Source organism: Harmonia axyridis, chromosome 6, assembly GCF_914767665.1.
Source record: "Harmonia axyridis chromosome 6, icHarAxyr1.1, whole genome shotgun sequence".
Lineage (NCBI taxonomy): Eukaryota > Metazoa > Arthropoda > Insecta > Coleoptera > Coccinellidae > Harmonia > Harmonia axyridis.
Genome location: NC_059506.1, coordinates 14,588,948 through 14,659,274, shown reverse-complemented (window position 1 = coordinate 14,659,274; position 70,327 = coordinate 14,588,948). Strand labels below are relative to the sequence as shown.

Sequence of the window (70,327 nt, the reverse complement as noted above, 5' to 3'; positions counted from 1 at the left end):
CAAAAAAACAGTTCCTCTGTCCGAAATGATCAATGAGCCTCTCCTCCAACGGAATCGTTCTTCTAATTCTTTCTTTCTACTGATTACTGGTTTTGGAGTTATCTACTAAAAATCTACCATCATCGTTCAGAAATCTATCAAAAATCTACTGACATACTTTTTAGAAAAAATTCCACAGTTGGCACTGCATTACAATTTCACATTATTCAGATTACACTTCATTCTAGTGTCTCTTATGGTTAAATTTTACTTCATGAATAGGATAGATATTAGAGATGCGTATAGATTCGAACATAAAACAAGAAAATTTTTAGGAAATCGTTAAAGAATGGATCGAATTTTTTAGACGAGATATATTCTACGCCTATGGACTCAAAACGCGAACTTACCTATGATAGGTTAGGTTTTCATTTCCGGATGTTTTACACACTATACATGTTTTTCGAGGTTTTACCATGATTAAAATTAACAATATGTAACTTTAAATTCACAAACTTGTATAAAATAACGACGATTACAAACGTGAAATTAAAATGAACAGTTAACCCTTAACGTCCCTCTAGTTGTCACGTGCAATAACAACAACAGAACCGTGTTGCCAAATCCCCACAATATTCGCAAAACATCTATGCCACAGAACGGAGAAAAGTTTACTTCTTCCTCAGAATGGCAACGCAGTACATTATAAGTGTTTGTAAACAAAAATGTTATAGCGATGTCAACAAATGCTATAAGGCACCTCTATATTTTCTTTCCTCTGACGTATTCACCATAAAATCGTACTCAACTTATTATATTTTTCTGTTTATCAATAAGAATTTTCCTTTTATTTACTGTTTTGAACTTGTGACCAATAAATTTTATGTAATGTTGTCTTTGATTTATTGAAATTCAGATGCTTTTTGGTCAAATTTTATCCAGACTGATATATTGGTTGCTTTTGGTAACGATCAAATCATTCAATGATTCTTTGAAGGTGAAATCGTATTGCACAGATTTTCTTCCTCTAATAATCCAGGCTGTAATGACTTGCCTTCTTTTTTCAAACAGTACTGTGAGAAATACTCAAATAAACTAATCAATGTGTGTTTGAAATTGATACAACTTTTTAGTTTCAAAATTTCTTGGATCAAAACCAATAATACAAACAAACTGAATAATCTAACCTCCTGTCAATGACATTTCCAATGCCAACCCGAAATCTGCAATTCAAATTGTTACTGATCGAATGAGCCATTACCAACTTAATTTCGATTTTCCACCAGCCACCCGGGATGTCAATAATTCCTGAACGGACTATATTCTAAAACAAGTTGCAGAATGGGCTTCTATTCTAACACGAATGCGAAATTCGAACGCATGAGTGTTGGAATTGCCTTCTGCAACGAGTATTAGACGATATTTTCTCTATTTCAGTCAAGTTTTGTGAATTATTGTCGAAATTAAATGAAAATTTTAGATTGAATATCCTAGTGACATTTGTATTGTATCATTGCAGTTGGTGTGACTGTTACGAACATTGACAGATTACGGAATTTGAATATGAATCGTACATTTAGAATTTTGAAATAATTTACAATTACTCATTAAATTCGTTAGTTATGTCTGACGAAATCGATTTAACACCACCAGAATTAAGAGAAATTGCGATTAATGTTGCAAATCATTTCACTATATCCGAATTACTGTCTCCAATGAGTAACGTCATAAAATTCGTACACTCGCTCATAGATGTCCCTAGCAGTATTAAAAATACGATATATCAAATATGATAATTAATGCAGTTAAGAGTTAACTCGTATAACTCGAAACACCACGGGAGCAAGATTTTTCGTCGAGTTACGTATAGTTCGACATAGGCGTAGTTCGAGTTATACAATTCGTTCTTGATTAAATTCGACTTACGGGAGAGTTGGATAATACGGAGCCCCTAAGGACTTGGACCTATAATTAGGAAACTATTTGATATTGAAAGAAACAATATTGAGTTATTAGTAGGACATTTATTCAGGTACAATAACCGCATAACAAAAACTTCTGAAATTTAATCAAAAAGTATTTATTGTCAATTTATAAAAAAAAATGGAGGCGCGGTATTATCGAACTGATTCGATATTATCGTGCCCAGGTTTGACAAAATCGTGCCCACATTATTTGCTCGCGAATGGGTAAGTAACAAAAGTATCTAATAATAAAAAAATTGATATCTTTCTGAGTAATTTTCCTGCGTGAAGATAGGGAGAGCCGAATCTTCTTCTCAAAATTAAATCAGTATATAAAATATCACGCAATAAGTATTGATGGAAACTTAAAGTCTATATGACAACAAAACGTAAATATTTTTTTATAACATGAAGTCTAAGTAAATTTTCGTCTGAAGTTTCTAGCAGATGTCTTTATTTTATTTCCGTTTCGAATAGCCTCAAGTACAGACTTCATATTTTACGGATTGATAATATCGCGCCCCGGCGCGGAATAATCAAACTTGATAATTTTATTTTTTAAGCTCAAAATTTTATGGGAAATATTATAGTACGTAAAAAAGTATTCGGTCAATAATTCTACAGTGTACAAGCATTAGAAATTTATAGTATCAAAGTATTACAATATAAATACAGTATTACTTACCTCTTACTGAAAGTACGCGAAAAATTATAAGGAGTGACGAAAAAAACTTCTACAGGGCGTGCTATTTTCGTCGTTTCAGGGACCGTGATGGCATTGCGCGGAGAAGGATGTAGGCATGTCCAGCTTTGATGTATACACACTACATCAAAGAAAAAGTGGATAGTTTTTGAATAATACTGAAGCGCGGAATTATCAACCGCGCGGTATTATCCAACTCTCCCCTAGAGGATAATATAGACCTAAACCGCTTTATAGAGGTAAAGAATAGTGATATTTATTCCCTATAATAGGAGTAGATCGTACATATTTGATGAATTTACTGAAAAATGAATTCACAGTGAAAAATTTTATAATGAGATAGACCAATATGTCTCTCTGTGTTGACAAATTCTGAACATTTTAAGAGTTTGTCTAATGGAGGAGTCTGATTTAGACTCTAAAACAAAGGTTAATTAATTCAAAGTGTAAGTATTCCATTTTTTCGTCAACATTTTTTTCAATCCAAGAGCGTAGAAATGGGGAGGTACTGGGTGTGATTACCCCACCCCAAGATTTTCAAAATATAAAATTCTAGAAATATCGCGAATACGAATAACGAAAATTTCTCCATCAAATGAACCAATAATAATAATCATTTTTCTTTCCTTTGAAATCGACACGTCAGTAAAAAATCGGACCCCTTTACCGTTTATGAGTTTATTATCGCTTTCAAAATGAGTACATTAATTGCATTTCAGCTCGTCTTTGTCCGAGGTTTATTATTTTCCTTCATCTATCCGTTTTCTCGGCATCGCCCCTTTTTTGTTACCTGTGATTTTTGCATTCGTCATCGGTATACACTTACCTACCCGTTGTTTTCGGTTTTTTGTATAATTTTCGTCACAATACTGTAGTTGTCGAAGAACTGAACTGAGTAATTCCCATCTGAAAATTGTCTGGGCTGTGTTATATAATTTATTGTGGATCATTCAAATTGCAATTTTTTTTGTGAATATATCAGTTTTGAATTGATTATATCTGAACGGTGTTCCTAAATTGGAGGTACAAATGAAAATGACAGATTTCTCGGATCCTATTAGGAAAAAAAGTCCTAACACGATTACGCAAACGCTTTGTTTTTGAGATGCCGGTGTTAAAGTTCAAGTTTTTTTCTCATATCACCTATCCTTCACAAGATATTCAATTTGAATTGGCATAGATCTTCCGATTTAAAGTTTTCAGCTTGTGATATGCTTGCAAATCTGCAGTGTGATATTTTTTGTGGAAGGGTACCTGCTTCTTTCCACCAGAACTATTTTTTGGTGAAGCACTGGTTCTATAGAAAAATGTGGAAAGAAACTCTTGTCTAGTACAACACTTTTTGGTTTGTTATAGTTTTGTCGTATCTGCTATCGATTTCGAAAAAAAAATTCAAACAGCTCTCTGGTAATCCTCAGGAAAATCCAAATTATTATAAAAATCCAGTTAGTAAGCTGTGATGAATAAATTGATTATAACTTCTGGTACTTATCAACAAATTCTGTAGCGAAGATTAATAAAGATTCGATAAACTAATAAATATAAGCATCACTAAAAAGTATGACTATACAAGAAACACCCTGTATCTCGAAAACAAAGCGTTTGCGGTCTCATGTTTATAGGACTTTTTTTTCTTAAAATTATCCAAGGAATATTTTCCTTCGTAACTCCTTTTTAGGAAAACCCAGTATAAGGTGAGAACAATCGAATTGGTAATAAAAAAAAATATTGAGTAATTAAGATTCAACTTCGTTATCAAACTTTTTTCCCACATTACAGATATGAGTAAACGTTGTTGTAAAAAAAAATTTTGTTCGAGAATCCCCCCCCCCCAAGAAAAAAGAAAGATCTCCGTCCTTGGTTTCCAGATTCCTCGTCATTGCTCGTTGCGAGGCGTATACTTGAAAACCGAGTTGTGATCTTTCGAATTATTATGTGTGGTGCTCCAATTATTTTTTCTCTTGATATTTTTGGGCGCCCCTGCAGACCTTGCGCCCGTGACAAGTGCACCTTTGCCACGCCCTAGATACGGCACTGGTATTGCCTATTACCCTAACTGAATCAGGGATGTAATGTATTTCACAAAGACGAAAAACAACACTTCGAATTACGTGGAAGTTGTTTACACATTTAACATATGGAAATTTCCTACGATTCTGCGTTCGAAACTAGTTACTGACAAAGGCTAAGTGTTTTCAGCGGAACATATGTTTTTAATCTCATTTAGTTTTCGAAGCTTTGCATGCCTTACCGCCCTTTGTATCAAGGCACTTAAACATGAGCCCGCAAACGCTTTGGTTTCGAGATACAGGGTGTTTCTTGTAGTCCTACTTTTTGTGATGCTTAACCAGTTTATCGAATCTTTATTAATCTTCGCTACACAGTTGGTAAATAAGTATCAAAACTTATAATTAATTTATTCATCACAGCTACCTAACTGGATCTTTATAATCATTTGGATTTTCCTGAGAATTGCTATAGAGAGCTGTTTGAATTTTTTTCTCGAAATCGAATGCAAATACGACAAAACTATAACAAACCAAAGTGTAGTACTGAACAAGAGTTTCTTTCTTATTTTTTTTAAACTACCAGTGGTTCACAAAAAAGCCTAATTTACATTTTCTTGATATCTCTTTTTGTTAAAAAGTTATTACCATCGGAACACCTTACCCCGGGAACTTCCAGCCCCACTCTCCCCTAATCTCATACCGCCAGTACGTGAAAAATGCAAATCGAATATGAATTCTAACATATGAGTTTAGCAATAAAGAGTTCTAATAATAATAACATAAGATTCTACGGATAGAAAATACATTCGGAAAGATGAGTATGATATGGGTTCTTTGGTTTTTTCAATGAAATAAATTCTACGAAAGTAAGAAAGATAATGGAAAATAAAAAAAATATACCTGTATAGCTATAATGGGTTCATATACCTGTATACCTGTAATGGGTCTATGTAGATTGTAGGGTCCCAGCGCAGGTTTTACTGCGTCTACTTAAAGATCTATTGTATTTTGTACGTTGTCATGGAATAGAACTAATTGCTGGATTTTCCAAACGACAATTTGATTATAAAAATATAAGTAACCATTTTTTCGGTAAAACCAGGGTACTCTCGACTTTCCAAGAATAACGAACATTTTTACATTTATCCATCAGATAACAGTAAACTGTGTTCAGTATTACCTGTTCATTCAATAAATCTGTTGAATAATTATGCATATTTTTCTGCTATGGAAATTGATGGCATGGTGGCTATGTTGGAATATCGTGATATTGATGGAGATTCTGTGCCAGTTTTAAAGGCATTCAAACATGGATTGGAGGAAGAAAGTCTAGATGACTTTAATAGCAAAATATTATTTATGACAATTCCATCTTTTTTCAATTGTGAAATGCTCATTATTTTTTAAACCACCGGAAATATATTTATTTATTTAAAGATATCAACAGAGTTCCAGTCATAGGTGGCTAGGTTTTTTGAGTGGAATACTGGAATATTCGAATAAGTATTAACAAAATAATCATTGAATATTCACTTAATATTCATTGAATGATCAGTTATTATGTCATAAGAGCATATATAATATTCGATTAAACACTGAGACACGAGAGTGCAACTCGTGTGGTGTTTCCCGATATACGACGAGATGAAAAGGTCCGCATAATCGAAATATATAGTCTACACTCTGGTATTCGTTATGATTATATCACGAAAAATAATTTCAATTTCTTATTTATTAATGGACCTATAACCAAAGCGCTGCCTTTTAAAAAATTCAATGACATTTCAGTGAGCTTGACTTTTTTTTTTTTCCAAGTACGTTACTATGGAAATAATCACAATCTGACAGGAGGCGAAACACCAAAACGATTATACCAAGTCGTCAAAGGTGTATTTACTTATCAAAACGCCGGAATAGGGTGATAAATTAGTTTGAATAGAGCCTAAAATTATTATGTTATTTAAATTATTCTGAGGAGTATAGTTACGATTGGGTTCCGCTAGCTCAACCGTAAAGCTCGCGGAACCCGCGATTTCTCCGACAATTCAAGAAAAAAAAATTTTTGAATAAGGTAATAATAAATAAGCCTACAAAATCAAAATAAAAATCAAAAATTCGAAAGTCTTTCTGCTAGCTTAACGAGGGTGCACCTTCTCCCCACAAGATATTTAACTGAATTTGGCATAGATATTCCAATTTAAAGTTTTTGTGATATTTTTTCTGGAAGAGTGCCCGCTTCTTTTCACCAGACCTTTTTGATGAACCACTGGTTGTTTAGAAAAATGTGAAAAGAATCTCTGGTCCAGTACTACACTTTACGGTTTCTTGTCAAACAAATTTTCAGAAATCCCAAGGAAAATTCAAATTATTATAGGATCCAGTGATAAATAATTAATTATAATTTTTGGTATTTATTTATTCAATCTGTAGAGAGGATCAATAAGAGATTCGATAAAATGTTATATGCATCACAAAAAAGTAGGACTACAAGAAACGTAGGTACCCTCTATCCAGAAAACATAGCATTTGCGGGCCCATGTATAGGACATTTGCTCCTTAAAATTATTCAGGGAATTTATCATTTTTCTTCGCACCTCCAATTTAGGAACAATCGAATGGTATGAACAATCGAATTAGAAAAATTCTATTTTAATTTTTGCTTCAAACTTCATTATCGAACTTTTTCTCACATTACAGATATGAGTAAACGTCGTCAACAATTTTTTTTTGATACGCACATTTATCTGGTTATCTAGAACTTCAAATATATCCTTTTCAGAATTTCTAGATGCTTCAACTGTTCCAAAACTTAGAAAGTTTGCGACATACTTCCAAAATATCTTCTCCCTCATCGGAGTTGAATGTGGATATTTTTAATTGAATGTTCGACAAGATCCAAAATTTAATTAATTGAATAGCGGAGATTCAGTTCGTGAAATTATATTGCACTACTTTTAATAATGAATACACCTGTCACTTGTGAAAAAATTACATAGTTTAATTTCTATGCTATAGAATATTTATTTGAAACGCACCCTAAAAACACATTAGATGGAATTAACCCTACGTATAAATAAATAGATAACATTGATTGATAAAATCTCGAATGACTTTTAAATTATTGAATTTGGGAGCATAATAATGCTGGAACAGTACCCGCTTCATTCAATATATACTTGCGCAGAATTACCCCATCCCATGCGCGGTATTATCCCAGCACATGGGGAATTTCGCGCAATGACATTATTATTTCAGATTTTTAATATATTCTCAAAGCGATTCGTCGAATAAATGCAAAATTTCGAAGTTAAATTGTGAAAGTTTGCATTTACATAGGAAACTTTTTTGAAACCTTTTCCGTTAGGTGCGCGAAATTCCCCCGTTCTCCCCTACTCAATAGAGAAATAATAATGATACTTCCGTACACCGTTCTCTGAAACGATTCGTATCAAAGTTGGTATAAATTAAAAACCGATTGTCAAACAGTATTAATATTAGGGAGAAAAGTCTTACAATTAGACATTAGTAGGAAATCGGAGAAATTATAGTAGAGGCGTAGGGAATAAAATTCCAGTCCTTATACCTAAAATGAACATCTGAGTCATTATTAATATTCCTACCCCTGATTTTCGATTATGTGAAAAAGGACCTTTTCTCGGAAATTCTATGGGAACTATTTGTAATATTGTTAATGTCAACTTTCAAAGAAAAAGATGGTTATTTAGCTATTGTATAGGTAGCGTTTATTATTGCATTCAAAGGATTTCAGACATGTTTTATTATATACATAGGAAAGGTTGATTTCACTTTTATATGGGTATCTTCGATTCTGAGAAGCTACCAACTTTATCTATTCAAAATATCTGCTCATTAATAACGAATTTGCCTTCTGAAAGACAGGACCTACAAATCCTTTTGTTCGAGTAATAACCAGAGGGCCAAGGGCGTAGAAATGAGAGGATACTCGGGGTAATTACTTCCCCCCCCCCAAGATTTACAAAATATAGAATTTCAGTTTATTATCGCTTTCAAGATGATTACTTTTATTGCACTGCGAGCACGTCTATGTCCGAAATTTATTATTTTCCTTTATCTACCCGCTTTCGTCGGCGTCCCCTCAGAGGAATATAAATGACTTATCATATTTCAAAATGAAAACAATCTTAACGCGTGACACCACATTTTGCTAAATTCACTATTTGAAGGAAACCTATAAATGTAAGCATTGAATTGAGTTTTACGATATCGCGCAAATACTACACCATATACGAGATATATTCTATATGTAGAACTACAAGGAACACCCTGTATCTTGAAAACAAAGCGATTGCGGTACCTCCAATTTAGGAACACCCTGTATAAGGGTTGATGATCGAATCGGTAATCAAAAAATTGCTATTATTTTGAGTGATGTTTGCTTCGAACTTCGTTATCGAACCTTTCTTTCTCACATTACAGGTATGAGTAAACGTTGTCGTCAAAAAATGTTTTCGATTTTTTTTCGGTCTATCATATCAGTTCATTTACATATTATATGTATTATTTCGCGTTATGAACTATTTCTTGTTATCGTTCGAGAAAAACAGACAAATCTGCAACATAAAAATTCCTTTTTTTTCATTTCGCAAGCTTATAATTATGATGATAATTTTGAGCAAATTTTTGTGAAATAAATATTAGGTCGGTAGGTAGGGATTTGAAGGAATAATTTTTCTGAAATATATAATTCATCCAATCAGCTGTTACATAACCATGAATTAGGAATACCTAATACATTCGAAATTTTTTTTTTATCAAACACGAAAAGCACGGAAGTTCGTTAGGAAAGATATACCTACAGGAGGTATATTTACCCCTAATATCCAGAGGGAAAGGTCATAAGAAAAGGTTATTTTTGAAAACATTTCTTCCCAGAAAAGGCGAGCGGCATTTTCAAAGAAGTGAATAACAACAATCGTAAAACCCACTAGAGTATTAGACCAGATGTAACCATTCACCAAATATTTTGCAGCAGAAAACGGTTCATTTCAATTATGTGCGTTGAGCTGATAAGTGAGTTTTAGGTGCGTCGTTATGTGAATATAATAATTCTTCATTCTACGCAGTGTTCGGAAAATAATACATAGGTTATTTTAATAAAACTGTATGAATCATTCGATGACGCTATTGAAGGTGAATAGGTAAGTCATGTAATCTGTATGTACCTATTTATCGATTAAATATTAATTTCATCAGATTTGTGGTCGATTCTAGATTTATAAAACTAGCAAACTAGAATTCTGTTCGAATCTGAAGGAATCGTTATAAGGATATAACGATCCCCCAAGATGACTCATCATTCGAAGCACTCATTGAAAAGTACATTGTTAGTGGATATCAGACGATTCATTAATAATGAAATTCCATAACATGAAGCAATATCTATATGACATATTTAATTATCAATTGCTCCACTGATCATATTTTTGTACAGTATCGTCACAGTTATTACATCAACCCATAGAAGTACAGTGACTGTCTCTGCAGTGTGCAAACAAATATGCTCCGATAACGTTTCTGATTATTCTTCATTCAAATTAATTCAATCGTCATATTTCAAGCGCCATAAATTTTTTCAATTTTGAATCCGTTTTCTCTTCTTCATATCGCCAAATTGTACATATAACAAACTTTTGATGATGACCTTTATTGTTATCTTCATTTACTTCTGAAGATGTATAATTATTTTCTCTACAAATCTATTTTAGGACCTCAAAGTATCAACTTAGGTACATGTGTGCTCTAGCTTAATATTCTAACAGTTATCAATCCATTTGATATCTGAAATTCATAAAAATTAACTTTCATATTGAATATTTGATATGATGCACCTCCAGCCCATAAACGTGTTGATGAACATCTAGAAGACAATACAAATTTATTTTCTTTCCATAACATACTATTCTCGTCATTTCAGGTAAAATGACGAGAAATTGAAGGCTCAATTTTAATTAATATTTCATATTGTAAACTATCAGATGAGTCATTTTTACTGAAGAAGGAGAATGTCTCCGAAACGTATAATTATATATTTTTTTATATGAACTAAACAACTTCATTAAAAACCTGACACTTCCAAATAAAGAAAATACTATTGACTATTAAAAAGCAGGTAAATAACATGATCAAAATATATATATATATTTTTTTTTTTTTTTTTTTTTTTTTTTTTTATTTTTATTCACCGACAAGCGGGATGGATCCAAGACAACCGGGTCACCACAGCGACCAAGGTTGTACTCAGGAGCTAGTAAGAAATCTTCTGACTGTCCGCGTGGTACCTAGGATGACCACTTTCTGTGCTTGGCTAATCAGGTAAGTATCTAATTGTAGACGTTTCGTGTTTTCAATCATGTGTGTCTCCACCAGGCCATTTACCGATATTATGAGTGGGAGAATTGATGTTTTCCTCAGACCGTACATTTCTTTCAGCTCAAACGCGAGGTCATGATATTTGGTGAGTTTCTCAGTGTACGCTCGGGCGATATTATCATCGGCGGGTACCGTTATGTCTATTATCTGCACCAATTTTTCGGTCTTATTAAACAGAACTATGTCCGGCCGGTTATGCGATATTGCCCTGTCCGTGACCATAGTTGTGTCCCAGTACAGTTTGTAGACATCGTTTTCCAGGACGCTGCATGGCTGGTAAATATATATATATATATATATATATGTATATATATATATATATATATATATATATATATCTATATATATATATATATATATATATATATATATGTCGGAAGGATAACGAGGGCAATTGTTCATAAAACAAATCATAAGGATAAGGACAGTCCCTCTCAGAGAAATACCAACCGTAGACACGTGTTTCGGGCTTTCGGCCCTCATCAGTACGGTGAACAAGTGTTAGGATGTGCAACACTTGAAAGAAACAACAAACAAACAGAGTCAACAACACAACAACAGAACAACTGTTTGTTTGTTGTTTCTTTCAAGTGTTGCACATCCTAACACTTGTTCACCGTACTGATGAGGGCCGAAAGCCCGAAACACGTGTCTACGGTTGGTATTTCTCTGAGAGGGACTGTCCTTATCCTTATGATTTGTTTTATGAACAATTGCCGAATTGATTCGAATTTTGTAGAAATGAGTAAGAAGCATAGAAATAATCAGATTGCCGGAAGGACACTGCTCTTGTTATAGAAAGCTCAATTTTTATGAGCTCATCAACAGTTGAAACCATAGAAATATTGAGACTCTTAGGTAAAAAAAGGTTTTTGACCATTTTCTGTTGTTTATTTTAATACAAATCATTCAATGTTATAAATTTTTGAAATCAGGAAAAATTAAGCTTTCAAAACATGGCATAGAAATTTAGTGTTCCCTTTGAAAAAACATAACTTTGGGTCATAGCTTCGTAATTAAAAACCTTTTCGAAAACACGAGCACGCCACTGGATTCTACGTAAAAAAGTGTCTGTATAATGTTTAAATTTCGGAGCTCTAGCATCAGTATAAGCGGAGATGTAAAAGCTTTCGATATCGCCATTTTTCCAATTTTCGCTTATAACTCGAAAACAAAAGGTGGCCAAAAATGAATTCTAACCTTGTTAGTTTCTCAAAACAAGAGACCGAGAATATGGGATATCAGATTTTGTCTATCACCTCAGGTTTAGAAGTTGTAGTGCAAAAACATCGAAATTTGCCCACTCTGTTTGTGAGGAGAAAATCAAATTTTGTCCCAGATATACAACATAAATTAACTATTGAACTGCTCAAAATAGTCATCATTCATTTTTCATTGCAATTAAGTTTTGAAATCATTATACAAACGTGTTTTTTCAGATGTAAATCAGAAATATTTCTATGCAAAATAACGATTTTCTTCCTTCTGAAACATAAAAAACTAAATATTAATTATTCATCAAACTTCAAAAATCATCGAAAGTTTTACTTTCACATGGCATGTTAAAATCATTAATATTTTCCATACAAGAAACATTTGGGGAAGTTCTGGAATCATAGGGATGATGATAATTAATTTGATATTTCAGTAAAGGCCGAGGAACAGAATTTAACTTAAATCCAGTTGATTTTGAAGGAATATTATAATCGCAAGTAAGAGGGCTTTCAGATATATTAGTACATTGAAATACGATATGAGGAAAAACCCAGTCTAATTATGTTCTAAATTTAGTTTCTCATGGATTACCTGAAACCTAAAACAGAACTTGTAATAAGCGACAATAAAAACTACTTGATCTGTTCATTGCTACCATACATGCATTACAAACACAATTAATTGTTGGCTGTTCAATCAAATACCTATTTATTGGAAACCTCGAACGCTGATTGGCTTGTTATGAGAATAAAATTTTTACATCGTGATACGTATACCGTGTAATGCTGAGTGACTGTGACGTCACATCCGTTGCCAGTGTTAGCACTAGCGGTTTCACCCCCCTGCTCTAAAGGCTGTCGTGTAACTTTGCCAAACCCCTCATTTGTAAGAATAACCCTTTTTACAGTCGCAGTTTTTGTTGCGCGTGTCACAGTATTGTTTCGCTATTTTGATCCACTCTGCTTATGTAATTGAAAGATTTGCGCGAGAATAAGTTATTATGATCCGATTTTCTAACGTTTCCATATCACATTCATTCTCAATTTCAGAAGTTCATCGCACCTGCGCCAACTCAGGAGATGGCAATAATCAAAGCAACCTGTTTTAATATGCACTGAAGGAATTCAGAAGTTACCTCACTAGGGAGACATTCTACAGGAGCATCGTTCAGAAATTTTTATTGCTCCGGAAGGAACACTTGACTTATTCGCTTTGTATCCAACATTCTGCCTTTTCAAGTATCTATGCTCGCTATTTAGCATAATGCACTGGACTTATTTCATCTTCACTCGCACACCAGTTTATAAAAGCTTCGTACGCTTTTCGGATAGCTACTCGAAGTTCTGGTGGCGTGGAATCGGCGATAATTTAATTAATGACTCAACTGTCGTCAGTATTATCAAAACTTGATTATTGGTGTGATAGATCGTTAAAACTGTTCAAGTATTCTAATGAAGAGTGTTTTTGGCCACAATGGAACGTATGTTCAAAGGGAAAATTAACAATCCGCTGAAGTTTACGGTTCTTAGTGACAAATTGTAGTTTAGTTATAAGTAGATTATAACGATATACTGTGATTGGTAGGTGTTACGATTAACCTATAATGTGGTAGGTAGTGGAGGTAGTTTGAGCCCCCCTCCCCAGGGACATGTTTTGCTATATATAGTTAGTAGCCTAACGTTTCTGAAGATCACATCGTTGGCGAAACGATTCGAGTGTGGCTCTACATAATTCATTAATCGTGAAACATTTTCATCATTCTCTACCTCGTTGAATTTTTCATATCGGGATGATATAAAATCATCCCGCGTGCTTTCAATTCCCGGATCCCAATTAACCGTAAAAAAATTTCCTTTTGTAGGTAAGATATCATTCACTTTACGCATTTTCAATTAGGTGTTCATGTTGTTAAGTTACGACTTTTATTCCTAGATTGTCGAACTTGTCGGATTGTCGGATTCTTCAGCAAGTAGAATTTTTGTAGCTTTTCGTCGATACATTTTCCTTACTACAACACGAACCCTAGCATTTTTCAAACCATGGGAGCGTTATTGATAGGTGTAGCATTCCTACCTGTTTGTGTGAGTTCGAGGTATAGCGAAAGATGGTAAGTTCGCGAGTGTACAAGTGAACAATTGGTGGCTTCATTCGGAAACTCCCGCATTATTCGTCGATTTTATATTCGCTCGAACGCATTATGTTAGAGCTTTTCTACACCGCCCTTGAAAACCGAAAGTTGGAGCTGAAATACAGGGTGTTTCCTAAACATGCGGCAAAAATTCAGGGGGTTGTTCCTTGGACTATTCTAAGAATATTTTGTCCTTTGATGATTTTTGAAAAACCTATTTGTTTCGAAGATATAGGGGAAACAAAATTTCAGATAATAACATTTTATTATGAAAAATTACATGAAAATTCAACTCAACCTACAAAAACTGTTGAAAATGACCACCTCTAGCCAGCATACAAGCATCCAATCTTCTCTTCATTGACTGCCGAACCCTTTCAAAAACACCAGGATCATTTCTTATTAAGTTACACCCAGCAATGATCCGATTTCGCAAGTCTTCCACATTTTCTACTGGAGTGGTATAAACTAATGATTTTAGATGGCCCCATAGGAAATAATCTAAGGGGTTTAAGTCCGGGGAACGAGCAGGCCATAAATGAGGTCCACCTCTTCCAATCCAAATTATTATTAATTATTGAACTATTATTAATTTTAAAAATATGAAAAATGTTGTTCGCCCTGTATCTTCGAAACAAAGAGGTTTTTCAAAAATCATCCAAGGACAAAACATGCTTAAAATAGTCCAAGGAACAACCCCCTGAATTTTTGCCGTATGTTTAGGAAACACCCTGTATATCCCGCACCAAGGGCCCTGTGGAGAGGCTATGTTTTCTAACCTGACGCCCATCAGGTAAGTTATAATGTTAACCACAATTTTAGACTTTAGTATCATTTTCATATGTTTCGCTGTTGCTTATACAGTCCACCATTTCTCCACTAATTTAATGAACAATCGGACTCGACTTACCTGTTGCAACCTCGTAGTATAGTTATTTTTTATTGAGTTTGATTTCATTATCTTTTACTTTTGTTTTATTTCATTTTCAAAAGATAAAAGCACCAATTAACATAGCCCCATTAGTTGACATAACTATTGAATAATACAAAATAAATAAATTGTAGCTCGAAAGTAACTCCGAAATCCATCGTTGCCACCGGTACGATAATTATCGAATTATACGATAATTTATTCGATTCGATAAATCGAAGTTTGAAGGTCTAGTTAACTAGAATAAGTCCTTTTCTACTGTTCATAGTGGGGGACTGTTTTACAAATTTGTTCATTTTTATTCGAAAATAGACCATTATTCAGAACAACCCATTTCGTAAATTTCTTACCTGATCTCCCACTGTATTATATTATGTCTTTCGACCCGATTATCTCGTCGGTGGGTTGCGATCGACCCGGGTCTAATAGCTACCTAAGCCACTGTATATAGGGTAAATGCACTGGTTAGCCGACCGTCAGTGTCTCTCGACTCGACCATTCCGTGATTTGAGATAAAATAATAATAAAATATATCTTGTAGTGTAAAATATTTCCGCCGTACGTGTTTTCTCGACCATTGCTACCCTTTCAAGATAGTTTGCATAGTAGGGGTATAGGTCAAAGTTTTCGCGCTGAAATAGTATATTGTGCAACAAGTGGGGAAAGTCCAACTTTTCTCGCGAGTTCACACGAGCGAGAAAAGGACTTTCTCCACATGTTGCACACTGTACTTTTCCTACAACTGCACAAATTTCAATAATTCAAGTAATGGACTTGATTCAAATCAAAATGGCCTTCGTTGACAGTATGTGCGAATTTATTGCGTTTCCATAGAAACGACTCAAAAGCCCAATTACATTGGTCTACCAAGCGAGGTGTGGGCAAAGTGCTGTGAGAAATAATATTTCCCACAGTATGAGCAATACATAGTTTTGAAATTGAGTAAGCTATGAAGAATACGCTACTTTTCATAGCAGTTGTGGGAAAATGTATATTATTCGGCAGTCGCGAACTGGTATTGGAAAATTTTTACCTTTTATTTCTCGACCAAAGTGGTCGACAACCAATATGTAATTTCAATAATTGTTTATTTCAACCGATATATTTCTGTTGGATCATGTTCGTTTTTTTTTTTGAATATTAGTTTGCGACCACTGAATTAACGTTGAAACATACTTATTCTACCTTTCATTTATTCTCGGTCGAGAACCAATTTGAATGTATAGTATATACAAAGCCACTTGAACTAGTCCATAAAAACGCTCGGCCAGATGTCTCTTTGAAATGGAAACCGCGATCCGCTAAATACCGGGGGTTTATTCGAAAGTATTGTTAGGCAATAAATTCACTGGCCCCAAAGGAATTTCTGGAAACTTGGACAACCCTTGAACATATAATTGAAATATTCTGGCTTCCTCCAAGTGACTTTGGATATACTATACTTAATTCTCGACCACTTGTGGTCGGTGTTTTATATAGGGTAGATGCACTGGTTCTCGACCAGTTAACAGAAACATCGATTTCGAGCACGATTTTTTCACACATAAACTTATCAAATTTTAATGGTGTTGGTGTTCATCGATTCTTTGGCGAGTTTTAAATGATTTGTCATCTAATTTTAAGCGTTCTTTCCGCATTTAACCTTTGAAATGTGAAAACTTATAGAAAATCTCAATAACCTCGGTTCTCGACCACGCCGCAGAATTCTCGACCATTTTTGTGTTAGTTTTCGACCACTAAGAATAGTGGCCGCTCCACTTAAAAATTTTATAAAAAACTTTAGAGCGAGATGAGTGATTAGTTCTTACTTACGTACCGTACCATCGACATCACTACCTATCACTCAGATGGGTTTCAGATGAGGTAATCAAGTGAGAAACACTCGGAACGTAAAAAAAAAATATTTTGCAAAAGTTTCCACTTTCTATAAATATTTCAAAATAACAACTCATACAACATTATTTGGTTATTTTGCTCCTAATATCTATTTAGAAACTAATGAGTAAATAAAATATAAAACACCGACCACCAGTGGTCGAGAATTAAGTACAATCAAATTGGTTCTCGACCGCGAATAAATAAAGGGTAAAAATAAGTGTTTCAACGTTAATTCGGTGGTCGCAAACTAATATTCACAAAGTAGATATATGAATGAATCAAGGTATCGAAAAAAAACGAAAATGATCCAACAGAAATATATCAGTTGAAATGAACAATTATTGAAGTAACATATTGGTTCTCGACCACTTTGGTCGAGAAATAAAAGATACAAATTTTCCAATACCAGTTCGCGACCGCCGAATATTAAACAAAAAAATATACATTTATTTGCTTTTTGATTGAAATACACTCGAAAATATATCTTATAGTTGATATGGAACAAAATATACACACATAATTCATTTGAAATAAGAAATAATTACTATTTTCTGGTCATATATCACAAAGCACTTTTCTAAGAGAGGACGAGAAAGAACCCTTTTCTATGATAGACGATTATAAACTAATTTTTAGCGCGAAAACTCTGACCTATACCACTACTATGCAAACTATCTTGGAAAGGTAGAATGGTCGAGAACACGTACCGCGAAAATATTTTGCACTACATGATATATTTTTATTATTATTTCATCTCAAATCACGGAATGGTCGAGAACCAGTGCCGGTCGGCTAACCAGTGCATTTACCCTACTCATTAGTTTCTGAAAAGATATTAAGAACAAAATAACCAAATAATATTATTTAATATGAGTTCCTATTTTGAAATACTTATAGAAAATGAAAACTTTTGCAGAATAATTTTTTTACGTTCCCAGTGTTTCTTACTCAATTACCTCATCTGAAATCCATCTGATTGATATAAATATAAAATTTTTAAGTGAAGACGAGAAGCGAGCGGCCACTATTATTAGTGGTCGAAAACAAACAAAAAAATGGTCGAGAACTCTGCGGCATGGTCGTGACCCGAATGTTATTCAGATTTTCTGTTTTCACATTTCGAAGGTTGAATGCGAAGAGAACGTTTAAAATTATATGACAAATTATTTAAAACTAGCCAAAGAATCGATGAACATCAACACCTTTAAAATTTGATTAGTTTATGTGTGAAAAAGTCGTACCCGAAATCGATGTTTTTGTTAATTTGGTCGAAAATCAGAGCATTTACCCTACTTACGAATGTCAGTAGGACCGTAAAATTGTCGCAATTTTATTATACCCAAAGTGATCAGATGATAAAAAAATCTTTTCAATGAGGAAATATTGTGGCCCTGAAAAGGGCCGTTTCACATACAGATTGTATTTATGATTTCTTTTCTGTCTTCTTTGGCAAGAGGACGGCTTGGATATTCGGTAAAACACCACCTTGAGCGATAGTTACTCCCGATAGCAATTTGTTCAACTCTTCGTCGTTTCTGATTGCCAGCTGAAGATGTCTGGGAATAATTCTGGTTTTCTTGTTGTCACGTGCTGCGTTACCGGCCAATTCCAAAACTTCGGCGGCTAGATATTCCATAACAGCGGCTAGATAGACGGGTGCTCCAGCTCCAACTCGTTCAGCATAATTTCCTTTGCGTAATAAACGATGAATACGACCAACTGGAAATTGTAATCCAGCTCGGTTGGAACGAGACTTTGCCTTACCCTTAACTTTTCCACCTTTACCGCGACCAGACATTATAATATAATACGCGAATATGGGAGAGTAAAATGATTGTTGGGCTTTGATAATTCCTCGAAAATGTCCTCGTATACATATATATATATACTCGCGGTTTCGACCAATCAGCGTAGTACGTTCCATACTCTGAATGAGGTAGGGCTTAGTATACTAATTTCATACATTGAATGCCATTGATTGCCATCCATAGAGTTTGAATTATTATTTGTTTTTTGTTTGTTTTTTTATTTGCATACAGTCCCAATATATTTGATAATTGGTTCCGCAAACAGCTAGAAATTAACAGGAAGAAAAATACAATCGCACAGTTGACTATGCAGGTTTAGTCATTTCATTTGAATCTTTCACCTTAATGAAACATTCGTCTGTAATATATAAATCATCTAGTGCTGCGATCACTATTCTGTAAATGACATCTATCATCTGCGTATAGAGCTAGCATATTCCTTGACCTTTTTGGGGCGTTGCATATGCAGATGTTGTTGATTTTGGGCTTAGAACTGAACCTTGAGGCACTCCTGCTTCCATTTGTCTGGTGGGGATATTACGTCGTCTATTTTGACATAAAAACTCTTCAGAATCCGAAAAGCTCGAGCGTTCTATCAGATACGGATCAAAATAATGATTTTGACTTATTTATTCGGTGTGATGTCATTTTGATGATGACATCAGCATATTGGATTCCCTTCACTTCTAGGTACTGTTGTTGCCTAGTGATACCGGCAGCTAGATAGGTCAGGAGAGGAGTTTTTTTTCATCTTTCGTAGAAGTAGATTGTGTGATATTAACTACGTCCTTTGGGGAGACCTCTGATTGCTTACGGGTTCTAGAGTTTCCGTTAATTGAAGAACACGTAATGATTGTAACAGCATGATATATGTAATCTTTTAGCGTTAGTTACTCTGAGAAATACAGAGTTGAAAATTACTACACAGCAGAAAGGATGCCCCAAGAATAGGATCGAAAGAACAGCTAATAGACATCCTAATTAGGAAAAAATCTGGGTAAATCTTTTTACGACATACATATTTAAATTTTGAGAATATACAAGATCCGACCCCAATTAAAATAAACTTTCTGGAGTATGCGACTGGAGAACTATGATATCATCTAACATTCTAAGGCAAACATAACCACTAAGCAGATCCCCAATTAATGGGGGCCATTTCTATCGAGACTCCTCCACCCCTACTCAACTCTATCTATAAACAACTAAACGGCTACTGAAACGAAAAAAAAAGGTTTCAATATCAGAGGCAACAATCTACACAACAGTTGTAGAATCTATTTTAACTTATGGCTGTGAATGCTGGCAACTTCCAGAAAAAAAAAGACCATAGACAAATTAGAGATGGACATTTCGATAAGATCTTGTAGAGTTTCCAGATTGCAACATATCAGGAACGAAGAGATAAGAAGGGAAACTGGGCGGGATTTTACAACGGTAGAACGCATGGAAACTAAACAGTTACTGATATTATTTATATATATATATATATATATATATATATATATATATATATATATATATATATATATATATATATATATATAAATCGAGGTGTATGTTTGGTTGTCTCGTCTTGAATCATGATTTTCTTTGTTGGTTGAAATATACTATATATATATATATATATATATATATATATATATATATATAATGCAGTACTGAAAATATATATATATATATATATATATATATATATATATATATATATATACAGGGTGAGTCTTTGACTTGTACATATATTTTAACCCAAGATTCCTGAGGTCAAAAGAAACACTTTTTTCCTTTACCATTTTTTCCGATTCGGCCCGGTTAAAAAGATACAGGCTGTTGAAAATCGTTAAAAAAATGTGATTATCGGCTATATCTCGGAAATGGTTGTATCGAAGGAAATGATTTTTGAAATATAGCTTTTTTTTGATGTGATACATCTTCTCCGAACACCAGATTCCATACACATTCTTCTGTTTCTATGTTATGAACATAACATACCATCAAAATACCAGAAATTCGAAGAAACCAACTCTTAATAGTAATTTGAACGTTCATTGAAGAATATTTGGCTAATTTGAAAAATAAAAGTATTCTTCATATTTTCTCGTACAAAGCGCCGTTTTCGAATAACTTGATCTTAAAAAAAAAAAATTATCTGTGAAATTCAAAAAATTGGGTACTTTGGCTGAATGCAACTCTGTTCTATTGTGGAAAAAAAACCACAGAAATGAATATTTACTATGAAGTCATGTCTCAGATTTAAGAATTGAAGTACTAGCCAACTTAGTTTGAAAATGAAGTTATTTGAATAAGCTCACCTCAACTCCTCGATTTGATTAAAAATCACTGAGCTTTGGCACAGCTCTGATAATAAGAAGATACTTCACTAAAATCAACATTCTTTTTGAAAAGTCCAGATTATTCATAAAACCCATGTTTAAAAAAGTTTTCACAAAATAGTCCCATTATAATGACAACAATCAATATCCCACTAAAGACTGCTGCTATCGAACAATACTGTATTCTTCTTCGGCTCATTCTAACTCACATCGAAACATACCACACACATCGAAACATACCACTAGGTACATACTAGACAAATTTTCATGTGATTGAGATTGAATACTTTTATTCTTTTGCTATTCCATAAATTCATCCTAAGAGCTTATGATTGACATACTTCCAAGAGGGCCATAATTGTTTTAATGTGAAAACAAATCAGGTGAGTTGAAAGAAACCAAATATTCTATTGTGGATAATTATATTGAATACTTCTCATTTATTTTCAATGCCAAAATCAAGATGAATTAAGTAGTAAAGTTGGCTATAATGTAGGTACACATTAACAACAAATTTGATTACAAGTGGAGTCTAACATTTTCCATTGATTACAGAGCCAGAATATTTTACATATTTCCATATTTTCATACTGATGGTTTCAAAAATATTGATGCATTTCAATATTTTTATGAGATAGTTGGAACAAATCAAATGCTTCATTTCATAACAAATATCTTATAACAATAACAGTGTAAACTGTAAATGAAAATTTTAGGTTAGAACATAGATTATTCGAACCGAACTGCTGTGTTTATATTTGGCATCACTCGAAATTTGAAATTCAAACTTAAAACCACAGATTACTATAGTCTGTGTTAGATCTTTCATAGATGAATATTATTTATTTGAGATTTTAAGGTTAATTCTTGCACGAAAAATAAACAACGATATCATATAAATGAAATATAATGAATGAATGGATATGAGTATCAGAGCTAATATGGCTGGTAGCGAGCTCAATTCGTTATAATTATCGAAAATGAAATAGAAATCAAGAGAAGAATATTTAATCTTTAGCGTCAACGAAATTGGAATAACTCATTTATTTGATTATAAACACTACTTTGTTCAACAAATGGAATGTTAAACGTGAGTTTATGATGGTTTTTCTAATTTAGTAGCTTATTTCCAAGGTTCAAGAGGTATATCTTATGCTTGAGAAAACTTCAGTGTTCCGGTTTTCAGGGGTGAATTAGCTCATTTTGAAAATTTAAAATGGCTATATCTTTTTAACAGGGCCGAATCGGAAAAAATGGTAAATGAAAAAAGTGTTTCTTTTGACCTCAAGAACCTTCGGTTAAAATATATGTACAAGTCAAAGACTCACCCTGTATATATATATATATATATATATATATATATAGATATATGTCGGAAGGATAACGAGGGTAATTGTTCATAAAACAAATCATAAGGATAAGGACAGTCCCTCTCAGAGAACTGTCCTTATCCTTATGATTTGTTTTATGAACAATTACCCTCGTTATCCTTCCGACATGTTATTATTCCTGGATTCGGATGTCACGCAGTTAGTTATAGCTTTTCGCGTGGTGATGTCGGTTGTTGCCCGAAAACACATTGGGTCTTCCTGCTGAAACCACAAATGGATTGCTGGCTTCTGTTGTTGACTCTGTTTGTTTGTTGTTTCTTTCAAGTGTTGCACATCCTAACACTTGTTCACCGTACTGATGAGGGCCGAAAGCCCGAAACACGTGTCTACGGTTAGTATTTCTCTGAGAGGGACTGTCCTTATCCTTATATAGATATATATATATATATATATATTGATATATATAGATATATATATATATATATATATTTTTTTTTAACAATCACTGTTTGCAACAGGTTTATATATATATATATATATATATATATATATATATATATATATATATATATATATATATATATATATATATATATATATATATATATATATATATACACCACGAATGGGCTGGTTGAGATGCATCTAACTGGGAACACAGCCAAACTTGGACTTCACGAAGATCTAATAGAGAAGGCGCAAAAGGAGATGATCTTGTGGACCACGAGAATTGAGAGAAGTTTCCTCAGAAGCAATTGAGTGTTGCCTTGTTCTGAGAGGAACCGGCAACCTCTAAGCCTTACCCTGCAACGGTATAAATATATATTTATATATATATATATAGTAACAATTGAAAAGCAGGTAAATAACATTGAACCGAATATATATACATATATATATATATGATATTGGTGTGCAAAATTATCAGACATGGTATAGGAAGCTGACGAACATATTCGAATTATATTAGTATGGATTATTTCAAATTGATAAATCTACATGTCGTTAACGGTGAAATTAGAGATCAGACTATAATTATAAGTTTTAAAAATTTGTGGTTCTGAAAAGAACCGTTTGATATGCAACAACAATTCCTGCTTTATTTGGAACTGGTGTATTTTGTTACTGCTTTAGTTCCTTCGCTGACGGCGTGTTTTGTCAACTCACCGGGCAAGAGAAGGCGCACTGCTGTTTGAAGTTCCCTGCTGGTTATTGTCGAACGTTTGTTGTAGTGAGCAAGTCTACTCGCCTCGGCGGCGATGCGTTCGAAAATATCATTAACGAAACTGTTCATGATGCTCATAGCCTTGCTTGAAATACCCGTATCCGGATGGACTTGTTTCAATACTTTATAAATGTAGATAGCGTAACTTTCCTTCCTCTTGCGTTTCTTCTTCTTGTCGCTTTTAGAAATGTTTTTTTGGGCCTTGCCAGCTTTCTTGGCAGCTTTTCCGCTAGTTTTAGGAGGCATCTTCAATCGATCAATCTGAACTTGGAACTTCTTTCTCTTTTGCAGTCAGGCTATTAGCCTCTTACTGCTCAGTCTCAATATGATTTACCTCTGGTGAGCTAATTTGGTCTGCTCTAGCAGGTGGCAATATGCCACTTCAGAAGGTTTGTGTAACTAATTATTACACAATCTCTGTGCCAGTAAGGGTTTGGCTCTAATACACACTTCCTAGGGAAGTGCCATCTTCGGTCTTTTGTGTTTCCTAGGGGCTTTTTCATCATAGTCGCAAGCCTTCCTTATAAGATGGTTTGCGTGATTTTTCATTTTGTTGAAGGTCTTCTCGCTCAGATCTATTAAATGGTCGTCTAAGAATGGTATATGCAGGTCTTCATGTATCCGTACGTTGCTGACAAACCATGGTGCATTTACGGCCCGTCTCAGGATCGTACTCTGCACGACTTGAAGTCCCTGCAGATGCGTCTTTGCGGCGTATCCCCAAGCCGGGCATGCGTAAGACATGACCGGCCGAATGGTGGACTTATAGAGAAGAAGCTTGTTGGAAAGAGACATTTTGCTGCTTTTGCAAAGTAGCGGTTGCAACGCTGCCGCTGCTGTCTTTCCCTTCGTCACAGCTGATGTGACGTGTTGTTTCCAAGTAAGCTTCTTGTCAAGTATCACTCCCAGATACTTGGCCTCGTCTTTCCATTCGATCCTCCTACCGAACATTACGACATGTCCTATGGGATCTTTTTTCTTTCGACTGAAAAGAACGGCTTCGCTCTTCTCAGGGTTTACTTCGATTCTCCATCGAGCAAACCAGGATTGAAGTCTACAGATGGCTTCCTGTAGATACTTCGTTGCCATTTTGGGACACCATGAACTGGCAAGAATGGCGGTGTCGTCAGCGTACAGTGCCATGGAGGTTTTCACCGTTTTTGGCATGTCGGATACATATATTGTGAATAATATTGGAGACAGCAGAGATCCTTGCGGAACTCCGGCTGAAAGAGACCTCTCTGAAGACAATACTCCGTCAACTCTGGCTCTAAACTTGCGAGAATGCAGGTAAGAAGCTAGAAGTTGGACCATGGAGAGTGGAAATCCGGCCGCAAGCAGTTTGTATAGCAGTCCTTTGTGCCATACTTTATCAAACGCTTTGGCCACATCCAAGAACACAGCCCCTGTGACTTGTTTGCGGTTATATCCATCCGTGATTTGTTCCACTACTCGGAGCACCTGTTGCACAGTGGAGTGTTGGCTTTGAAAACCGAACTGTTCCAACTGTATAATCTTCTTTTCTTCTGTTATTGTCTTCAGTCTTTTCAGAATGACCGCTTCCGTAATCTTCCCTATGCACGAGAGAAGACTGATAGGACGGTAGTTCTGCGGGAATTTAGCATCTTTGCCGGCCTTGTGGATTGAAACCACGTTGGCTTTCTTCCATTCCTTCGGAAAGTACCTTAGTCGTAGCGTAGCATTGACTATATTCGTCAATGCAACTAAGGCTTTTCGAGGGAGGTTTCGCAACGTCAAACTAGTGATGCCGTCTGGTCCTGGTGCCGTTTTCACTTTACTCGACATAATAGTGTTCTGGATTTCCTGAACGGTTGCGAAACCAATAGCTTCCGTTGATTCCTTTTTCAGGTCTCTTCTCACTTTGCGGTTGACGTCCTCGATGTGGTCCAAATCCGCATAGTTGTAGGTACAACTGCATTGGCTTTCGAGGTTATCCGCGAAAGCTTCAGCCTTTTCTTCTGGACTATATACCATTCCTTGTAAACCGTGAATCGGTGGGGTTGGTTTTCTATCTGAGCGCAGTGCTTTGGCCATCCGCCAAACACTGTTGTCTTCTGTGGAAAGAGAGATTAATTTCTCTTCCCAACGATCATTCCGGACCTTTCTGAGGGCCTCCTTGACTCTAGCGTTGAGCTGATTGAACACTCGACGGTCCTCAGGGCTGAGTGTGTTCTGAGCTCTACGCCTCGCTCTATGCTTCTCCCTGATAAGCTCCTTGATGTCTTCTGGGATCGAGTTCTTCTGACTAGGCAAAGAAGAAATTCGTGTTGAACCGTCCAATGACGTTTTGATGATCTTCGTGAGGGACTCGACGGCTGAGTCCAGTTCCTTGGAGTCATATATGAGTCTAAGTGGACCCATATTCGTCGTCATTTGTTCCTTGAAAACCTGCCAGTCTGTCCATGACTTGGTTTTTGGCGGATCCACGTCGAATTCATCTCCAAGATGAACCAAAAAAGGATTATGATCGGAACTCAGCTCAGATATGGCTGTGATCCGATGAACTAATGGGATGTTCTTAAACATCGCGATGTCCAATACATCCGGGCGACCTATCGGTCCGTAATGAGTTGGCTCATTCGGTGCATCTATAACGATTTCTTGGTTATTGTCCGCAAAATCGTTCAGTGTTCTTCCACTAGCATTTGTGATTCTGCTATGCCATGCTGGATGCTTGGCGTTCAGATCGCCTGCCATCAGTGTCGGAGTTCTGGGATCGAAAACACGCCTCAAGTCCTCATTGAGTAGTTTTCGGCCCGGTCTATTATAAGCGGCAATCAATCTTATGTCACCGGAGTTGGTGTACACAGTTATTGCGTTGGCTTCCAGATGCTGAAGATCGGGTAGATCTATTTCTGAATGAGCAATAGACTTCTTGATCAAGATGGCTGTTCCACCTTTTCTCTCGTCATTCCGGTCCCTACGATAGGTCTGGTAGTTGCGGATTTTCAGAGAGAGGCATGGTTTGAGATGGGTTTCACACACCAGTGCTACATCCACTTCATGCCTGTTCAAGAAGTCTTCGAACTCGTCCTTTTTATTGGTGATGCCGTCTGCATTCCAGACGGCTATCTCCAGAGATTTTGGCTTCCTTCTGTACTCCAGTGCTATTCCAGAAGTTTGATCATCTGGTTCATCATGACCTGGAATGTGGCCATGAGTTTTTCAATTTCTGCCTTTTTCGGAGAAATTTTCTTAGGCGATTTTTTCGCCGTCTTTTTCGTTTTGAACGCTGGATTCTTTTCCTTCGGGGTCTTCTTCTCGGGTTTCTGCTCTACTTTGGCAGGAACCGTCCTTTTTGGTGCCGAAATGGGTTTGGCCTGATCTTTCTGTGAGACGGCCGGCTTTGAAAGGGAAACCGTCGGATTTCCCTTTGAGGGATTGAGGGGGCATCCCTTGTAATTGGCCGGATGAGGGCCATTACATAGAGCGCATTTCGCCGGGCTCTTTTTGTCCTTGGGGCACTTCGTCACCCCATTGTGGTCCTCTGCGCAGGCAACGCATTTCCTTGGTGCGTTGCATCTATTTGCCGCATGCCCAAATTTCTGGCACCGATGGCATTGGCCCAGACCGGGTTTTCTGCGTAATGTTTCCACCTTGACGCAGACATCAGCGGCAGTTCTTATGTCGTAAATACGACTTTCATCTCGCGGCAAGTGGACTAGAACCAGGGGGGTTGGCTTTCTTTCTTTGCCGCTTCTCATCCTAAAGGCTCCCGTTGGGTGGAAGCCTTGTTTCTTCAAGTCCTCTTCGACGGTTGACATCTCAACCGTTTCAGGTATTCCCCTCAATACCACTTTTAGAACTTTCTCCTCAGGAAGGGAGAAAGAGTGATACGGGAGATCTTTCTGGTCGAAGATTTTGGTGATTCTCCGATAATCGTCGGCTCCAGCGGGTTGTATTCTGACCCCATCTTTAATATTCTGACTCCTCAGAATATTTATTCCGCACTGTTTCAGGAACCGTATTATCTGCGACCAATTTTCCTTGGTCCGCAAGATAATAGGCGGAACTCTCGTTTTTTTCGCATCCGCAGCAGCCGGTTTGGGTGATACCGGCGCCTCAGTCCTCCTTTTCTTTTTTCTACTGACGAGTTGGAATTCCTCGTCATCCTCGTCGTTTGAGACTATTTCATCCGCTTTATTCTTCCCCTGAATTTGATGGTCGACTTCCATCTCGGTTATCGCCTCCTTATTGGTCGAAGTTGTTCCTGAGGGGGCGTGGCCTATGCTTGAACATTGCGTGAGCAATGTTTCAAGTTCCGTATTTCTACGGCTGAGGGCAGCTACTGTCTCTCTTAACTCCCGTATTTCAGCCATAAAACCCAGAATATCTTCATTTGTGATTGGTCTGGTCACCTTATTCTCCATTTTTTTTATTTTTTTTTTTTTTTTTTTTTTTTTCACTGATAACTAGTACTGAAAAGTACTTAAAAACTTCTTGAGCCGTAACGGAACACAACATTCACTTAACGACTCAATTACCACGTGTTTCACCACGTGTTCACTCTCTCACTTTTTGCTACCACGTGTTTCACCACGTGTTCACTCACTCACTCTTTGCGCACCTCGCTGCGCAACCTTCACTCTACTCTAATTCACTCGATCAATCTGACGATAAGTGAAAACTAAAAAATTACCTGAGATCTTTCTTAATTATTAAGTCAGTGCATGGCACTTTTACTCGTTGACTCCTTGTGGTTATCGGTGCGGGTTTAGGGGGGCGTTCACGTTCATACGCCTTGGTTGCCGGTTTCAGGGTTGGTCACCGGCCAGTGATAATGCCAATTTTGGTCTTTTAATTTTTGAATATTCGTCTATGTCATAATTGAGGGCTTCTTCTAACGTGGGGTTAGGGTGATCTTCTATTTTCTGTAGAATTTTTGAATTTCGGAGTCGGATTTTAGTACTTATCCTGCTAATCTGGAGATCACTCCTTATGTTTTTATTCCTGATGAACCAGGGGGCATTGGTTATCTGTCTTAGGATCTTGCTCTGCATCACCTCTAGGGTATTGAGGTGGGTCTTTGCGGTTTGTCCCCAAACCGTGGAGCTGTATAACATCACTGGGAGAATTGTTGATTTATATAGCCTAAGTTTGTTGCTTAGGCTGAGTTTACTGGAGCGAGCTAGTAGGGGGTACATTTGACATTTCCTTGTGATCACTTTTTCCTTAACTTGGTTGATGTGGTCTTTCCAAGTTAGCTTCCTGTCAAATGTAACCCCTAAGTATTTAACTTGGTTTTTCCACGGAATGCTCTCGCCATTCACCTCGATTTCTTCGGTGGGAAGTGTTGCTTTCCTGCTGAAGACTATCGCTTGTGTCTTTTCAGCATTAACTTTAATCTTCCACTTGGCCATCCATTCAAGGATGGTGTCAGTGGCTCGTTGTAAATAGCGCACTCCGAGGTTGACATTCCTGGAATGTGCTAGTACTCCGGTGTCGTCCGCGAAGGTGAACACTTTGGTGTCGTTGGCGAGATCCGTGGGAATGTCTGCCGTGTAGATGTTATACAGTTTTGGAGAAACCACTCCTCCTTGGGGTACTCCAGCTGTGATGTGGGTTCGTGATGATAAGCAAGATCCTATCCTAACTTGAAATGTTCTGTGTTTGAGGTAGTTCCCAATTAATTTGACTATTGATTTGTTAATGCCCAACTGGTTCATCTTGAATGTTAGTCCTTCGTGCCACATTTTATCGAATGCCTTTGAGACATCGAAAAATGCGGCCGTGTTGTAGTGCTTCCTGTTGATGTTCAGGATTAAGTTTTCCGTTAACCTAAGAGCCTGAAGTTCAGTTGAGTGACCAGCCCTGAACCCGTATTGTTCTGGGGGGATAATGTTGTTCTCGTCCAGTTCTTCTTGGAGCCTTATGAGGATGACTTTTTCGACTAGTTTGCCTAGTGTGCACAATAGGCTTATTGGTCGATGGCTCTGGGGAAATAGAGGGTTATCACCTTTCTTCGGGATCATAATAACCGTAGCGTTTTTCCATGTTACTGGAAAGTATTTCTCTCTGAGAATGGCGTTTGTTATATTAACCATTTGAGCTAATATGTTGTCCGGTAGATGCTTGATGTGGTTATTATTGATCCCGTCCTCGCCAGGTGATGACTTCTTCTTTAACCATTTGATGATATCTTTGAGCTCCTCGATGGTGGTGGTTCGGATTGCTTCAGAGGTTTCCTCTCCCATTATCCTCCTGGCGCTACTTTCCACCATACCTTCGAAGGCAACGTCATCCTCAGGGGATTGATTCGGAGAAAACTGGAGTTCAAGTTTCTCCGCGAACACATCAGCTTTTTCTTGATCCGTATAGACCAAACCTTGCGGACCGTGGATGGGGGGTGATCGATTGCCTCTGGTCTTCAGGGTCTTATTGAGGCGCCATAGGGGTTTGTAGTGGGCGTCGTGATCACTACATTCTTCGTTTATGTCTTCTAGAAGTGCTTGCCACTTTTGGTTCCTGTATTTCTGGATCTCTTCCTTGACTTTATTTCCGAGTCTGTTAGCTTCCCTCTTATCATTGGGGTCGAGGGTCCGTTGAGCTGTTCGTCGTGCACGGTTCTTCAGTCTTATCAGCGTCCTTATTTCAAGAGGTAGTTTATTGATTGTTGATGCAGATTGGGGTATAGTAGTTGTAGCTTTTTCTATGGCTTTTTTAATTTCAAGAGTGACCGCTTGAACTTCATCATCTATATCAGAACTGGAACTTAACATTGTGGGTGGTCTCGTGGAATTCATTAGTGTTCGGGTGAAGATTTCCCAGCTAAACTTGTTCGCAAGTCGAGGTTGGGGAATATCGTGCCATTCGTTCAGCTGAAGTATGATAGGGTTGTGATCTGAGGTGAGAACAGTTTCAGTGTGTACACTGTAGTTGTATCGGATGTTCTTAAGTATGAACACGTCCAATATGTCTGGAGTTCCGTGGCCGAAGAAGGTTGGCTGGTCGGGTCCAACTACAGTGTAGTTGTTCTTCAATGCGTTTGAAGAAAGCGTTCGTCCTCTCGGGGTGTTAAGCCGGCTGTTCCATGCTGTACTCTTGGCGTTCAGATCACCTCCTAGAATTACTTCGTTCGGAGTAGCAAGAATTTGGTCCAGGTCATCAGGCAGTAGGGCTTTACATGGGGAGTTGTACACTGCAACGACTGTTAAAGTCCTGTTGTCGGCCATGGTGATGTTAACGGCGGCATTCTCTAGGTTAACCGTGTTGAAGTTACTCGTCCGAACGTGCTCGATAGATTTGTTAACAAGCACGGCAACGCCACCGTTTCTGCCTGTTAGACGGTCACTTCTGTAGATGATGAAGTTCGGGATAACTAGGTGGTCCTGAGGTTTGAGGAAAGTTTCGCTGATAAGCACGACGTCGAATTTTTCTTCGGAAATGTAGTCTCCGAGTTCCAGATTTTTATTAAGCAAGGAGTTGGCATTCCAGGCTAGCACTTTTAGGCAATTTGGTCTCCTAATTTTGAAGACGACTCGCAATCTGGGTAAGAAGTAGTGTCACTTGTGACAGCATTTCTGTTAGTTGTGGCTCTTTTTTCTGTTTTGGCGTAGTTGGTTTGGGTGTGTTGACTTCATTCAACACGACAGAGCGATAGGAAACTCCTTCAGTGGTTTTTCTTGAATTGAAAAACCTTCTTTCTTCTGTTTTTTTCGGCTGTTGGTTATTTCCGGGGTAAGCTTTGCAGCCACGGAAATTTGCCGGGTGACTCAATGCGCAGTTGGCACATTTAGCCGGAGTGGTCCTAGGTTTAGGGCATTCTATTGAGAAGTGGTCTTCTCCGCATTTCACGCATCTTTGTTGCAGCCTACAGGTGGACTGAGTGTGCCCGTAATTTTGGCACCTGTGACACTGTCTGTGGCCTTGTTTGGTTCTCTGAGTCTCGACTTTCACTCTGAAGTAACCCAGAAATTCTAGGTTGTAGATCTTTTTGCTGTCATCATTTTTAGGGAGCTTTACCAGCCAGAGAGGATAAGTAATCTTTTTTCCTTGTTCTTTCCGGTACATCTGTGTCACCTCGAGGACGTCAAATCCTTGTTCTGACAACTTTGATTTTATTGACTCTTCATTGTCGTGTGAGGGAACTCCGCGAATTACTACTCTAAGAATCTTGTCTTCATGGAGTGGGAATGTAAAGAACTGCTGATTGTGTTCTTCCAGTCCTTTCGTCAATTTCCTGTGGTCATCAGGGGTCGCGGTGTATATGTGGAGACCTTTGGAGTTCTCCTTGGCTGACGTTATTTTAACGTTCATCTGCTTTGCCATCTTGTCAATGGACGGGAACGATGCCGTGTTGATCACTTTTATTGGTGGAACACGTATTTTTTTGGGAGTTTCCTGAGAGATTGTCTCGGTTTTCTCTTTCAGAGGGGGAAATTCTATCTTGGTCTTGGGTGGGGGAATAGAATGCATGTTTTCGATTGTACCTCTGAATGACGAACCTTTGGGGGCGTGGTTGTTTTGGGTTTTCCTCTGGGTGGGGGTTGCTGATGTGCTGCCATCTTTACCGGATTCGCTGTTGGGGGCGTGGTCAATTTGGGAGTCTTCATCGTCTGAGACCATGGAGACGTCATCAAGTTTTTCGTTGACTTCAAGGTCTGAAAGGATTTCAAACCTGTTTTTTGTCTGAATTGGGGAATTCTCATTAGATTTTGGGAGTATTTTCTGCCTTTTCGATTTCCTTGACCTCCTTTCGGGAGTTTCACCCGTTGGGATACCTAATTTTTCGCCTAATCTGATAAATAATGTTCTCAAAATTTTTTCGTCGGAAGCAAAGTAGTCCAAAATGGTCTCTACTTGATCTGCTGTCGGCTTGACCGGGGAACTACTCGTCGTCGCATCCATGACTGTCTCACTCGCGTTAGAGACGGTGTAATAGATCAGGGTTCTGATCGAACCCGCTCCTAAGAGCGTTTTTCAATGGGCCTATTTGCTTTACAACAATCACACTTGAACAACACAGTACACTGAAATTACAACATACACAATCACAAAAAATAACTCACCAGTGGGCTGGGAAATCACTACTCACTGCTGACACGTCTTACTCTGTCGACTAATCTCACTCCCTCTACTAAAAAATTACCTGAGATCTTTCTTAATTATTAAGTCAGTGCATGGCACTTTTACTCGTTGACTCCTTGTGGTTATCGGTGCGGGTTTAGGGGGGCGTTCACGTTCATACGCCTTGGTTGCCGGTTTCAGGGTTGGTCACCGGCCAGTGATAATGCCAATTTTGGTCTTTTAATTTTTGAATATTCGTCTATGTCATAATTGAGGGCTTCTTCTAACGTGGGGTTAGGGTGATCTTCTATTTTCTGTAGAATTTTTGAATTTCGGAGTCGGATTTTAGTACTTATCCTGCTAATCTGGAGATCACTCCTTATGTTTTTATTCCTGATGAACCAGGGGGCATTGGTTATCTGTCTTAGGATCTTGCTCTGCATCACCTCTAGGGTATTGAGGTGGGTCTTTGCGGTTTGTCCCCAAACCGTGGAGCTGTATAACATCACTGGGAGAATTGTTGATTTATATAGCCTAAGTTTGTTGCTTAGGCTGAGTTTACTGGAGCGAGCTAGTAGGGGGTACATTTGACATTTCCTTGTGATCACTTTTTCCTTAACTTGGTTGATGTGGTCTTTCCAAGTTAGCTTCCTGTCAAATATAACCCCTAAGTATTTAACTTGGTTTTTCCACGGAATGCTCTCGCCATTCACCTCGATTTCTTCGGTGGGAAGTGTTGCTTTCCTGCTGAAGACTATCGCTTGTGTCTTTTCAGCATTAACTTTAATCTTCCACTTGGCCATCCATTCAAGGATGGTGTCAGTGGCTCGTTGTAAATAGCGCACTCCGAGGTTGACATTCCTGGAATGTGCTAGTACTCCGGTGTCGTCCGCGAAGGTGAACACTTTGGTGTCGTTGGCGAGATCCGTGGGAATGTCTGCCGTGTAGATGTTATACAGTTTTGGAGAAACCACTCCTCCTTGGGGTACTCCAGCTGTGATGTGGGTTCGTGATGATAAGCAAGATCCTATCCTAACTTGAAATGTTCTGTGTTTGAGGTAGTTCCCAATTAATTTGACTATTGATTTGTTAATGCCCAACTGGTTCATCTTGAATGTTAGTCCTTCGTGCCACATTTTATCGAATGCCTTTGAGACATCGAAAAATGCGGCCGTGTTGTAGTGCTTCCTGTTGATGTTCAGGATTAAGTTTTCCGTTAACCTAAGAGCCTGAAGTTCAGTTGAGTGACCAGCCCTGAACCCGTATTGTTCTGGGGGGATAATGTTGTTCTCGTCCAGTTCTTCTTGGAGCCTTATGAGGATGACTTTTTCGACTAGTTTGCCTAGTGTGCACAATAGGCTTATTGGTCGATGGCTCTGGGGAAATAGAGGGTTATCACCTTTCTTCGGGATCATAATAACCGTAGCGTTTTTCCATGTTACTGGAAAGTATTTCTCTCTGAGAATGGCGTTTGTTATATTTACCATTTGAGCTAATATGTTGTCCGGTAGATGCTTGATGTGGTTATTATTGATCCCGTCCTCGCCAGGTGATGACTTCTTCTTTAACCATTTGATGATATCTTTGAGCTCCTCGATGTTGGTGGTTCGGATTGCTTCAGAGGTTTCCTCTCCCATTATCCTCCTGGCGCTACTTTCCACCATACCTTCGAAGGCAACGTCATCCTCAGGGGATTGATTCGGAGAAAACTGGAGTTCAAGTTTCTCCGCGAACACATCAGCTTTTTCTTGATCCGTATAGACCAAACCTTGCGGACCGTGGATGGGGGGTGATCGATTGCCTCTGGTCTTCAGGGTCTTATTGAGGCGCCATAGGGGTTTGTAGTGGGCGTCGTGATCACTACATTCTTCGTTTAGGTCTTCTAGAAGTGCTTGCCACTTTTGGTTCCTGTATTTCTGGATCTCTTCCTTGACTTTATTTCCGAGTCTGTTAGCTTCCCTCTTATCATTGGGGTCGAGGGTCCGTTGAGCTGTTCGTCGTGCACGGTTCTTCAGTCTTATCAGCGTCCTTATTTCAAGAGGTAGTTTATTGATTGTTGATGCAGATTGGGGTATAGTAGTTGTAGCTTTTTCTATGGCTTTTTTAATTTCAAGAGTGACCGCTTGAACTTCATCATCTATATCAGAACTGGAACTTAACATTGTGGGTGGTCTCGTGGAATCCATTAGTGTTCTGGTGAAGATTTCCCAGCTAAACTTGTTCGCAAGTCGAGGTTGGGGAATATCGTGCCATTCGTTCAGCTGAAGTATGATAGGGTTGTGATCTGAGGTGAGAACAGTTTCAGTGTGTACACTGTAGTTGTATCGGATGTTCTTAAGTATGAACACGTCCAATATGTCTGGAATTCCGTGGCCGAAGAAGGTTGGCTGGTCGGGTCCAACTACAGTGTAGTTGTTCTTCAATGCGTTTGAAGAAAGCGTTCGTCCTCTCGGGGTGTTAAGCCGGCTGTTCCATGCTGTACTCTTAGCGTTCAGATCACCTCCTAGAATTACTTCGTTCGGAGTAGCAAGAATTTGGTCCAGGTCATCAGGCAGTAGGGCTTTACATGGGGAGTTGTACACTGCAACGACTGTTAAAGTCCTGTTGTCGGCCATGGTGATGTTAACGGCAGCATTCTCTAGGTTAACCGTGTTGAAGTTACTCGTCCGAACGTGCTCGATAGATTTGTTAACAAGCACGGCAACGCCACCGTTTCTGCCTGTTAGACGGTCACTTCTGTAGATGATGAAGTTCGGGATAACTAGGTGGTCCTGAGGTTTGAGGAAAGTTTCGCTGATAAGCACGACGTCGAATTTTTCTTCGGAAATGTAGTCTCCGAGTTCCAGGTTTTTATTAAGCAAGGAGTTGGCATTCCAGGCTAGCACTTTTAGGCAATTTGGTCTCCTAATTTTGAAGACGACTCGCAATCTGGGTAAGAAGTAGTGTCACTTGTGACAGCATTTCTGTTAATTGTGGCTCTTTTTGTTGTTTTGGCGTAGTTGGTTTGGGTGTGTTGACTTCATTCAACACGACAGAGCGATAGGAAACTCCTTCAGTGGTTTTTCTTGAATTGAAAAACCTTCTTTCTTCTGTTTTTTTCGGCTGTTGGTTATTTCCGGGGTAAGCTTTGCAGCCACGGAAATTTGCCGGGTGACTTAATGCGCAGTTGGCACATTTAGCCGGAGTGGTCCTAGGTTTAGGGCATTCTATTGAGAAGTGGTCTTCTCCGCATTTCACGCATCTTTGTTGCAGCCTACAGGTGGACTGAGTGTGCCCGTAATTTTGGCACCTGTGACACTGTCTGTGGCCTTGTTTGGTTCTCTGAGTCTCGACTTTCACTCTGAAGTAACCCAGAAATTCTAGGTTGTAGATCTTTTTGCTGTCATCATTTTTAGGGAGCTTTACCAGCCAGAGAGGATAAGTAATCTTTTTCCCTTGTTCTTTCCGGTACATCTGTGTCACCTCGAGAACGTCAAATCCTTGTTCTGACAACTTGGATTTTATCGACTCTTCATTGTCGTGTGAGGGAACTCCGCGAATTACTACTCTAAGGATCTTGTCTTCTTGGAGTGGGAATGTAAAGAACTGCTGATTGTGTTCTTCCAGTCCTTTCGTCAATTTCCTGTGGTCATCAGGGGTCGCGGTGTATATGTGGAGACCTTTGGAGTTCTCCTTGGCTGACGTTATTTTAACGTTCATCTGCTTTGCCATCTTGTCAATGGACGGGAACGATGCCGTGTTGATCACTTTTATTGGTGGAACACGTATTTTTTTGGGAGTTTCCTGAGAGATTGTCTCGGTTTTCTCTTTCAGGGGGGGGAAATCAATTTTCGAATTGCGCCTTTTCTTCCCGGTTGTTTGTGCGTCTTGATTCATAGATGGCGCTGTAGTGCCGCCATCTTTTTCGGAAGAACCTTGGGGGGCGTGGGCGTTGTCGTCCTCAGAGTCCATGATGACATCATCAGAATCGGCCAGGTTTTCGAATCTATTTTTTGTACTGATGGACACTTCCTCAGTAGTTTTTACCTGCATCTTCTTTCGTTTATTTTTCCTTGAAACGTCGTCCATTGGAATACCTAGCTTCTCTCCAAGCTTTATGAATAATATCATAAGTGTGTCGGAGTCTGTAGCAAAGTAATCCAGGATTGATTCGACCTCTTTTGCTGTCGGCTTCACCGGGCCACCGTTTGCTGGAGTACCCATGTTAAGTCTAGTCACGGCTGTACAAAATTCCGTCGACTTCCTTACAATATCCCTAAATTTAAAGCGTGATTCTAATGAGAACCCGCTCTTGCGAGCGTTTCGCTCCTAGTCGACTCTTTTGTCTGGCGATCACACGTCTACTACACAGAACACTTAAAACATTAAAATCACAACAGAAAACTTACCAGAGGACTTGGATAATTCTCTGGAAAACTCACTATTCTCACTAGACTCGTTGTAGTTACTTCAACTCACTACTCGTCTACTCTAAAAAATTACCTTCTCAGTGTAAACTTTTTATTTGAGATCGTACCACCTAAATTGACTCCACCTATTTAAGTTCGGGTATATACCCGAACCTACAAACTTCAAAAGAAAATAGAAGTTGGTCCCGGGTCATCTCCGACAAAACCATTTAGGAACCATAGCACTGCCTTTCACAACACTGCTGACGCATCACCTGAATAATCAACTGATGGACATTTCATCAAACCCGAAGAATTAAAGCTTAGCACAGAGTTCGATGGACTCTAGCAATGGCGAGTGTCTGCAAAAACTACCGCCATCTCATCGTCTATGGTATTCCAAACATGTCGCAAGCTAGATTGTTGTACATTAACCCTTACTGGTGATGGGATGTTATTTACAACTTGTATGCTCATTATCCTCTTCAAAATGTTATGAAACAGTCGGTGGAATGCTGATTAGAGAAGAGCGATATTTCACGAACTGTGATTTAATCACTGAGATCAGAATGTCACAGGTAGTCACGGTTCCGAAAAACGAATACAGAGCGTGACGGGATAACAGTTTGAACATTTCACAGATCTTTTCAGGGCATATCATCGTCCGTTGCAATCGTAAATTATGAAGGCAGCCTGATGTTTTTATTGCTTCGGAACCTTTTTCGACTAACATAATTGCATATTTTTATGACAATCCCAGCATCGTATGCAACTTCGCATGCTGTAGGAAGTATTTTTGTAGAACTAGTTAAACAATAAATACTTGCTGCAAACTAATAACTACTGCATTACTGCATAATTGGTGGTGGCAATAAAATTCTAATTTTATGCTTATCTTTGATAAACAACCCCAAAGAAATTCTTTCTATATTGAAGTTGTCGACCGAAGCAATAAATGGTACTCTGTATTATAAAAAATAAACGAAAACACGTCAGCGACATAATAATAATAGGCGAAAGAATAATAACAGGCGAAAGACCAGCAATCTTTGGGCTTTCTTCACAAAAGTTGATGTAAATTATGCTACTTGTAATTTATGCAAGTTGAAATTATCTTTCAAAATCACCTCTTCAAATTTGAGGAAACATTTGAAAAATCGATATCCTTCTGTTACGTTCCTAACTAAATCTGAAATAAGGAAAAGAGTTGAATATGTAAGAAAAATGGATGTTTTCATAACAATTTTGCTTTGAATGAGTGACCAATTCGAGTTGCAAAGATAAACGAACTAAGGTTTGGGTGATTCATATAAATATTATTAACAAGCAACCTAAACAGTGATCACGTCACGCTTTAATTTCACTGATATCATAAAGTAACGTTCACGTTTCACAACGTGATCTAGAAATCACGGTATCGCTTCTCTCTAATGCTGGTCATCAGAATCTTTTGCAGTTGAATGATCGAATTGGAAATAAGACGGCATAATTTGCTTCCAGCTTAAAATAAGCTATTGCGCCAAGATATAGAGGATATCAAAAGACTGATGGAAAATTGAAATTCGTAACGCATTTTGTTGGAAGAAATTAAGTAAGGTTATATTGCACTATTGATATCGGATCTTTAATTTGGGATACCTTATAAGAAATCAATCAATTGTATAAATGTAAAAAAAAAAGTTGTGGTTCTGAAAAGAACCGATTTTAAACTTTGTGAAAAAGATGCTTAAGCACGTTCGCCACGGATACGTCGAGCAAGTTGAATGTCCTTCGGCATAATGGTTACTCTCTTGGCGTGAATGGCACATAAATTTGTATCTTCGAATAGACCGACCAGATAAGCTTCGCTAGCTTCTTGAAGGGCCATCACGGCGGAGCTCTGGAAACGGAGATCGGTCTTGAAGTCTTGGGCAATTTCGCGCACTAACCTTTGGAAAGGAAGTTTGCGAATCAACAGCTCGGTACTTTTCTGATAACGACGGATCTCACGAAGAGCTACGGTACCTGGACGGTAACGATGAGGTTTTTTTACGCCACCAGTAGCGGGTGCACTTTTACGTGCCGCTTTTGTGGCAAGTTGCTTACGCGGTGCCTTTCCGCCAGTGGATTTTCTTGCGGTTTGCTTCGTACGGGCCATCTCGAGTATGGGTATAATCTAGTTGAGGGAAATCTTAGATTCATCTATTTATAGCGGAATAGGTAGGCGGTTCCACTGCACATTCTCGCAATATCATTGGTTGGTCGTGTAGATCTAGTGGTGGGGAAAACTGTGATGGTATAAAAGCCGTATTTTCCGCTAAAACCTTTAGTTAATTCTTGTTATTGTAGTCGTTAACTGAAAAATGACTGGCAGAGGCAAAGGTGGTAAGGGTTTGGGAAAAGGTGGCGCTAAGCGTCACAGGAAAGTTCTACGAGACAATATCCAAGGAATCACGAAGCCCGCTATCAGAAGATTGGCCCGCCGCGGTGGGGTGAAACGTATCTCTGGTTTGATTTACGAAGAAACTAGAGGTGTACTTAAGGTATTCCTAGAAAACGTTATTAGAGACGCTGTAACTTACACCGAACACGCAAAAAGGAAGACTGTAACAGCAATGGACGTCGTATATGCTTTGAAACGCCAAGGTCGTACGTTGTACGGTTTCGGAGGTTAAATTTCACCATCGAAATATTGCTATCGGTCCTTTTCAGGACCACAAAGTTAACGTTTTCTCGTTTTTTCCATTACACAAATATCATACAATCCGAAAGCAAACAAAATTCCCACAAAGCCTAAGCCTGTCCGTGAGATGGGCAACCAAATTACTATGACGAGATAATTCTTTTGGAATTCAGCGTTAAGGGTAAACAGCTAACATTTTCATTCACCTAACTATAAATATTATTTATTAATTTTTTTTTTACTTGGAATTGCTGTGACCATACGATCGCAAAATGTAAAAATATTCCGAGGACAAACAAGTGTTATCTATTCAAGTTTATAAGCATTTGGTTAGTAGTGCACTAGGAGTAACATTTCTCATCCAAATTTTATTGCCACCTTATTTTATCAATTTGAACAAATTAAGAAATGGGCTTATATAAATTATTCCATAAAATATTTTCACAGAATCGATGACGGTAGGCGGCGATAAGATATATAATTATTTCTTCTGCGCGTTACGTTCATCAACTTTACATCGACAACAGAATGGTAGAGAGTCGAAACAATTTCGTACCTCGGCATGGGATCATTCGAGGGAAATCCGCTGTAGGATTGAAAAGGCAAGAGCAGCTTCCATTAAAATGAAAAAACTTTTCACGATTCACGACCTGAACAAGAAGACCAAAATACGACTTCTGAAGTGCTATGTCTTTCCTGTGCTTCTGTATGGGTGGAGTCATGGACGCTTACTGAAGCTTCGTGTAAGAGGCTTGAAGTATTCGAGATGTGGCTCTACAGAAGAATACTCCGAATCAATTGGACAGAGCACATGACCAATGAGAGGGTTCTAATATTAGTCAACTGAAATTGTTGACACCGTGAAGAGGAGGAAACTGGAGTACTTGGGCCACATCATGCGGAATGAACAAAGATACAGCCTTCTCCAGCTTATACAGCAGGGCATGGTTGGGGGAAGGAGAGGTCCCGGCAGGAGGAGAATTTCGTGGCTCAGAAATTTGAGGGTCTGGTTCTGGGAAACAACAATTGGACTGTTTCGTGCAACAGTGAATAAGGTCACAATAGCCAGAATGGTCTCCAATATCCGATAACGGATTGGCACTATCAAGAAGAAGAAGTTCCGTTCATCCCACCCGTTTGAGTTGATAATTCTCGCTAAGTTAATCCCCTCCGCGTATAACGAGATCACACATTTTCTAATCGAGAAGCCAATTTTCTCATTCCTATCCCGTATTGCACAATATTTCACACACGGTACAATCCATATTATATTTACAAAGAAAAAACATATATATCAACCGTTGAACTTATCTCTCATAAGGGTGTCAAATATGAACCGATGGGTTCATATATATATATATATATATATATATATATATATATATATATATATATATATATAGAATGTTTATTTTTTCTCTTTATTGTAACTGATAATTTTTGTTGATATCTTGTAGAAGCCCTGAGGATGGATTGAATAAAATCCGAAAGCTCGGCAAAGAAAACAGAGTATTTTTTTGGTGTTCACACCGATTCCCTGAGAAATCATTCTGTATAAATCACGACCATTATTGCGTCTAAGTTATATATATATATATATATATATATATATATATATATATATATATATATATATATATATATATATATATATATATATATATATATATATATATATATATATATATATATATATATATATATATATATATATATATATATATATATATATAGTCAATAGTATTTCCTTTATTTGGAAGTGTCAGGTTTTTAATGAACTTGTTTATTTCATATAAAAAAATATATAATCATACGTTTCGGAGAGACTCTCCTTCTTCAGTAAAAATGATATTCATCTAATAGTTTACAATATAAAAATAATTAAAATTGAGCCTTCAATTTCTCGTCAATTCACAATATTGGAACGTGAATGTGGACATTCATTTCAGGCTCTCTTCATCGTTCAGCTTAATGACGAGTTGATGGAAATTTATACTTTCGATTCTATGACCATTCAATCTGCCAGTGAGTTATCAGACTCATCATCAAGACATTCCATATCCATTATAATATAATTATAATACAATATTATTATAATATAATAATAATAATGAGTGGCGTGTGAAGCAACTTTACCTAGACATTCTTCCAGTGCCCATTGGACTGTCAATATTATACTTGAGATTTATACTCTCCCGTGTTACTTAAGTTTCACATGTTTGAAGTGCAGAATTAACAATTTACTATTTCACTTGAATTATTAAAAGTAGTTTACTTACTGAATTATTTGATATCTTAATTAAATGAGGTAATATAGTTTTGTTTGCACGATATCGCTGGTTCCCATTTATATCATTCGCTGATTCCTGCTTCCAGTATGGGATTACAAATTGTTTTTTTTTTATGGAGATTTTATATTATCCTTTTTTTTTTCCAAACTATTAATTTGTATGATTACCTCCTGGTTCGTTCTTCAGGTAATTCATCCGTTAGTGCGTGTCTAACATTAATCGAGTTTTCATATTAGATTGACTACTTTTTCCGAACGCGCTTTTGTATTACGGCATTATTTAGCGGAAAAGCTTTTCTATGAATTTATGAACAATCAGCTACATTTCCAGCCTGCTCCAAAATACGATTATTATCCTTTCCTGTCTGTTATTTCTCACGAGTTGATTTAAAATTGTCTTCATTGAACAGTTAGAAGATTCATCCACACTAGATCACCCTACCGACTCGCCACTTTCAGAACTATAATAACCCTAATTGTAGGAAAGTTATCGATTATATCAAGTATGCTTTGAATTAACGAAAATTCGAACAATTTACGTTCCCTGAAATACAATTGATTATATTTCCTATTAATCAAATTACATGGAGAAAACTGAGGCCAATACTCCGGCTCGAAGGACCACCTTTGTTAACGATAGCGTTTTATACCGGAATTCACATTCCTTCTTTCGAATGTCGTGTATTATCGATTATGGGAAATTTTCCGGGAATATTTCTAGACGAGATGGTGCAGAAATTTTCTATTTTTGATTTTTCCATTCGGAAATTTCAAGGATTGATCAATTGAGCATTTTGCTCGAAATAATCCTCATATTCATACATTTCTAGCCAAAGTTCCGTCGACTTCAGTTTTAATGCATTAATTTTCAGTATTTTTCCTGCAGAAAGTGTATCTAACGTTTTTGAAATATATACAGTGTAACGATTTCATCAATTATCACGATAATGTCTTCTGCCGATACAGAGGTGCAACAAAGCGGTGCGTCCGTTCCAATCGGTGCGAAAACTGCGAAGAAATCCGAGAAAAAGACTGCGACCGCGAAACAGGCCAAACCCAACCATCCTCCGACTTCAGAGATGGTTAATAACGCCATCAAAGATTTGAAAGAAAGAAGTGGATCGTCATTGCAGGCCATCAAGAAATTTATAGCTTCCAACTATAAAGTAGATTCGGAAAAATTGGCTCCTTTCATTAAGAAATACCTCAAATCAGCTGTGCAATCTGGATCTTTAGTTCAGACAAAAGGAAAAGGCGCATCTGGTTCGTTCAAATTGGCAGCTGGTGGTTCGACATCGGGATCCCAGAAGAAAGTGATTAAAAAAGCCACCTCCAAGTCCAAAGATGATCTTGAAAAATCCACTTCGGCATCAGCTGTGGTGACCGACAAGAAGAAAAAGAAGTCTACTGTTGCCAAAAAACAAGCCGCTGTAACGAAAACGAAGAAAGCAGTTGCAACAACCGAGAAGAAGAGCCCCAAAGCCGCCAAGTCCCCTTCTAAAGCTAAGAAGATTGCGAAATCGCCAACTAAGAAACCGAAAGCTCCAAAACCCAAATCAGTCAAGTCTGTGGCAACTCCGAAAAAAGCAGCACCTTTGAAGAAGAAGTGAATAAATATATAAAAATTACTGTTGTGATGAGAATGGTTCGTCTAACTAATCGGTCCTTCTCAGGACCTTCAAAAATTATCGATCAAATTTGAAATATTCATCTTGTTCTCCAATTTTTCTGATTCCCCATTTCTCTGTCCACCTTGAAACCGAAAGTCCTTACCGTATTGATTGTTGTCCTTCAATTTATTTTAGAATGAGACTACAAAAATTTTTTTTACAAATTTTGCCTTGAAAATGTTCTTCATTTCATTTCAGGGATCTTAGGGCTTGATGTGCTCTGAGGTAGATGAAAGACTCTGGCATTCTTGTATCGTCAGGTTCTGCGTGCCGACCAGATCTGTCCCCTATTAATTGTACTTGACTTCTCTCTTCGCCTGAACCACGGCACATTCATCTTTCCCCGGCTTCATTCCGATAGCCTCAAAGAACGCTACCACATTTCCCAATTGCTCGTCGTTAGCGGAGTAGAGCTTGAGGTCGTCGATGTATCTAACTGGCTTCTCAGTAGGTTTAGCGCCAAACAAAACCAGAAGAGACTCTGCGTGTCCCCCTGAAAAATATCTATCCTGATTTTGATTTCGACAGTTTTAACATAGATCTTGTTCTTATCCAAAAACATGTGGACAAGAGGTGGCGGGTCAGGTTTTTTTACCTTTAAAACAAAGTCAGTACTTGCAATCAATCATTACCGAATAGGTACATATAGGTACTTCAAATAAATATATAATTCAAGCGGAATATCGAAAAAATGCCAATATTCACGTAACAATAAATCGGACAAATGCAGGTACCGAATGAATAATATAGGCTGCTAATTTCACACATACTTTCTGAAGGACTAATTGATACGTAAGTATCTATCACTTTGCAATCACAAATAAACGTTTCAGAAACTATAATTGATCATTTCAAAGAGCGATTAATATTTGTTATTCATATTTAATACCTATATATGTGTGCTCGTTAAATCGCTCTTTGAAATGATCAATTATAGTTTCTGAAAGGTTCTGTGTTTGCAAAATGAAAGGTACCTACGTGTTCATTAGTCCTTTAGGATGTCTGTGTAAAATTAGAAGGTTTTTTCTTATTCCTGCATTTCAAACAGCTGAAAATAGAAAACATGAAATTCGAGCGATTCTTGGGTGTTATTGGTGGTAATAACCTATTGATGGCGGAGCTTATCAGAGAGAAGCACTCTAGCTCAACGATAGAGTCAAGGAGGCTCTCAGAAAGGTCCGGAATGATAGTTGGGAAGAGAAACTACTTTCTCTTTCCACAGAAGACAACAGTGTTTGGCGGATGGCCAAAGCATTGCACTCAGATAGGAAACCAACCCCGCCGATTCACGGTTTACGAGGAATGGTATACAGTCCAGAAGAAAAGTCTGAAGCTTTCGCAGATAACCTCCAACGCCAATGCAGCTGTAGTTACAACTATGCGGAATTGGACCACATTGAGGACGTCAACCGCAAAGTGAAAAATGAATCAACGGAAGCTATTGGTTTCGAACCGTTCAGGAAATCCAGAACACTATTATGTCGAGTAAAGTGAGAACGGCACCAGGACCGGACGGCATTACTAACTTGACGTTGCGGAACCTCCCTCGAAAAGCTTTAGTAGCACTGACGAATATAGTCAATGCTAAAGATTCAACACAATAACGAAAGAAAAGAATATCATACAGTAGGAACAGTTCGGTTTTTAAAGCCAACATTCCACTGTGCAACAAGTGCTCCGAGTAGTGGAACCAATCACGGATGGATATAACCGGAAACAAGTCACAGGAGCTGTGTTTTTGGATGTAGCCAAATCGTTTGATAAAGTACGGCCCAAAGGACTGCTATACAAACTGCTTACGGCAGGTTTCCCACTCTCCATGGTCCAACTTTTAGCTTCTTACCTGCATTCTCGCAAGTTTAGAGCCAGATTTGACGGAGTATTGTCTTCAGAGAGGTCTCTTTCAGCCGGAGTTCCGCAAGGATCTCTGCTGTCTCCAATATTTTTCACAATATATGTATCCGAAATGCCAAAAACGGTGAAAAACTCCATGGCACTTTACGCTGACGATACCGCCTTTCTTGCCAGTTCTTGGTGTCCCAAAATGGCAACGAAGTACCTACAAGAAACCCTGAGAAGATCGAAGCAGTTTTTTTTAGCCGAAAGAAAATAGATCCCATCGGACTCGTCGTAATGTTCGGTAGGAGGATTGTAATGGAAAAACGAGGCCAAGTATCTGGGAGTGATACTTGACAAAAAGCTCACTTGGAACCAACACGTCACATAAGCTGTGACGAAGGGGAAAGACAACAGCGGCAGCGTTGCAACCGCTACTTTGCAAAAGCACAAAAATGTTTCTTTCCAACAAGCTTCTTCTTTATAAGTCCACCATCCGGCCGGTCATGTGTTACGCATGTTCGGCTTGGGGATACGCCGCAAAGACGCACCTGCAGAGACTTCAAGTCGTGCAGAATACGATCCTAAGACCAGCCGTAAATGCAGCTTGGTTTGTCAGCAAGGTACGGATAGGTACATGAAGACCTGAAAATACCATTCCTGGGCGACCATCTAAAAGATCTGAGCGTGAAGACCTTCATTGAAATGGAAAATCATGCAAACCCTTTTATAAGGAAGGCTTGCGACTACGATGAAAAAGCTCCTAGGAAACACAAACGACCGAAGATGGCACTTCTCTAGGAAGTGTGTATTAGAGCCAAACCCTTACTGGCACAGAGATTGTGTAATGATTACACAAACTTTGCCACCTGCTAGAGCAGATCAAAATAGCTCACCAGAGGTGAATTATATTGAGATGGAGCAGTAAAAGGCTAATTTATAGCCTGACTGCAAAAGAGAGCTTCCTGCGTGACATCCGTGTCCAAGAAAAACATGAATGTGGAAGGCTTACTTGGATAATTGATCATTAAACGAAAAAAAAGGGAATAAGAACAGTCCCTAATACCGAAGTGGTTTCCTTCGACACGTGTCTCAAGCTTTCGCCCCTCAGCAATACGATGAAAAGTGTTAGAATGAGAAACATTGAAGGAAATAACAAACAAATGAAATCAACAACAGAAGTCTGTCGTGCATTTGTGGTTACAGCAGCAATTGACCTCACCACGTGGGAGATTATAGCTACCTGCGTGACATCCGAGTCCAAGAAAATCAACAATGTGGAATGGCTTACTTGGATAATTGTTCATTAAACAAAAAAAAGGGAATAAGAACAGTCCCTCATACCAAAGTGGTTTCCTTAGACACGTGTGTCAAGCTTTCGTCCCTGTGCAATACGATGAAAAGTGTTAGAATGAGAAACATTGAAGGAAATAACAAACAAATGAAATCAACAACAGAAGTCAGCCGTCCAATTGTGGTTACAGCAGCAATTGACCTTACTACGTGGGAGATTATAGCTACCCGCGTGTCATCCGAGTCCAAGAAAATCAACAATGTGGAATGGCTTACTTGGATAATTGTTCATCAAAAAAAAAAAAGGGAATAAGAACAGTCCCTTATTCCAATGTGGTTTCCTTAGACACGTGTGTCAAGCTTTCGTCCCTGTGCAAAACGATGAAAAGTGTTAGAATGAGAAACATAGAAGGAAATAACAAACAAATGAAATCAACAACAGAAGTCAGTCGTGCATTTGTGGTTACAGCAGCAATTGACCTTACCACGTGGGAGATTATAGCTACCTGCGTGACAGCCGAGTCTAAGAAAATAAACAATGTGGAATGGCCTACTTGGATAATTGTTGATTAAACAAAAAAAAGAGAATAAGAACAGTCCCTTATACCAAAGTGGTTTCCTCAGACACGTGTGTCAAGCTTTCGTCCCTGTGCAATACGATGAAAAGTGTTAGAATGAGAAACATAGAAGGAAATAACAAACAAATGAAATCAACAACAGAAGTCAGCCGTCCATTTGTGGTTACAGCAGCAATTGTCCTTACCACGTGGGAGATTATAGCTACCTGCGTGTCATCCGAGTCCAAGAAAATCAACAATGTGGAATGGCTTATTTGGATTATTGATCATTATACAGAAAGAATGGAATAAGAACAGTCCCTTATACCAATGTGGTTTCCATAGACACGTGTGTCAAGCTTCCGTCCCTGTGCAATACGATGAAAAGTGTTAGAATGAGAAACATTGAAGGAAATAACAAACAAATGAAATCAACAACAGAAGTCAGTCGTGCATTTGTGGTTACAGCAGCAATTGACCTTACCACGTGGGAGATTATAGCTACCTGCGGGACATCCGAGTCCAAGAAAATCAACAATGTGGAATGGCTTACTTGGATAATTGTTCATTAAACAAAAAGAAGGGAATAAGAACAGTCCCTTATACCAGAGTGGTTTCCTTAGACACGTGTGTCAAGCTTTCGTCCCTGTGCAATACGATGAAAAGTGTTAGAATGAGAAACATAGAAGGAAATAACAAACAAATGAAATCAACAACAGAAGTCAGTCGCTGTCTGTTACAGCAGCAATTGACCTTACCACGTGGGAGATTAAAGCTACCTGCGGACATCCGAGTCCAAGAAAATCAACAATGTGGAATGACTTACTTGGATAATTGTTAATTAAACATAAAGAAGGGAATAACAACAGTCCCTTTCACCAATGTGATTTCCTTAGACACGTGTGTCAAGCTTTCGTCCCTGTGCAATACGATGAGAAGAAGTGTTAGAATGAGAAACATTGAAGGAAATAACAAACAAATGAAATCAACAACAGAAGTCAGTCGTGCATTTGTGGTTACAGCAGCAATTGACCTTACCACGTGGGAGATTATAGCTACCTGCGGACATCCGAGTCCAAGAAAATCAACAATGTGGAATGGCTTACTTGGATAATTGTTCATCAAAAAGAAAAAAGGGAATGAGAACAGTACCTTGTGGTTTCCTTAGACACGTGTGTCAAGCTTTCGTCCCTGTGCAAAACGATGAGAAGAAGTGTTAGAATGAGAAACATTGAAGGAAATAACAAACGAATGAAATCAACTACAGAAGTCAGTCGTGCATTTGTGGTTACAGCAGCAATTGACCTTTCCACGTCGAGATTATAGCTACCTGCGGACATCCAAGTCCAAGAAAATCAACAATGTGGAATGGCTTACTTGGATAATTGTTCATTAAACAAAAAGAAGGGAATAAGAACAGTTCCTTATACCAGAGTGGTTTCCATAGACACGTGTGTCAAGCTTTCGTCCCTGTGCAATACGATGAAAAGTGTTAGAATGAGAAACATAAAAGGAAATAACAAACAAATGAAATCAACAACAGAAGTCAGTCGTGCATTTGTGGTTACAGCAGCAATTGACCTAACCACGTGGGAGATTATAGCTAGCTGCGTGACATCCTATACCAAGAAAATCAACAATGTGTAATGGCTTACTTGGATAATTGTTCATTAAACAAAAAGAAGGGAATAAGAACAGTCCCTTATACCAAAGTGGTTTCCTTAGACACGTGTGTCAAGCTTCCGTCCCTGTGCAATACGATGAAAAGTGTTAGAATGAGAAACATAGAAAAAATAACAAACAAATGAAATCAACAACAGAAGTCAGTCGCTACCTGTTACAGCAGCAATTGACCTTACCACGTGGGAGATTATAGCTACCTGCGTGACCTCCGAGTCCAAGAAAATCAACAATGTGGAATGGCTTACTTGGATAATTGTTCATCAAAAAAAAAAAGGGAATGAGAACAGTCCCTTGTGGTTTCCTTAGACACGTGTGTCAAGCTTTCGTCCCTGTGCAATACGATGAAAAGTGTTAGAATGAGAAACATAGAAGGAAATAACAAACAAATGAAATCAACAACAGAAGTCAGTCGTGCATTTGTGGTTACAGCAGCAATTGACCTAACCACGTGGGAGATTATAGCTAGCTGCGTGACATCCTAGTCCAAGAAAATCAACAATGTGTAATGGCTTACTTGGATAATTGTTCATCAAAAAGAAAAAAGGGAATAAGAACCGTCCCTCATACCAATGTGGCTTCCTTAGACACGTAAGTCGAGCTTTCGTCCCTGTGTAATACGATGAAAAGAGTTAGAATGAGAAACATTGAAGGAAATAACGAACAAATGAAATCAACAACAGAAGTCAGCCGTCCATTTGTGGTTACAGCAGCAATTGTCCTTACCACGTGGGAGATTATAGCTACCTGCGTGACATCCGAGTCCAAGAAAATCAACAATGTGGAATGGCTTACTTGGATAATTGTTCATTAAACAAAAAGAAGGGAATAAGAACAGTCCCTTATACCAGAGTGGTTTCCTTAGACACGTGTGTCAAGCTTCCGTCCCTGTGCAATACGATGAAAAGTGTTAGAATGAGAAACATAGAAGGAAATAACAAACAAATGAAATCAACAACAGAAGTCAGTCGCTACCTGTTACAGCAGCAATTGACCTTACCACGTGGGAGATTATAGCTACCTGCGTGACCTCCGAGTCCAAGAAAATCTACAATGTGGAATGGCTTACTTGGATAATTGTTCATTAAACATAAAGAAGGGAATAACAACAGTCCCTTTCACCAATGTGATTTCCTTAGACACGTGTGTCAAGCTTTCGTCCCTGTGCAATACGATGAGAAGAAGTGTTAGAATGAGAAACATTGAAGGAAATAACAAACAAATGAAATCAACAACAACCTTTCGTCCCTGTGTAATACGATGAAAAGAGTTAGAATGAGAAACATTGAAGGAAATAACAAACAAATGAAATCAACAACAGAAGTCAGCCGTCCATTTGTGGTTACAGCAGCAATTGTCCTTACCACGTGGGAGATTATAGCTACCTGCGTGACATCCGAGTCCAAGAAAATCAACAATGTGGAATGGCTTACTTGGATAATTGTTCATTAAACAAAAAGAAGGGAATAAGAACAGTCCCTTATACCAAAGTGGTTTCCTTAGACACGTGTGTCAAGCTTCCGTCCCTGTGCAATACGATGAAAAGTGTTAGAATGAGAAACATAGAAGGAAAAAACAAACAAATGAAATCAACAACAGAAGTCAGTGCATTTGTGGTTAAAACAGCAATTGACCTTACCACGTGGGAGATTATAGCTACCTGCGTGACATCCGAGTCCAAGAAAATCAACAATGTGGAATGGCTTACTTGGATAATTGTTCATCAAAAAGAAAAAAGGGAATGAGAACAGTCCCTTGTGGTTTCCTTAGACGCGTGTGTCAAGCTTTCGTCCCTGTGCAATACGATGAAAAGTGTTAGAATGAGAAAAATTGAAGGAAATAACAAACGAATGAAATCAACTACAGAAGTCAGTCGTGCATTTGTGGTTACAGCAGCAATTGACCTTTCCACGTCGAGATTATAGCAACCTGCGGACATCCAAGTCCAAGAAAATCAACAATGTGGAATGGCTTACTTGTATAATTGTTCATTAAACAAAAAGAAGGGAATAAGAACAGTTCCTTATACCAGAGTGGTTTCCTTAGACACGTGTGTCAAGCTTTCGTCCCTGTGCAATACGATGAAAAGTGTTAGAATGAGAAACATAGAAGGAAATAACAAACAAATGAAATCAACAACAGAAGTCAGTCGCTACCTGTTACAGCAGCAATTGACCTTACCACGTGGGAGATTGAAGCTACCTGCGGACATCCGAGTCCAAGAAAATCAACAATGTGGAATGACTTACTTGGATAATTGTTAATTAAACATAAAGAAGGGAATAACAACAGTCCCTTTCACCAATGTGATTTCCTTAGACACGTGTGTCAAGCTTTCGTCCCTGTGCAATACGATGAGAAGTGTTAGAATGAGAAACATTGAAGGAAATAACAAACAAATGAAATCAACAACAGAAGTCAGTCGTGCATTTGTGGTTACAGCAAGAATTGACCTTACCACGTGGGAGATTATAGCTACCTGCGGACATCCGAGTCCAAGAAAATCAACAATGTGGAATGGCTTATTTGGATAATTGTTCATCAAAAAGAAAAAAGGGAATAAGAACCGTCCCTCATACCAATGTGGCTTCCTTAGACACGTAAGTCAAGCTTTCGTCCCTGTGTAATACGATGAAAAAGTTAGAATGAGAAACATTGAAGGAAATAACAAACAAATGAAATCAACAGAAGTCAGTCGTGCATTCAGGTTACAGCAGCAATTGACCTTACCACGTCGGAGATTAAAGCTACCTGTGGACATCCGAGTCCAAGAAAATCAACAATGTGGAATGGCTTACTTGGATAATTGTTAATTAAACATAAAGAAAGGAATAACAACAGTTCCTTTCACCAATGTGATTTCCTTAGACACGTGTGTCAAGATTTCGTCCCTGTGCAATACGATGAGAAGTGTTAGAATGAGAAACATTGAAGGAAATAACAAACAAATGAAATCAACAACAGAAGTCAGCCGTCCAATTGTGGTTACAGCAGCAATTGACCTTACCACGTGGGAGATTATAGCTACCCGCGTGTCATCCGAGTCCAAGAAAATCAACAATGTGGAATGACTTACTTGGATAATTGTTAATTAAACATAAAGAAGGGAATAACAACAGTCCCTTTCACCAATGTGATTTCCTCAGACACGTGTGTCAAGCTTTCGTCCCTGTGCAATACGATGAAAAGTGTTAGAATGAGAAACATGGAAGGAAATAACAAACAAATGAAATCAACAACAGAAGTCAGTCGTGCATTTGTGGTTACAGCAGCAATTGAACTTACCAGGTGGGAGATTATAGCTACCTGCGTGACATCCGAGTCCAAGAAAATCAACAATGTGGAATGGCCTACTTGGATAATTGTTGATTGAACATGAAAAAGAGAATAAGAACAGTCCCTTATACCAATGTGGCTTCCTTAGACACGTAAGTCAAGCTTTCGTCCCTGTGAAATACGATGAAAAGAGTTAGAATGAGAAACATTGAAGGAAATAACAAACAAATGAAATCAACAGAAGTCAGTCGTGCATTCAGGTTACAGCAGCAATTGACCTTACCACGTGGGAGATTAAAGCTACCTGTGGACATCCGAGTCCAAGAAAATCAACAATGTGGAATGGCTTACTTGGATAATTGTTAATTAAACATAAAGAAGGGAATAACAACAGTCCCTTTCACCAATGTGATTTCCTTAGACACGTGTGTCAAGATTTCGTCCCTGTGCAATACGATGAGAAGTGTTAGAATGAGAAACATTGAAGGAAATAACAAACAAATGAAATCAACAACAGAAATCAGTCGTGCATTTGTGGCTACAGCAGCAATTGACCTTACCACGTGGGAGATTATAGCTACCTGCGTGACATCCGAGTCCAAGAAAATCAACAATGTGGAATGGCATACTTGGATAATTGTTCATCAAAAAAAAAAAAGGGAATAAGAACAGTCCCTTATACCAATGAGGCTTCCTTAGACACGTGTGTCAAGCTTTCGTCCCTGTGCAATACGATGAAAAGAGTTAGAATGAGAAACATTGAAGGAAATAACAAACAAATGAAATCAACAGAAGTCAGTCGTGCATTCAGGTTACAGCAGCAATTGACCTTACCACGTGGGAGATTAAAGCTACCTGTGGACATCCGAGTCCAAGAAAATCAACAATGTGGAATGGCTTACTTGGAGAATTGTTCATCAAAAAAAAAAAAAAGGGAATAAGAACAGTCCCTTGTGGTTTCCTAAGACACGTGTGTCAAGCTTTCGTCCCTGTGCAATACGATGAAATGTGTTAGAATGAGAAACATAGAAGGAAATAACAAACAAATGAAATCAACAACAGAAGTCAGTCGTGCATTTGTGGTTACAGCAGCAATTGACTCTTACCTCGTGGGAGATTATAGCTACCTGCGTGACATCCGAGTCCAAGAAAATCAACAATGTGGAATGGCATACTTGGATAATTGTTCATCAAAAAAAAAAAAGGGAATAAGAACAGTCCCTTATACCAATGTGGCTTCCTTAGACACGTGTGTCAAGCTTTCATCCCTGTGCAATACGATGAAAAGTGTTAGAATGAGAAATATAGAAGGAAATAACAAACAAATGAAATCAACAACAGAAGTCAGTCGTGCATTTGTGGTTACAGCAGCAATTGACCTTACCACGTGGGAGATTATAGCTACCTGCGTGACATCCGAGTCCAAGAAAATCAACAATGTGGAATGGCCTACTTGGATAATTGTTGATTGAACATAAAAAAGAGAATAAGAACAGTCCCTTATACCAAAGTGGTTTCCTCAGACACGTGTGTCAAGCTTTCGTCCCTGTGCAATACGATGAAAAGTGTTAGAATGAGAAACATAGAAGGAAATAACAAACAAATGAAATCAACAACAGAAGTCAGTCGTGCATTTGTGGTTACAGCAGCAATTGACCTTACCAGGTGGGAGATTATAGCTACCTGCGTGACATCCGAGTCCAAGAAAATCAACAATGTGGAATGGCCTACTTGGATAATTGTTGATTGAACATGAAAAAGAGAATAAGAACAGTCCCTTATACCAATGTGGCTTCCTTAGACACGTAAGTCAAGCTTTCGTCCCTGTGAAATACGATGAAAAGAGTTAGAATGAGAAACATTGAAGGAAATAACAAACAAATGAAATCAACAGAAGTCAGTCGTGCATTCAGGTTACAGCAGCAATTGACCTTACCACGTGGGAGATTAAAGCTACCTGTGGACATCCGAGTCCAAGAAAATCAACAATGTGGAATGGTTTACTTGGAGAATTGTTCATCAAAAAAAAAACAGGGAATAAGAACAGTCCCTTGTGGTTTCCTAAGACACGTGTGTCAAGCTATCGTCCCTGTGCAATACGATGAAATGTGTTAGAATGAGAAACATAGAAGGAAATAACAAGCAAATGAAATCAACAACAGAAGTCAGTCGTGCATTTGTGGTTACAGCAGCAATTGACCTTACCACGTGGGAGATTATAGCTACCTGCGTGACCTCCGAGTCCAAGAAAATCAACAATGTGGAATGGTTTACTTGGATAATTGTTAATCAAACAAAAAGAAGGGAATAACAACAGTCCCTTTTACCAATGTGATTTCCTTAGACACGTGTGTCAGGCTTTCGTCCCAGTGCAATACGATGAGAAGTGTTAGAATGAGAAACATGGAAGGAAATAACAAACAAATGAAATCAACCACAGAAGTCAGTCGTGCATTTATGGTTACAGCAGCAATTGACCTTACCACGTGGGAGATTATAGCTACCTGCATGTCATCCGAGTCCAAGAAAATCAACAATGTGGAATGGCTTATTTGGATAATTGATCATTATACAGAAAGAAGGGAATTAGAACAGTCCCTTATACCAATGTGGTTTCCATAGACACGTGTGTCAAGCTCTCGTCTCTGTGCAATACGACGAGAATTGTTAGAATGAAAAACATTGAAGAAAAAAACAAACAAATGAAATCAACAACAGAAGTCAGCCGTCCAATTGTGGTTACAGCAGCAATTGACCTTACCACGTGGGAGATTATAGGTACCCGCGTGTCATCCGAGTCCAAGAAAATCAACAATGTGGAATGGCTTACTTGGATAATTGTTAATAAAAAAAAAAGAAGGGAATAAGAACAGTCCCTTCAACCAATGTGATTTCCTTAGAAGCGTGTGTCAAGCTTTCGTCCCTGTGCAATACGATGAGAAGTGTTAGAATGAGAAACATTGAAGGAAATAACAAACAGATGAAATCAACAACAGAAGTCAGTCTTGCATTTGTGGTTACAGCAGCAATTTACATTACCATGTGGGAGATTATAGCTACCTGCGTGACCTCCGAGTCCAAGAAAATCTACAATGTGGAATGGCTTACTTGGATAATTGTTCATTAAACAAAAAGAAGGGAATAAGAACAGTCCCTTATACCAAAGTGGTTTCCTTAGACACGTGTGTCAAGCTTTCGTCCCTGTGCAATACGATGAAAAGTGTTAGAATGGGAAACATAGAAGGAAATAACAAACAAATGAAATCAACAACAGAAGTCAGTCGTGCATTTGTGGTTACAGCAGCAATTGACCTTACCACGTGGGAGATTATAGGTACCCGCGTGTCATCCGAGTCCAAGAAAATCAACAATGTGGAATGGCTTACTTGGATAATTGTTAATTAAACAAAAAAAAGGGAATAAGAACAGTCCCTTTTACCAATGTGATTTCCTTATACACGTGTGTCAAGCTTTCGTCCCTGTGCAATACGATGAAAAGTGTTAGAATGAGAAAAATTGAAGGAAATAACAAACGAATGAAATCAACTACAGAAGTCAGTCGTGCATTTGTGGTTACAGCAGCAATTGACCTTTCCACGTGGGAGATTATAGCACCTGCGTGACATCCGAGTCCAAGAAAATCAACAATGTGGAATGGCCTACTTGGATAATTGTTGATTGAACATAAAAAAGAGAATAAGAACAGTCCCTTATACCAAAGTGGTTTCCTCAGACACGTGTGTCAAGCTTTCGTCCCTGTGCAATACGATGAAAAGTGTTAGAATGAGAAACATAGAAGGAAATAACAAACAAATGAAATCAACAACAGAAGTCAGTCGTGCATTTGTGGTTACAGCAGCAATTGACCTTACCAGGTGGGAGATTATAGCTACCTGCGTGACATCCGAGTCCAAGAAAATCAACAATGTGGAATGGCCTACTTGGATAATTGTTGATTGAACATGAAAAAGAGAATAAGAACAGTCCCTTATACCAATGTGGCTTCCTTAGACACGTAAGTCAAGCTTTCGTCCCTGTGAAATACGATGAAAAGAGTTAGAATGAGAAACATTGAAGGAAATAACAAACAAATGAAATCAACAGAAGTCAGTCGTGCATTCAGGTTACAGCAGCAATTGACCTTACCACGTGGGAGATTAAAGCTACCTGTGGACATCCGAGTCCAAGAAAATCAACAATGTGGAATGGCTTACTTGGATAATTGTTAATTAAACATAAAGAAGGGAATAACAACAGTCCCTTTCACCAATGTGATTTCCTTAGACACGTGTGTCAAGATTTCGTCCCTGTGCAATACGATGAGAAGTGTTAGAATGAGAAACATTGAAGGAAATAACAAACAAATGAAATCAACAACAGAAATCAGTCGTGCATTTGTGGCTACAGCAGCAATTGACCTTACCACGTGGGAGATTATAGCTACCTGCGTGACATCCGAGTCCAAGAAAATCAACAATGTGGAATGGCATACTTGGATAATTGTTCATCAAAAAAAAAAAAGGGAATAAGAACAGTCCCTTATACCAATGTGGCTTCCTTAGACACGTGTGTCAAGCTTTCGTCCCTGTGCAATACGATGAAAAGAGTTAGAATGAGAAACATTGAAGGAAATAACAAACAAATGAAATCAACAGAAGTCAGTCGTGCATTCAGGTTACAGCAGCAATTGACCTTACCACGTGGGAGATCAAAGCTACCTGTGGACATCCGAGTCCAAGAAAATCAACAATGTGGAATGGCTTACTTGGAGAATTGTTCATCAAAAAAAAAAAGGGAATAAGAACAGTCCCTTGTGGTTTCCTAAGACACGTGTGTCAAGCTTTCGTCCCTGTGCAATACGATGAAATGTGTTAGAATGAGAAACATAGAAGGAAATAACAAACAAATGAAATCAACAACAGAAGTCAGTCGTGCATTTGTGGTTACAGCAGCAATTGACTCTTACCACGTGGGAGATTATAGCTACCTGCGTGACATCCGAGTCCAAGAAAATCAACAATGTGGAATGGCATACTTGGATAATTGTTCATCAAAAAAAAAAGGGAATAAGAACAGTCCCTTATACCAATGTGGCTTCCTTAGACACGTGTGTCAAGCTTTCATCCCTGTGCAATACGATGAAATGTGTTAGAATGAGAAATATAGAAGGAAATAACAAACAAATGAAATCAACAACAGAAGTCAGTCGTGCATTTATGGTTACAGCAGCAATTGACCTTACCACGTGGGAGATTATAGCTACCTGCGTGACATCCGAGTCCAAGAAAATCAACAATGTGGAATGGCTTACTTGGAGAATTGTTCATCAAAAAAAAAAAGGGAATAAGAACAGTCCCTTGTGGTTTCCTAAGACACGTGTGTCAAGCTTTCGTCCCTGTGCAATACGATGAAATGTGTTAGAATGAGAAACATAGAAGGAAATAACAAACAAATGAAATCAACAACAGAAGTCAGTCGTGCATTTGTGGTTACAGCAGCAATTGACTCTTACCACGTGGGAGATTATAGCTACCTGCGTGACATCCGAGTCCAAGAAAATCAACAATGTGGAATGGCATACTTGGATAATTGTTCATCAAAAAAAAAAGGGAATAAGAACAGTCCCTTATACCAATGTGGCTTCCTTAGACACGTGTGTCAAGCTTTCATCCCTGTGCAATACGATGAAAAGTGTTAGAATGAGAAATATAGAAGGAAATAACAAACAAATGAAATCAACAACAGAAGTCAGTCGTGCATTTGTGGTTACAGCAGCAATTGACTCTTACCACGTGGGAGATTATAGCTACCTGCGTGACATCCGAGTCCAAGAAATTCAACAATGTGGAATGGCATACTTGGATAATTGTTCATCAAAAAAAAAAGGGAATAAGAACAGTCCCTTATACCAATGTGGCTTCCTTAGACACGTGTGTCAAGCTTTCGTCCCTGTGCAATACGATGAAATGTGTTAGAATGAGAAACATAGAAGGAAATAACAAACAAATGAAATCAACAACAGAAGTCAGTCGTGCATTTGTGGTTACAGCAGCAATTGACTCTTACCACGTGGGAGATTATAGCTACCTGCGTGACATCCGAGTCCAAGAAAATCAACAATGTGGAATGGCATACTTGGATAATTGTTCATCAAAAAAAAAAGGGAATAAGAACAGTCCCTTATACCAATGTGGCTTCCTTAGACACGTGTGTCAAGCTTTCATCCCTGTGCAATACGATGAAAAGTGTTAGAATGAGAAATATAGAAGGAAATAACAAACAAATGAAATCAACAACAGAAGTCAGTCGTGCATTTGTGGTTACAGCAGCAATTGACTCTTACCACGTGGGAGATTATAGCTACCTGCGTGACATCCGAGTCCAAGAAAATCAACAATGTGGAATGGCATACTTGGATAATTGTTCATCAAAAAAAAAAGGGAATAAGAACAGTCCCTTATACCAATGTGGCTTCCTTAGACACGTGTGTCAAGCTTTCATCCCTGTGCAATACGATGAAAAGTGTTAGAATGAGAAACATAGAAGGAAATAACAAACAAATGAAATCAACAACAGAAGTCAGTCGTGCATTTGTGGTTACAGCAGCAATTGACCTTACCAGGTGGGAGATTATAGCTACCTGCGTGACCTCCGAGTCCAAGAAAATCAACAATGTGGAATGGTTTACTTGGATAATTGTTAATCAAACAAAAAGAAGGAAATAAAAACAGTCCCTTTTACCAATGTGATTTCCTTAGACACGTGTGTCAAGCTTTCGTCCCTGTGTAATACGATGAAAAGAGTTAGAATGAGAAACATTGAAGGAAATAACAAACAAATGAAATCAACAGAAGTCAGTCGTGCATTCAGGTTACAGCAGCACGTGGGAGATTAAAGCTACCTGTGGACATCCGAGTCCAAGAAAATCAACAATGTGGAATGGTTTACTTGGAGAATTGTTCATCAAAAAAAAAACAGGGAATAAGAACAGTCCCTTGTGGTTTCCTAAGACACGTGTGTCAAGCTATCGTCCCTGTGCAATACGATGAAATGTGTTAGAATGAGAAACATAGAAGGAAATAACAAGCAAATGAAATCAACAACAGAAGTCAGTCGTGCATTTGTGGTTACAGCAGCAATTGACCTTACCACGTGGGAGATTATAGCTACCTGCGTGACCTCCGAGTCCAAGAAAATCAACAATGTGGAATGGTTTACTTGGATAATTGTTAATCAAACAAAAAGAAGGGAATAACAACAGTCCCTTTTACCAATGTGATTTCCTTAGACACGTGTGTCAGGCTTTCGTCCCAGTGCAATACGATGAGAAGTGTTAGAATGAGAAACATGGAAGGAAATAACAAACAAATGAAATCAAACACAGAAGTCAGTCGTGCATTTATGGTTACAGCAGCAATTGACCTTACCACGTGGGAGATTATAGCTACCTGCATGTCATCCGAGTCCAAGAAAATCAACAATGTGGAATGGCTTATTTGGATAATTGATCATTATACAGAAAGAAGGGAATTAGAACAGTCCCTTATACCAATGTGGTTTCCATAGACACGTGTGTCAAGCTCTCGTCCCTGTGCAATACGACGAGAATTGTTAGAATGAAAAACATTGAAGAAAAAAACAAACAAATGAAATCAACAACAGAAGTCAGTCGTCCAATTGTGGTTACAGCAGCAATTGACCTTACCACGTGGGAGATTATAGGTACCCGCGTGTCATCCGAGTCCAAGAAAATCAACAATGTGGAATGGCTTACTTGGATAATTGTTAATAAAAAAAAAAGAAGGGAATAAGAACAGTCCCTTCAAGCAATGTGATTTCCTTAGAAGCGTGTGTCAAGCTTTCGTCCCTGTGCAATACGATGAGAAGTGTTAGAATGAGAAACATTGAAGGAAATAACAAACAGATGAAATCAACAACAGAAGTCAGTCTTGCATTTGTGGTTACAGCAGCAATTTACATTACCATGTGGGAGATTATAGCTACCTGCGTGACCTCCGAGTCCAAGAAAATCTACAATGTGGAATGGCTTACTTGGATAATTGTTCATTAAACAAAAAGAAGGGAATAAGAACAGTCCCTTATACCAAAGTGGTTTCCTTAGACACGTGTGTCAAGCTTTCGTCCCTGTGCAATACGATGAAAAGTGTTAGAATGAGAAACATAGAAGGAAATAACAAACAAATGAAATCAACAACAGAAGTCAGTCGTGCATTTGTGGTTACAGCAGCAATTGACCTTACCACGTGGGAGATTATAGGTACCCGCGTGTCATCCGAGTCCAAGAAAATCAACAATGTGGAATGGCTTACTTGGATAATTGTTGATTAAACAAAAAAAAGGGAATAAGAACAGTCCCTTTTACCAATGTGATTTCCTTATACACGTGTGTCAAGCTTTCGTCCCTGTGCAATACGATGAAAAGTGTTAGAATGAGAAAAATTGAAGGAAATAACAAACGAATGAAATCAACTACAGAAGTCAGTCGTGCATTTGTGGTTACAGCAGCAATTGACCTTTCCACGTGGGAGATTATAGCACCTGCGTGACATCCGAGTCCAAGAAAATCAACAATGTGGAATGGCCTACTTGGATAATTGTTGATTAAACAAAAGAAAGGGAATGAGAACAGTCCCTTATTCCAAAGTGGTTTCCTTAGACACGTGTGTCAAGCTTTCGTCCCTGTGCAATACGATGAAAAGAGTTAGAATGAGAAACATAGAAGGAAATAACAAACAAATGAAATCAACAACAGAAGTCAGTCGTGCATTTGTGGTTACAGCAGCAATTGACCTTACCAGGTGGGAGATTATAGCTACCTGCGTGACCTCCGAGTCCAAGAAAATCAACAATGTGGAATGGATTACTTGGATAATTGTTAATCAAACAAAAAGAAGGGAATAACAACAGTCCCTTTTACCAATGTGATTTCCTTAGACACGTGTGTCAGACTTTCGTCCCTGTGCAATACGATGAGAAGTGTTAGAATGAGAAACATTGAAGGAGATAACAAACAGATGAAATCAACAACAGAAGTCAGTCTTGCATTTGTGGTTACAGCAGCAATTTACCTTACCACGTGGGAGATTATAGCTACCTGCGTGACCTCCGAGTCCAAGAAAATCAACAATGTGGAATGGCTTACTTGGAGAATTGTTAATTAAACAAAAAGAAGGGAATAAGAACAGTCTCTTATACCAAAGTGGTTTCCTTAGACACGTGTGTCAAGCTTTCGTCCCTGTGCAATACGATGAAAAGTGTTAGAATGAGAAACATTGAAGGAAATTACAAACGAATGAAATCAACAACAGAAGTCAGTCGTGCATTTGTGGTTACAGCAGCAATTGACCTTACCACGTGGGAGATTATAGGTACCCGCGTGTCATCCGAGTCCAAGAAAATCAACAAAGTGGAATGGCTTACTTGGATAATTGTTGATTAAACAAAAGAAAGGGAATAAGAACAGTCCCTTATACCAAAGTGGTTTCCTTAGACACGTGTGTCAAGCTTTCGTCCCTGTGCAATACGATGAAAAGTGTTAGAATGAGAAACATTGAAGGAAATAACAAACAAATGAAATCAACAACAGAAGTCAGTCGTGCATTTGTGGTTACAGCAGCAATTGACCTTACCACGTGGGAGATTATAGGTACCTGCGTGTCATCCGAGTCCAAGAAAATGAACAATGTTGAATGGCTCACTTGGATAATTGATCATTATACAGAAAGAAGGGAATAAGAACAGTCCCTTATACCAATGTGGTTTCCATAGACACGTGTGTCAAGCTTTCGTCCCTGTGCAATACGATGAGAAGTGTTAGAATGAGAAACATTGAAGGAAATAACAAACAAATGAAATCAACAACAGAAGTCAGCCGTCCAATTGTGGTTACAGCAGCAATTGACATTACCACGTGGGAGATTATAGCTACCCGTGTGTTTTCCGAGTCCAAGAAAATCAACAATGTGGAATGGCTTACTTGGATAATTGTTAATTAAACAAATAGAAGGGAATAAGAACAGTCCCTTATACCAATATGATTTCCTTAGACACGTGTGTCAAGCTTTCGTCCCTGTGCAATACGATGAGAAGTGTTAGAATGAGAAACATTGAAGGAAATAACAAACAAATGAAATCAACAACAGAAGTCAGTCGTGCATTTGTGGTTACAGCAGCAATTGACCTTACCACGTGGGAGATTATAGCTACCTGCGTGACATCCGAGTCTAAGAAAATCAACAATGTGGAATGGCTCACTTGGATAATTGTTCATTAAACAAAAAGAAGGGAATAAGAACAGTCCCTTATACCAAAGTGGTTTCCTTAGACACATGTGGTAAGCTTTCGTCTCTCAGCAATACGATGAAAAGTGTTAGAATGAGAAACATTGAAGAAAATAACATACAAATGGAATCAACGACAGAAGTCAGCCGTCCAATTGTGGTTACAGCAGCAATTGACCTTACCACGTGGGAGATTAAAGCAACCTGCGTGTCATCCGAGTCCAAGAAAATCAACAATGTGGAATGGCTTACTTGGATAATTGTTCATTAAACAAAAAGAAGGGAATAAGAACAGTCCCTTATACCAAAGTGGTTTCCTTAGACACGTGTGGTAAGCTTTCGTCTCTCAGCAATACGATGAAAAGTGTTAGAATGAGAAACATTGAAGAAAATAACATACAAATGGAATCAACGACAGAAGTCAGCCGTCCAATTGTGGTTACAGCAGCAATTGACCTTACCACGTGGGAGATTATAGCTACCTGCGTGACATCCGAGTCTAAGAAAATCAACAATGTGGAATGGCTCACTTGGATAATTGTTCATTAAACAAAAAGAAGGGAATAAGAACAGTCCCTTATACCAATGTGGTTCCTTTAGACACGTGTGTCAAGCTTTCGCCTGTGCAATACGATGAAAAGTGTTAGAATGAGAAACATTGAAGGAAATAACAAACAAATGAAATCAACAACAGAAGTCAGTCGTGCTTTTGTGGTTACAGCAGCAATTGACCTTACCACGTGGGAGATTATAGCTACCCGCGTGTCATCCGAGTCCAAGAAAATCAACAATGTGGAATGGCTTACTTGGATAATTGTTAATTAAACAAAAAGAAGGGAATAAGAACAGTCCCTTATACCAAAGTGATTTCCTTAGACACGTGAGTCAAGCTTTCGTCCCTGTGCAATACGATGAAAAGTGTTAGAATGAGAAACATAGAAGGAAATAACAAACAAATGAAATCAACAACAGAAGTCAGTCGTGCATTTGTGGTTACAGCAGCAATTGACCTTACCACGTGGGAGATTATAGCTACCTGCGTGACAGCCGAGTCTAAGAAAATCAACAATGTGGAATGGCTTACTTGGATAATTGTTAATTAAACAAAAAGAAGGGAATACGAACAGTCCCTTATACCAAAGTGATTTCCTTAGACACGTGAGTCAAGCTTTCGTCCCTGTGCAATACGATGAAAAGTGTTAGAATGAGAAACATAGAAGGAAATAACAAACAAATGAAATCAACAACAGAAGTCAGTCGTGCATTTGTGGTTACAGCAGCAATTGACCTTACCACGTGGGAGATTATAGCTACCTGCGTGACAGCCGAGTCTAAGAAAATCAACAATGTGGAATGGCTTACTTGGATAATTGATCATTAAACAAAAAAAAGGGAAGAAAGAAGGGAATAAGAACAGTCCCTTATACCAATGTGGTTTCCATAGACACGTGTGTCAAGCTTTCGTCCCTGTGCAATACGATGAGAAGTGTAAGAATGAGAAAAATTGAAGGAAATAACAAACAAATGAAATCAACAACAGAAGTCAGCCGTCCAATTGTGGTTACAGCAGCGATTGACCTTACCACGTGGGAGATTATAGCTACCCGCGTGTCATCCGAGTCCAAGAAAATCAACAATGTGGAATGGCTTACTTGGATAATTGTTAATTAAACAAAAAGAAGGGAATAAGAACAGTCCCTTATACCAAAGTGATTTCCTTAGACACGTGAGTCAAGCTTTCGTCCCTGTGCAATACGATGAAAAGTGTTAGAATGAGAAACATAGAAGGAAATAACAAACAAATGAAATCAACAACAGAAGTCAGTCGTGCATTTGTGGTTACAGCAGCAATTGACCTTACCACGTGGGAGATTATAGCTACCTGCCTGACAGCCGAGTCTAAGAAAATCAACAATGTGGAATGGCTTACTTGGATAATTGTTCATTAAACAAAAAGAAGGGAATAAGAACAGTCCCTTATACCAAAGTGGTTTCCTTAGACACGTGTGTCAAGCTTTCGTCCCTGTGTAATACGATGAAAAGTGTAAGAATGAGAAACATTGAAGGAAATAACAAACAAATGAAATCAACAACAGAAGTCAGCCGTCCAATTGTGGTTACAGCAGCGATTGACCTTACAACAGAAGTCAGTCGTGCATTTGTGGTTACAGCAGCAATTGACCTTACCACAAATGCACGACTGACTTCTGTTGTTGATTTCATTTGTTTGTTATTTCCTTCAATGTTTCTCATTCTAACTCTTTTCATCGTATTACACAGGGACGAAAGCTTGACACACGTGTCTAAGGAAACCACTTTGGTATAAGGGACTGTTCTTATTCCCTTCTTTTTGTTTAATGAACAATGAACATGACCTCACCACGTGGGAGATTATAGCTACCTGCGTGTCATCCGAGTCCAAGAAAATCAACAATGTGGAATGGCTTACTTGGATAATTGATCATTATACAGAAAGAAGGGAATAAGAACAGTCCCTTAAACCAATGTGGTTTCCATAGACACGTGTGTCAAGCTTTCGTCCCTGTGCAATGCGATGAGAAGTGTAAGAATGAGAAACATTGAAGGAAATAACGAACAAATGAAATCAACAACAGAAGTCAGCCGTCCAATTGTGGTTACAGCAGCGATTGACCTTACCACGTGGGAGATTAGAGCTACCCGCGTGTCTTCCGAGTCCAAGAAAATCAACAATGTGGAATGACTTACTTGGATAATTGTTGATTAAACAAAAAAAGGGAATAAGAACAGCCCCTTATACCAATGTGGTTTCCATAGACACGTGTGTCAAACTTTCGTCCCTGTGCAATACGATGAGAAGTGTTAGAATGAGAAACATTGAAGGAAATAACAAACAAATGAAATCAACAACAGAAGTCAGCCGTCCAATTGTGGTTACAGCAGCAATTGACCTTACCACGTGGGAGATTATAGCTACCCGTGTGTAATCCGAGTCCAAGAAAATCAACAATGTGGAATGGCTTATTTGGATAATTGTTAATCAAACAAAAAGAAGGGAATAAGAACAGTCCCTTACACCAAAGTGATTTCCTTAGACACGTGAGTCAAGCTTTCGTCCCTGTGCAATACGATGAGAAGTGTTAGAATGAGAAACATAGAAGGAAATAACAAACAAATGAAATCAACAACAGAAGTCAGTCGTGCATTTGTGGTTACAGCAGCAATTGACCTTACCACGTGGGAGATTATAGCTACCTGCGTGACATCCGAGTCTGAGAAAATCAACAATGTGGAATGGCTTACTTGGATAATTGTTCATTAAACAAAAAGAAGGGAATAAGAACAGTCCCTTATACCAAAGTGGTTTCCTTAGACACGTGTGTCAAGCTTTCGTCCCTGTGCAATACGATGAAAAGTGTTAGAATGAGAAACATAGAAGGAAATAACAAACAAATGAAATCAACAACAGAAGTCAGTCGTGCATTTGTGGTTACAGCAGCAATTGACCTTACCACGTGGTAGATTATAGCTACCTGCGTGACATCCGAGTCCAAGAAAATCAACAATATGGAATGGCTTACTTGGATAATTGTTCATTAAACAAAAAGAAGGGAATAAGAACAGTCCCTTATACCAAAGTGGTTTCCTTAGACACGTGTGTCAAGCTTTCGTCCCTGTGCAATACGATGAAAAGTGTTAGAATGAGAAACATAGAAGGAAATAACAAACAAATGAAATCAACAACAGAAGTCAGTCGTGCATTTGTGGTTACAGCAGCAATTGACCTTACCACGTGGTAGATTATAGCTACCTGCGTGACATCCGAGTCCAAGAAAATCAACAATATGGAATGGCTAACTTGGATAATTGTTCATTAAACAAAAAGAAGGGAATAAGAACAGTCCCTTATACCAAAGTGGTTTCCTTAGACACGTGTGTCAAGCTTTCGTCGCTGTGTAATACGATGAAAAGTGTTAGAATGAGAAACATTGAAGGAAATAACAAACAAATGAAATCAACAACAGAAGTCAGTCGTGCATTTGTGGTTACAGCAGCAATTGACCTTACCACGTGGGAGATTATAGCTACCTGCGTGACATCCGAGTCTAAGAAAATCAACAATGTGGAATGGCTCACTTGGATAATTGTTCATTAAACAAAAAGAAGGGAATAAGAACAGTCCCTTATACCAATGTGGTTCCTTTAGACACGTGTGTCAAGCTTTCGCCTGTGCAATACGATGAAAAGTGTTAGAATGAGAAACATTGAAGGAAATAACAAACAAATGAAATCAACAACAGAAGTCAGTCGTGCTTTTGTGGTTACAGCAGCAATTGACCTTACCACGTGGGAGATTATAGCTACCCGCGTGTCATCCGAGTCCAAGAAAATCAACAATGTGGAATGGCTTACTTGGATAATTGTTAATTAAACAAAAAGAAGGGAATAAGAACAGTCCCTTATACCAAAGTGATTTCCTTAGACACGTGAGTCAAGCTTTCGTCCCTGTGCAATACGATGAAAAGTGTTAGAATGAGAAACATAGAAGGAAATAACAAACAAATGAAATCAACAACAGAAGTCAGTCGTGCATTTGTGGTTACAGCAGCAATTGACCTTACCACGTGGGAGATTATAGCTACCTGCGTGACAGCCGAGTCTAAGAAAATCAACAATGTGGAATGGCTTACTTGGATAATTGTTAATTAAACAAAAAGAAGGGAATAAGAACAGTCCCTTATACCAAAGTGATTTCCTTAGACACGTGAGTCAAGCTTTCGTCCCTGTGCAATACGATGAAAAGTGTTAGAATGAGAAACATAGAAGGAAATAACAAACAAATGAAATCAACAACAGAAGTCAGTCGTGCATTTGTGGTTACAGCAGCAATTGACCTTACCACGTGGGAGATTATAGCTACCTGCGTGACAGCCGAGTCTAAGAAAATCAACAATGTGGAATGGCTTACTTGGATAATTGATCATTAAACAAAAAAAAGGGAAGAAAGAAGGGAATAAGAACAGTCCCTTATACCAATGTGGTTTCCATAGACACGTGTGTCAAGCTTTCGTCCCTGTGCAATACGATGAGAAGTGTAAGAATGAGAAAAATTGAAGGAAATAACAAACAAATGAAATCAACAACAGAAGTCAGCCGTCCAATTGTGGTTACAGCAGCGATTGACCTTACCACGTGGGAGATTATAGCTACCCGCGTGTCATCCGAGTCCAAGAAAATCAACAATGTGGAATGGCTTACTTGGATAATTGTTAATTAAACAAAAAGAAGGGAATAAGAACAGTCCCTTATACCAAAGTGATTTCCTTAGACACGTGAGTCAAGCTTTCGTCCCTGTGCAATACGATGAAAAGTGTTAGAATGAGAAACATAGAAGGAAATAACAAACAAATGAAATCAACAACAGAAGTCAGTCGTGCATTTGTGGTTACAGCAGCAATTGACCTTACCACGTGGGAGATTATAGCTACCTGCCTGACAGCCGAGTCTAAGAAAATCAACAATGTGGAATGGCTTACTTGGATAATTGTTCATTAAACAAAAAGAAGGGAATAAGAACAGTCCCTTATACCAAAGTGGTTTCCTTAGACACGTGTGTCAAGCTTTCGTCCCTGTGTAATACGATGAAAAGTGTTAGAATGAGAAACATTGAAGGAAATAACAAACAAATGAAATCAACAACAGAAGTCAGCCGTCCAATTGTGGTTACAGCAGCGATTGACCTTACAACAGAAGTCAGTCGTGCATTTGTGGTTACAGCAGCAATTGTTCATTGTTGAATTGCTGCTGTTACCACAAATGCACGACTGACTTCTGTTGTTGATTTCATTTGTTTGTTATTTCCTTCAATGTTTCTCATTCTAACTCTTTTCATCGTATTACACAGGGACGAAAGCTTGACACACGTGTCTAAGGAAACCACTTTGGTATAAGGGACTGTTCTTATTCCCTTCTTTTTGTTTAATGAACAATGAACATGACCTCACCACGTGGGAGATTATAGCTACCTGCGTGTCATCCGAGTCCAAGAAAATCAACAATGTGGAATGGCTTACTTGGATAATTGATCATTATACAGAAAGAAGGGAATAAGAACAGTCCCTTAAACCAATGTGGTTTCCATAGACACGTGTGTCAAGCTTTCGTCCCTGTGCAATGCGATGAGAAGTGTAAGAATGAGAAACATTGAAGGAAATAACGAACAAATGAAATCAACAACAGAAGTCAGCCGTCCAATTGTGGTTACAGCAGCGATTGACCTTACCACGTGGGAGATTAGAGCTACCCGCGTGTCTTCCGAGTCCAAGAAAATCAACAATGTGGAATGACTTACTTGGATAATTGTTGATTAAACAAAAAAAGGGAATAAGAACAGCCCCTTATACCAATGTGGTTTCCATAGACACGTGTGTCAAACTTTCGTCCCTGTGCAATACGATGAGAAGTGTTAGAATGAGAAACATTGAAGGAAATAACAAACAAATGAAATCAACAACAGAAGTCAGCCGTCCAATTGTGGTTACAGCAGCAATTGACCTTACCACGTGGGAGATTATAGCTACCCGTGTGTAATCCGAGTCCAAGAAAATCAACAATGTGGAATGGCTTATTTGGATAATTGTTAATCAAACAAAAAGAAGGGAATAAGAACAGTCCCTTACACCAAAGTGATTTCCTTAGACACGTGAGTCAAGCTTTCGTCCCTGTGCAATACGATGAGAAGTGTTAGAATGAGAAACATAGAAGGAAATAACAAACAAATGAAATCAACAACAGAAGTCAGTCGTGCATTTGTGGTTACAGCAGCAATTGACCTTACCACGTGGGAGATTATAGCTACCTGCGTGACAGCCGAGTCTGAGAAAATCAACAATGTGGAATGGCTTACTTGGATAATTGTTCATTAAACAAAAAGAAGGGAATAAGAACAGTCCCTTATACCAAAGTGGTTTCCTTAGACACGTGTGTCAAGCTTTCGTCCCTGTGCAATACGATGAAAAGTGTTAGAATGAGAAACATAGAAGGAAATAACAAACAAATGAAATCAACAACAGAAGTCAGTCGTGCATTTGTGGTTACAGCAGCAATTGACCTTACCACGTGGTAGATTATAGCTACCTGCGTGACATCCGAGTCCAAGAAAATCAACAATATGGAATGGCTTACTTGGATAATTGTTCATTAAACAAAAAGAAGGGAATAAGAACAGTCCCTTATACCAAAGTGGTTTCCTTAGACACGTGTGTCAAGCTTTCGTCCCTGTGCAATACGATGAAAAGTGTTAGAATGAGAAACATAGAAGGAAATAACAAACAAATGAAATCAACAACAGAAGTCAGTCGTGCATTTGTGGTTACAGCAGCAATTGACCTTACCACGTGGTAGATTATAGCTACCTGCGTGACATCCGAGTCCAAGAAAATCAACAATATGG

At 38.3% G+C, this 70,327-nt stretch overlaps 3 protein-coding genes across 3 annotated transcripts; 1 reads left to right on the top strand and 2 right to left on the bottom strand.

Annotated features, from left to right (window-relative positions):
• Positions 1-18,593: 18,593 nt before the first annotated feature.
• On the bottom strand, positions 18,594-19,044 carry LOC123683274 (histone H2A). The gene has a single exon (XM_045622207.1). The coding sequence runs from the start codon at positions 19,014-19,016 to the stop codon at positions 18,642-18,644; it is 375 nt and encodes a 124-aa protein (XP_045478163.1). The 5' UTR covers positions 19,017-19,044; the 3' UTR covers positions 18,594-18,641.
• A 19,957-nt stretch (positions 19,045-39,001) lies between these two features.
• Positions 39,002-39,472, bottom strand: LOC123683272 (histone H3). The gene has a single exon (XM_045622204.1). It carries the CDS (start codon positions 39,465-39,467, stop codon positions 39,057-39,059), a length of 411 nt encoding a protein of 136 aa, XP_045478160.1. The 5' UTR covers positions 39,468-39,472; the 3' UTR covers positions 39,002-39,056.
• A 163-nt stretch (positions 39,473-39,635) lies between these two features.
• On the top strand, positions 39,636-40,035 carry LOC123683277 (histone H4). The gene has a single exon (XM_045622210.1). The coding sequence runs from the start codon at positions 39,673-39,675 to the stop codon at positions 39,982-39,984; it is 312 nt and encodes a 103-aa protein (XP_045478166.1). The 5' UTR covers positions 39,636-39,672; the 3' UTR covers positions 39,985-40,035.
• Positions 40,036-70,327: the final 30,292 nt, after the last annotated feature.

Excerpts from the sequence above, each read along its gene's own strand:
- LOC123683274 (XM_045622207.1), bottom strand. The coding sequence starts at position 19,016 with ATGTCTGGTCGCGGTAAAGGTGGAAAAGTTAAGGGTAAGGCAAAGTCT.
- LOC123683272 (XM_045622204.1), bottom strand. The coding sequence starts at position 39,467 with ATGGCCCGTACGAAGCAAACCGCAAGAAAATCCACTGGCGGAAAGGCA.
- LOC123683277 (XM_045622210.1), top strand. The coding sequence starts at position 39,673 with ATGACTGGCAGAGGCAAAGGTGGTAAGGGTTTGGGAAAAGGTGGCGCT.